This window comes from Mus caroli, chromosome 7 (assembly GCF_900094665.2).
Source record: "Mus caroli chromosome 7, CAROLI_EIJ_v1.1, whole genome shotgun sequence".
Lineage (NCBI taxonomy): Eukaryota > Metazoa > Chordata > Mammalia > Rodentia > Muridae > Mus > Mus caroli.
In genome coordinates, this window is record NC_034576.1 from 125,580,499 (window position 1) to 125,652,322 (window position 71,824).

At 43.9% G+C, this 71,824-nt stretch overlaps 2 protein-coding genes across 3 annotated transcripts; one reads left to right on the top strand and one right to left on the bottom strand.

The window, feature by feature from the left end:
* Positions 1-10,489: 10,489 nt before the first annotated feature.
* On the top strand, positions 10,490-16,429 carry Aqp8 (aquaporin 8). 2 transcript variants are annotated; one of them, XM_021167153.1, is made up of 6 exons: positions 10,490-10,678; positions 10,792-11,042; positions 12,407-12,533; positions 13,435-13,649; positions 14,983-15,117; positions 15,818-16,429. In XM_021167153.1, the coding sequence occupies exons 1-6, from the start codon at positions 10,667-10,669 to the stop codon at positions 15,864-15,866; spliced, it is 789 nt and encodes a 262-aa protein (XP_021022812.1). In that variant the 5' UTR covers positions 10,490-10,666; the 3' UTR covers positions 15,867-16,429. The 2 variants fall into 2 exon arrangements, with proteins under 2 accessions (XP_021022812.1, XP_021022813.1); XM_021167154.1 differs by having other exon boundaries at positions 10,795-11,042.
* Positions 16,430-26,219: 9,790 nt separating this feature from the next.
* Zkscan2 (zinc finger with KRAB and SCAN domains 2) lies at positions 26,220-48,765 on the bottom strand. The gene is made up of 7 exons (XM_021167942.1): positions 47,713-48,765; positions 46,718-46,904; positions 43,510-43,580; positions 43,021-43,147; positions 38,085-38,771; positions 33,393-33,884; positions 26,220-29,242 (listed from the first exon to the last, which is right to left on the bottom strand). Exons 1-7 carry the CDS (start codon positions 48,109-48,111, stop codon positions 28,320-28,322), a joined length of 2,886 nt encoding a protein of 961 aa, XP_021023601.1. The 5' UTR covers positions 48,112-48,765; the 3' UTR covers positions 26,220-28,319.
* Positions 48,766-71,824: the final 23,059 nt, after the last annotated feature.

Genomic DNA, 71,824 nt, shown 5'->3' on the forward strand with positions numbered 1-71,824 from the left:
CCATGAGACCAAGCCCACTGGTGACACTGCCTGGAGGGTCAGAAACCAGAGGCTGGGTAGCTCAATCACCCAGGATAGAACCAAACATGACCAGGAAAAAAAAGTCAATGAAACGATTCCTAATGATCTTCTGCTATATTTGCCAACAGGAGCCTCATCATCAGAAATCGTCATCAGAGGCTCCATCCAGCAGCTGGTGGAAACAGATGCAGATGCAGAGACGCACAGCCAAACATTAGGCGGAGTTAGGAGAATCCTGTGAAAGAAGGGGAGGAAGTACTAAAGGAACCAGAGGGATTAAGGAAACCCCCAGAAAATCCACAGAATCAACTAACCTGGGTTCATAGGGGCTCACAGGAGCCCGAGCTAGGCCTTCTGTATATATGTTATAGTTGTGTAGCTTGGTCTTCTTGTGGGACTTATATTAGTGGGTGTGGGCTGTCTCTGACTCTGTTGCCTGCTTTTGGGATCCTCCCACGGGGTTGCTTCATCCAGCCTTAATACAAGGGGAAGTGCCTAGTCTTATTGATATGCCATGTTTGGTTGATATCCCTGTTTGGAGATCTGGGCTCTTTCGAAGGGAAATGGAGAAGTGGATGGGGTTCAGGGAGTGGGGAGTGACTGGGAGGAGAGGATGTCCTGCAGTCAGGATAAAATATATGAGAGAAAAAAATTTAAAATATGATTAATTACTCTTTTGGAAAAAAAAACTTTAAAACCTAACTTTTTTTTTTCTGTTTGCTAACTTTTCTTATCCCTTAGCTCACTAACTAACCTTTTCTTCTATTACTGGGCTAAAATATTAAATGGTGCTTTTGAGAAAAAGTGGATTTTTCTCATTACATCTGTTTTCTGCAGAACTTGGAGATTATGGAGAAGGAAGAGAACAAAATGAATTTAGAAGCTGGCATAGTGACTCATACTTGTAATCCTAGCACTTAGGAGACAGAGGCAGGAAGGTCATGAGTTCAAGGCCTGCCAGGGGTTTGAGAGTAAGACTTTCTTTGGGTAAACAAAGTAAGTTGTTTAGGGGCAGCAAAGTTGTTCCGACCTGGCGTTTGCATCTGATCTTTAGTGAGTCACAGTCTTTGAACTTTGGCTTACCTCACACAGGACAGGCATGAAGAGTAAATAGGTCGGTTCTTGCCAACCGCTCTCTGTCCATCCTGGACAGGACTGCTGACTATTAACCAGCATTACTATTGGTAACAGTCTGATGGCTGCAGTAACAAAGGGTCCTGGTTTTCTACTCTTTTTTTTTTTTTTTTTTGAGGGAGCAGGGAACGGACCCTCCATACCAGGAGGAAACTTTTGGTGATTCTCGTATATTAGCCTCTTGACTGTTGGACTAGCAGGTGTGAGCCACCACACCTGGCTTATGGTTTCTGATCTTAAAAGATGGTTTTTCACTGTGCATTATTTCCTTATTTACAGCGATAAAATATTGCCTCCAATGGCTTCAACACTGAATTCTGTATTCTATTCCGTAGGGCTATAAATTCACCTCTGGACTCCTTCTTTATGTCTAGAGCAACATGACCAAAATAGAAACAACACATATCTAAATTCAGACTTGGTTTATTTTTAACTTTTTACTAAAGTGTAACGCACACAGAAATCCTGCTGCCTCAGCACTGCCAGCTATCACACAGTGAACACACCATGGCAGCGTCCACACTGTAACACAGTGTCTATGTGCTTTTTAGCCTGGTGACCTCCCAAAGCTAACATGATGGCCGACTTTGCTCATTGCTGAACCCTGCAGCGTTTGGGGTGTATCCTCTTGTATCTACCTTCTTTTTCTTCTTTTTGAGATTTGTTTTCTCATTAACCGATGCATGTTGGATCCACACCTCTCCTCATGCTTCTCTCATCAAAATGTTATCATAGTTGCGTGCAGTATCTCATGAGAGCTCAATAAAGCTGTTAATATTTATTAAATATAGTTGAGACTTGGAAAAGGAACAGGCTTTTGCCAGAGTCAGGGAGCAATGTAGGTGGAAGAAACAGTCTGTCCAAAGATTCAAAGGGCGAGTGGAACTCAGGGGCATTAAGGAACCAACAGTAGTCAGGTTCCTGGAGTAGATAGCCATGTTCAACTGTTTTCAGAATTGTCACACCCCAACTGTGCCCTATGTTGTTCTATAAACACAGAATACATAAGTAACAATGTCATCACTGTCCAAGAGAATATCCTTTTACACACAGGTTGTGAAAGAAAGATGAAATTTCAAGACCTGTAAGTCATATAAAGTACTCAGAAATTGCTGGTTGTTTGTGAGCCTAGAGGCTGCCTGGGGCTAAGAAAAAAGAAAAACAAACCTGGGAACAGCTTAACCTTAAAGATAAAGAGGAATGTGAAGACATAACAGGGCTATCTGAACTGAGTCAACAACTCACAGAACTCTGACACCCTGCATGTACATGTAATTTTTCTGCTGATGCTTGAATAAGCCAATAGTGTGTCGCTATGCTGAATTCCACACCCCTAGCTTCCGAGCCTCGGGGCCGACATCCGTTATCTCCTGTGTGGGATGCTTGTCGGTCCGGAGCTCCATCATTAAACGACCTCATGTAATTACATCAAGATGGTCCTTCGTAATTTTTTGGGTGCACACCAAATCGGGAATTGAGTGGGAGTTTCCCCACTAGGTTCTATCAGTTGCATGCATAAATGTATGTGTTTATGTGTGTGCTTGAATGGATGTGGGTGCATGTGTGTGCAGGCAAATGTGGAGGGCTTGACACTGGGAGCCTTCCTCCATCACTCCCTCATACTCGCTGAGGCAGGCTCTCTGAGTTGGAGCTAAAGCTGGCCAGTGCATCCATCCTGCTGGTCAGCTTACTCCACAGATGCCCCTGTCTTCTGAGCACTGGGATTTCAGGTAGGCTGCTGTGGCTAGCCAGCATGGAGATCTGAACTGTGACCCTCACACTTGGGTGGTTAAGTGCTTAGCCACTAGCTGTTACCCCAACTCATGGGAGTTTTATTTCTGTAACTTTCCAAATCTGACATTTGTTGGGCCTGTGCATATGTATGTGCACATAGTTAGTAAATATTGCAAGGTTGTGTTTCAAAGTCTGCTGATTCCCATTTCCCAGTTTCAGTATTGGTTGATCCTTGCTAGAGTCTACCAATCTAACATTGAAAAGATTATTTATATTGCTTTATTTGATTTTTCCCACATGAAAATATTGCATCTTTATGTTCATTGACCCTTCAGTTTCTCTTTTCCTTTTCTTTTTTTCCTGTACTAATGACTGAACCTTGGCATGCCTTCAACCACTGAGCTATTACCTCAAGCCCTGAGTTCTCCCTTTGTAGACATTATCTAACTTGAGTAACAGGACACAGGAAAAACAAGAATGAAAAAGGAGAAATGGAGAATCATAATCATACATATAATGTAAGACAAGGTGGTCTTCAGATTAGGCCCTCATCAATGGCTGCCATGGATTAAGCCCTCATCAATGGATGCCATTTTTATTGCTTTACTACTGTTGGAAAGATGAAGAAGATGCTAGGAACATGGCCCATTGTTACTAATGTCTTAGTGACCTGCTGAATGTCCAGCAGATTCCTGGCTGAAAGGAGTTGTGAAATAGCCAACATGTCTGGTCATCGATGACTCAGATAACCGTAGGTTCCTGTGACATGGGTCCTGGTGGCTTCTATGAGAAAAGGGGTTGCTCAGGTTCAAACATATCTTGAAATTTGACGCTGAAAAGAAGATTCATTTCCTGCAGTCAGGTTGCCCCAGGCTCCAAGCCACCACACAGGCTAAATAATCACAGAGCTGTTCCCACAGAGATGCAACCTGGGTTTTAGAACACAGATATTCACTTTAGTTTCTGGAATTTTCCAAGGAATACATAAGTCAGCACAGGCCTGAAACGAGCATGTGTCACATTGTAAATGGAGTCCTGCTTCAAGAACAGATTGTATCTCCAGTGAAGGGGGTGGGGTTGCTTAGGGAATCTTCTTTCCCTGGGGCCCATAGTTAGAAAGACATTCATGGTTACTAAAGAGGCCTCTCAACTTTCATGGTTCATTCAGTGCCTAGCCTCAAAATAGCTGGCTCCAAAAGTCTTGTTTATGTGCGGAGAACTTACTTAGCCATTTGGGAGAGAAATGCATGTATATTGAAAATTTAAACATATATTGAAAAGTTAAACATATAAAATTCTACATACATACTTATGACACTACATACATAATTATATTGAAACTATTCCTACTCATGTTTTATTTTTTATTACATATTTATGACTAAGAAATTAATTTGTGTTCTAAAATGGCATCTTTTGCATGTATACGTGTGTGCTGCATATGCATTGTATATACATAGGACATGCCTATGTATAGGTATGTGCGTGTGTGAATGCATGTGGAAGCCAGAGATTGATATTCTGGGTCTTTCTTGACCATGCTGCACTTCATTAAGTCATTCATGGTGGGTCTCATGTTGAACAGAGCTCACCTGTGAGACTGTGTCCCTGCCTCCCAAGTGTTAGGGTTATAGGCAAGCCACCACTTGTGTGGACATACTTGTGCTCTAGGGATCCAAACTCTTAGAGTCCTTTGTGGACTTGTGTGGAAGTGCTTAATCCACTGACCATCTCCACAGTCCACAACATTATTTTTATTTGTTTATTTAAGGCAAGGTCTCACTATATAGTCTTGGCTGTCTTGGAACTCCATTGGTAGACCGTGCTATAGATCAGTATGGCCTTGAGCTCACAGAGATCCTCCTGCCTCTGCTTCCCAAGTGCTGAGATCAAAGGTGTGCCCGAACACTGCCCAGCTAATTTCTCAGACTATAATCAGACCAGGCACCACAGTTCTCATTTTTAAAAACAAAATCTTTTACCTCTCATTTTTGTTATTTACCTAGGCATGTGTATGTGTCGTATGAGTATATTCAATGTGTATGTGGGGGTGGATGCCAGAGGAGGGAGTGGGGTCCCCACCCCTGGCCTCCTGCTGGATCACAGGCAGAAGTGAGCCACTGAGCCATTTCTCCAGCCCCAGTCATTTGGATTTTTAACATGGTGACTGCTGTAAAATCAACTTCATGAAGAAAGAAGATCTATTGCCATTACAAGGGAAGGTAGCTGAGCCTGTCTTGCAGTGGTTTCTGAGAGACTCTGGACATCACTGTTTTCTCTGGAAACTTAAGATGTTCACAGCCTTTCTGTGAACTTGTAAAAGCCCCCAGCCCCAGACTGGCCACAAGAGCTGGCACACAATTGGCAACTGCAGGGCCATTTACTAAGTCTGGAGTTCATATTCTGGATTTGATTTGGTATCATGGTCATGATGTCATCTCAGATCTGTCTCTGGGAAATTGCAGCTCATGGTCTCTAGATGAATGCCTGTAGCACCAACACCACATTCTTGCATGAGCAGAAGAGCTATCCATGCCAAAGAGGGGAGGGGAGTGGCAATGTACTATCAAATGAAAACTGCCTTTGAACTCCATCAAGAGCTGATAGTGGGCTACAGAGACAGCGTAAGGTATCAGCATCCAAATAGGAATAAAACAAAGGCTTTGGTCATATCAACTAGGGGTGGGAAAGCTGTGACGCTATTAGGAACATTCTCTCAGCGTAGCCTAGTGGGATGTTTGTGATTTGAGAAACCACACTGGTGCGTGGGCTCATCCAGACCCTTGGATTTCTCAGGGTGAAAAGTGCTGATTGATTAGACTTGCCCCTTGTTTTGGAGCTGTGGGATCCAAGCTTGCCCTGAGTTGGGGAGGGGCTTGTCCTGAGGACTAACAGCTAGTTGTCCCAGCAGTCAGAGAGGAACTAGTTTGGTATTTGAAGAAGTTGAAGTGGGTCTGAGGAGTCCAAGTAAAATATCAGAGACAAGCATGAGAGTCTGGCTCAATTCTGTGGACCCCTGTGGTGGGAGGTGAATCAGGACATAGAATGGAAGGCCCAGGACATAGAATGGCTGGCCAAGGGCTTCACTTTGAATGTGAAATGCCTCCAGCGCTCTCCTGTGTTTGTACACTTGGTTCCCAGATGGTGGGGCTGTTTGGGAAGGCTGTGGAACCTATGCGAGTGGTGGCTTGAGTCTCGAACCTCTGGCTCCACTTCTGACCTGTTCTCTGCTTCTTGATTGCAGATGCAGTGTGACCAGCCACTAACTATCTGCAGCAATACCTCCTGCGCCAAGATAGATGGTGTTCTCAAACTGCAAGCTAAGATAGGCCCTTCCTCCCTTAAGTCGATCCCTTGTTGGAGATAATTGTCAATTGGATTGACCATGCAGAGAGCAACCATCCTGTGGTACAGATCACCTGGTACTCATACACTGCCTGTCTCTGTCTTCCTGCGCCCATAGCTGGGCTGTGGTTCTCAGATTCTTCTGCAGTCAGGTGAAGCCGTTTCACCAATTTCTAGCCCATCAAGAATGCTCGGAACAGCTGGGCAGTGGTGGAGCACACCTTTAATCCCAGCACTTGGGAGGCAGAGGCAGGAGGATTTCTGAGTTTGAAGCCAGCCTAGTCTACAGAGTGAGTTCCGGGACAGCCAGGGCTACATAGACGTCTTATTTCTAGGCTCAGCCCATAGCAACTTCTTACAGAACCCTTTATAGTCTCGCTTGACATTTGCTGGAAGGTACCCAAGGGCTGCACCATGGGAAGCTTAAAGATGGAAATATCCAGATACTCCCAGTGATCCCTTAGTGGAAAATGCTGTGTGGATAGTTCTGTGAGCAGTGAACCCATTTTAATTATGTTACGACATTGAAGTGTTGGGGGACACATTTGTGATGGCACCTAACCTACTCTCCTGGAAGCCACTGCTATGGCTGCTATTTATTGGGTCTTATCTTAGTTTGTTCATTCAACAAGCCTACGGAGTGGGCCCCTTCCATATATTAAAAGAGGAAACTGGAGCCCTGCTGGCAGCAGGTGAAGAACAGAATATTCTGCTCCCAAAATGCAGACCCAAGTACTAAACTATGCTCTACTGGTTCCAGTGGGAAAGGAATGGGCGAAAACTAGGTAGGCAAGAAGACCTCATAAGGAGTTGCTGAAGTGTTATTAGCTGGGAGCCTGGGAGATGGGGAAACAGGGTCTTGTCCATGCTGATTGAGAGGGAAACTGAGGGGATCAGCGAGGACAAGCCTAATGGCAGCTGTGTAATAAATGGTGGCTTTATTATCATTATCATCTCTCTCTGTGTGTGTATATATATATATATATAGTGTATATTTAATAAATATATTTATTACACATTAATATAGAAAATATAATAAATATTTATTATATATTATATTTATATATTTTATATATTAATATATTTATTGAATAATTATATATAATCTGTCTATCTATGCATATGTACAGGTGTATGTGTGTGTGACAGCTTTTGTGTGGACAGCCTTCTGTGTTACTCCTCATCTTCCACTTTGTTCTTTTGAGACAGAGTCTTTGCTTACTAGTTGCTGTACACACTAGGCTAACCAGCCCACTAGTATCTGGGGATTCTCTTGCCTCTGCTTTCCACCCTGCCTCTGCATCTCTGTGTGGTAGGGACTCTGGAATTATGACTCGCTGGATCATTTCAGGTTTTATGTGAATTCTGGGGACTCAAACTCAAGTTTCATGCTTATGGGGCAAAGACTTTAACCACTGAGCCACCTTCCCACTCCTAGTTTGACTTTCTAAAACAGGAAGCGGTGCTGATCTGGGCAGAAACAGAGAGAATTGTTCTGGAAGATCTGCTGGGAGGATGTGTGGTGACTATCTTATCTTGCTCTCACAAGGACCAAAGAAACATACTGTGCACCGTGATGTTGGGGTAGAAGGAGGCAGGAAACAGGATGGGAAGACAAACAGCGTGAAAGCAAGGCCTAAACCTTTGGCCATACAAAGATGCGTAGGGAGGCCTGCTTCCCTGCCCTGGTTTACAAGGCAGGCAATTGTCTGGGTGTGTCTACCTCTGTCCTGGAGTGGATAGTTTTAATCTGTACCAGTGTGCTCAAGGTCTCTAGTCTTTTTGTGTCTCCCTTAATCATCTGACAGTAAGGACAATGACCAACAGGACTAATCTCAGGGATGCTGGGAAGAGATTCAGCGTGATGGTGGGGCTGGAGGCACATGTTGTGCATTCTCAGTAAGTGCTAGAAATGATGGTTAAACTCCGAGCCTTTAATATTAGTCCTCTGTCTCCATCCACACAGTCAGACCAGAGCTCTCAGCCTAGCAGAATCCTGAAACTCATCGGTTACAATAGTGATGGGCTCACAGCAGCTATTTAAATATTTGTGAGACAAAGAAGAGGGAACATTGCATCGCCCTGCCTCCCTTCCTCCCTCCCTCCCCCCTTCCTTATCTCTCTCAGTCTCTCCTGTCCTGAGAGTCTCTTGAAAGCTAACGGATATAGTTGAGTTTATAGAGTCTTTTCTTCCACTAAGTGGCCAAGTGTGTGTGTAACAGAAAATTGACCACTTTAACTATTGTGAGTGTACAGCTTAGAGGTGTTAATTATCCTCAGCTGCTTGTTATCTATCTCTAACACTCATCTCTAGAATGTCTTCATCTCCCCAACAAAAATAATCACTCTACTTCAGGCTTTGGAAACCACTAACTAAACAAACAAACAAACAAACAAACAAACAGACAGACAGACAAACAAACAATTTGTTTATTTATCTATTTATTTATTTAGAGAGAAAGAGAGAGAGAGAGAGAGAGAGAGAGTGTGTGTGTGTGTGTGTGTGTGTGTAACTCAGAGGACAGCTTGCAGAGGTTGGTTTTCTCCTTCTACCACATAGGTAGGTCCTGAGGATGGAATTCAGTTATTAAGCTTGGGGAAAAACTACTTTGACCCACTAGGCCACACTGCACAGTCTCCCTCCCCGCTGCCCTGTTCCTACTTTTTTTTTTAAGATAAGATCTCATAGAGCCAGGTTGGCATCAAACTTTCTGTGTAACTAAGGATGACCTTTCTGCGTAGCTAAGATGCCCCCTCCCGCACTAACCTCCCACGTGTCGGCATGACAGGTGTGTACCACCACGTCAGGTTCTGTGTGGTGCTTAGGAGAGGATCAAACCCAGGGTTCAGTGTGCAAAACACGCATCCCACCAACTAAGCCCCTCCTGCCCCCATCCCTCCTTTTGTATTTATAAACCCGACTGTCCCGGTTCCTTATATAACTTGATTTACATTGTCCTTTTGTGACATTTCACTGTTATTATGCTCTTAGGCTTTGTCATTGTGAAAAAGTGCTTTTTCTTCTGTGGCATGCTGTAAAGATTGGACCCTCCTCATGGAGTGCTCTCCAGGTGAACGTGAGGCAATGTATGCAAGGCTCTTAGCCAGCTGCTGGCACTGTAACATCCGAGTGTGCATTCTAAGGTTGGTGGACGTTAGTACATATGAACTCTTGCCCGTGGGTGTCTATATGGGTATTACAGGTCTGCGGGGAAGTGGTATAGCTCAGAGGGGGAGGGTTTCCCCTGGTGTAAGTTTTACAGCTTTGAAGGGAAAGGTTTCCTGGCAGTCAGGAGCCAAGGAATACCACAAAGCCATTCTGCATGACAAATTTCAAACAAGAGATTTATTGGAAGGGAAAAACCCATGAGGGTGGCTACCTCTGCTCAGACAAGAAGCGGCAGAGAACTGAGCAGAAGACAGGCTTTATTTTGGGCTTAGGGGTGGGGGACAGAACTTTCCAGGGTGGGGATTAGTGGGGCTTCAAATCCTGATCTTGGGCTTTTTACTCTGTAGGGCGGAGCTGGGCCACCTGAGTGGTGATTATAGCAGTTGGAGATCCTCAGGGGCAGGGCCTGGCCACTCGCACGCTGTGAGGGGCCTACACTTATATTCTGAGTTCATGGACTCTGGCATTTTTGTATTGTATCTGGAGCTACCTTGAGCCCTTTTCATTTCTTCACTCATTGAAGCCCTGTAAGAATGCCATGCCATTAGCTCAGTCGCTGTCATTGCCGATGAAACAGTGAAAGTGACTTGAGCTCAGTGGCACTCAATTGCGTGGTTAGCTCTTGGCTTGTACAGGCTGAGCTGGGGTGTCAGTGCAGGCAGTGTGAGCAGAGGGGTGCATCTCACTGGTGGTTCCCTGGCTTTGGGTAGGTAAGCCTGTAGGTCCTACCCATCCCCAGGTTTCCAAAGTCCACCAGCTTTACCGTACACAACAGTGCCATATTGTCCCTACTGCCTTAGGCAGCCAGCAGCCATCATCAGCTCACACACTTGCTGGGTCAGGTGATCAGGGTATTTGTGGAAAAGGTCCTGGGTGGGAAGGAGGCCCACGAGGACGGTGGAATGTCAATGGTAGAGGAGCTGGCTGTTACTGAGTGTGCAGTGTCTCCTGCTGGGACCCTCCTCAGGCCTGCACATGATACAAGCAAACCACGCCTTTCCTGTTGCTGGCACTAAGCCCAGCAATCATTGATCCCACGTGGCCCTTGCCCTGTTGAGATTAGAAAAAAAAAGTTGACTCTTCTGGGCCACCTCCCATTCGGGCTTTATTGCTTTCTGGACACCTTTGGTGAATGTCCCCAGTCCTTTAAAAGCGCAGAGTCCGCTAGACTCTACCTCCAGTCTGTGACCTAGCGATAAGTGAGTACAATCTAGGGCAGCCGGTGCAGCTCCTGGTAGCTCTGGCTTGGATCTTCTTGAGCAGATGTCTGGGGAGGTGAGTCTGTTGCCTGGGCAAGGGCACTAAGGATTTGTTCAAGGCTGGGGGTGGGGGCTTCTGTCTGGGGGCCTCTGCCACCCGTGTTTCCTGTCTTTTTTTTCTCCCTACGGCAGACACCGATGTGTAGTATGGACCTACCTGAGGTCAAGGTGAAGGAGACCAGCATGGCTGGCAGATGCCGTGTGTTCTGGTATGAGCAATACGTACAACCATGTATAGTGGAACTTGTGGGCTCCGCTCTCTTCATCTTCATCGGATGTCTATCGGTCATTGAGAATAGTCCGAATACTGGGCTCCTGCAGCCTGCCTTGGCTCATGGGCTGGCCTTGGGGCTCATCATTACTTCCTTGGGGAACATCAGGTGAGACCAGATCTCAGCATTAGCTTAGTGCCAATCTGGGGAACTCTTGGGCACCCACTTATTGTCTTACAAACGTGGGGGTGGGTCATCTAGCTCTGCAGCCTGTGAAGACTATTAAATAGGAGTCATACTGTTACTACATGTTAAAGTTAGCTTCAAGCCAACATATACCCGTTGCTAGCTATGCCTCTGCTCTATACTGAGCACGATTTAGATATTTGATTCTAGTGACAAACTTAAGAAACAGGTTCTGTTAGTTCCCGTTATATTTGCAAAAGAGAAAAGTCCACATCACTGAGATGAGGTATTTTCTAGAAGGTGGTGGAGCCAAGAGTCAAATTCAAGCTGTCTGGCTTAGTGTCCAAAGCCGAGGGATTGTCTTGGGGAGATGGGATTGTGGGGTGCTCAGTATTCACTACTGTTGCTGCTACTCTTTGGGAGTGAATTGGAAAAAGCAAAGCGCCGGGTTCTTGTCCACTGCGATGCACAGAAAGTGCAGGGGCTTCAACCTGACAAGAGCCTTTTGTTTTTTTTTAGAGGCAGAAAAATGACCATCCCTTGGTTTTTTATCTGGGTAGGAGCCCAGTAGAATGGGTTGAGGGGAGGTGGACTGTTTCCCAGAAGAGCCAGCTGTAATGGTGGACATTCCGATTGGGTCATCTGACAGGGGGACTGGGATAGGGCTGTTCTCTATCTCACTCGAAATCAGATCTGAGTGAGGACATTGAGTTACTGCCCTCTGGGAAGAAACAATGGACAGTTTATTTATTATCTCTTTAAATGGGTGGGTGGGGGTGCAGGAGTTCTGAGCAGGGTGAAAGGCACATGACTGTCTATCTAGGTAGGCCTGGTGGCTTCCTGGCTGGGCAACCAAGGCGAGCCTCTGAGCTTGTGTTTAGCTGTGTGATGTAGAAGAGGGCAGCATCAGCTTCAGTGAAGCCCGGAGTATGACCAGCAGGCAGAGCTGCCTGCTGAACACGCACCGGCATCTTGCTTTTGCAGTCAGCTGTGCGGACTGTAGGCACAGCACTTTGGCCACATTTCTGAAGGGCCAGAGCAAGCTCAGAGGAGTCGGAGTAAGCCATGGATGTTCTCTGTATGTGTTTGTCTCTAAGGCCACCTAGGGCCTGGGGTTAGGGCCTGCTCCACCCATCCGCAGCTACCTCTGCTCCTCTCACCCTAACACAAAGCTCTTCGTGGAAAAACAGGAACGATTTGCACATTTCTGCTTATGGAAGGGACTGGGCTGACTCCAGCCTGCAGGCTCAGCTTGGGGGACAGGCTGAAGTACATATTCCCAAGGGATGTCCCTGTGGTGAGCCTTGGAGCATGTCCTCATGGCTTCCTTCTCTTCTTGGTTGTAGCGGTGGACACTTCAACCCTGCTGTGTCGCTGGCAGTCACAGTGATCGGAGGCCTCAAGACCATGCTGCTAATTCCCTATTGGATCTCCCAGCTGTTTGGGGGGCTGATTGGGGCTGCCTTGGCTAAGGTGAGTGGTCCCTGCTGGAATAGGGCTAGTGGCTTGGTACTGATGGAGTCCCCTTTCCCCTCTCTTACCTTTGGGTTTGCTTGAAATCTTAGAAATCTTTCCATCAGTCAAAAAGGCTACTTCCCGGGCCAAGGAGATGCCCCAGCAGTTAAGAGCACTGGCTGCTCCTCCAGAGGACCTGGGTTCAATTCTCAGCACCCACATGGTAGCTCACAACCATCTGTAACTCCAGTCTGAGGGCTCTAACACTCTTTCCTGGCCTCTGTGGTTACTAGGCATGCATGTGGTGCCCTGGCATACATGAACACAAACCACTCATATATAAAAATAAATAAAAAATATATTTTAAAAAGCAAGTTCTTCTTAGATGCAGGTTCCCCTTCCACAAGCACTGGTGATGGAACCAAGAGATTTGAGCATGCCAGAGAAACGGTCTACCATAGAGCTTCATCCCCTGGCTGGGCTCTGTATATAATTCCTGGGGCTCCTTCCATCCATCCCTCCTGCTCCCCCTCCTTTCTATTCTTCCCTTCTCCCTCACTGTTGACTCCCACCAGTGCCTGCCCCCGTGAGACTGACTCACTTTCAACCCCTCACTCTGTCTTCTCAAGGCCCTCAGGTCCCTCAATGTCTTCATCTTGGAGAGCTTGAGGCAAGCTAGTTTTGCGCTCTTTTTCTCAGTGAAGATTATATAGGGGGGATTAGGGCCCAACACCCATTATCCTCAATTTTCAGAGGTGCAAAGCAAGGCTCAGGGAAGTCTTGTAGCTTCTTCGGTTACACATGAAAAGGGGAGAAACTGGGAAACAGACATGGCTCTGCCCAACTGCAGATGGGTGGGAGCACGGACCTGTCAGCTCCCAGCTGCTCTTGTCTAGGCTGAGAGGCTTTTTCTCCACAGGTGGTGAGTCCAGAGGAAAGGTTCTGGAATGCATCCGGGGCAGCCTTTGCCATCGTCCAGGAGCAGGAGCAGGTGGCAGAAGCCCTGGGGATAGAGATCATTCTGACAATGCTGTTGGTATTGGCTGTGTGTATGGGTGCTGTCAATGAGAAGACAATGGGCCCTTTAGCCCCATTCTCTATTGGCTTCTCTGTCATTGTGGATATCCTGGCAGGGTAAGTATCCTTCAAAAGTGTGATGGCTGCCCTGTGGCAAATGGAGAGAGTGGGCTGGCTTTGGGCAGGCAAGAGGCAATGGTGGGTAGGTGGTATCAGGCAGTGCTAGGTGATTTTTGGCTAGAGAATATGGCCACCCTTCTACTTCATTTAGGGCTAAGTCAGAGGTCTGGATGAAAATTCCTAATTTCTGTAATAAGAAATAAAGCATTCTCTCGGGGTGTTGACTCTGCCTTACGAAAAATTATCTCGAACCCTGGTCTCTTTGATTTCGAGCTTCTTGTTAGTTTTGGGAAGGCATTAAGGAGACAAAGTTTGCTCAGGAAAGATTTCTCCCTTGTATAGGTAGTCAAACTGTGGTTCCGAAAGGCAAGAAATGACTCAGGGTCACTGAGAGTCTAAAGTGACAAATCTGGGACAATTACTCACATCTGCTGAAATGTAAGAGGTCAATTCCAAAAGTCCAGTTCCTTTTTTTCCATTTGGACACAGAACCAAACCTTTCTCAGTCTCCGGGCTCTGTCCCCTTGGATGGTCTGGGAATGCGGTAGCTCAGCAGTAGTGGTGCTTTGCTGCCACCTAGTGACACTTGCTTCACTTACAAGTGTGCTCCCCTACCTGGATGGGCTTCTGGACACAGAACCCACTGAAGGTTATAGATCAGCCTGAAGGCACTGGGTTTGGAGACAGAACCCAGAGATGAGGTGTGCCTTGGAAACAAGCTCCCTCTGACAAGCCCAGGGAACGTGCCTCCTTTGGTGTGCCTGGGAAACAGAGCCCCTCTGGAAGTAAGGCCCAAGTCTGTGACATGAGGTCCTCGGTGTGCCAGACACACTTTAGTAACCATCAGGACACGCACATTGTGTCATTTTTTCCTGGCTACAGCCTATGGAGCGGATACTGCCATCTCAGTGGATATGTAGAGAGGTTAGACAAAGGTCACAGAGTAGAACTGCCCGGGCTGGACTTTGAATGTAGGTCAACTGGACTCCAAAATGGGCGGTGCTCCTTGGACTTTGCTTTCTAGACTTGGGAAAGGAGCGTGTTCCACTTTCCCCTCCTGTCGTGACTAAGCAAATGCTTTTGTTGACCATTTGTTCTAGAAGTGTGTGTGTATGCGGAGGGGCTGATATGGTGGTCGTGTAGCAATCACCCTTTGCCAGCCTAGAGCTAAGCAAGGCTCCCTTACAGCCTCTGGGATCCACCCAGGGGCCCTGGTATGGGCGTTTAGAGAGGATGTCTGCTTGGGGATGGCTGTAGGCCTGGTTAAGGATGTGGGTTTGAGGTAGGGCCTTCTGAGATGCTGGTAACTTGGGTACCTATGTGTCTGCAGTGGTAGCATCTCTGGAGCCTGCATGAACCCTGCTCGTGCCTTTGGACCTGCTGTGATGGCTGGCTACTGGGACTTCCATTGGATCTACTGGCTGGGCCCCCTCCTGGCTGGCCTCTTTGTAGGACTGCTCATCAGGTAGGAGGGTGACAGAGAATCTACAGCTACTAGATTGGCATTCACATAACCTTGGAGGAAAATGGGAATCTTCAGAGGGAACTGTGATGCCTCTGCCTAGGGCCTTTGGCTCCATGTGACAGAGACCCACTTTACAAGGGGGAACTAACTGGCTCTTAGGATTGAAGTGTTCACGGGTGTCACTGGCTCCAAGTAGGACTCAAATGTGTTTTGAAGGACTTGGGATATTCCTATGGGTGGGCTTCATGTTTAGGTTGGCTTTAAAAATATTTTTATCTATTTTTTTTACAACATATTTAGATAATATTCTTTCCCTTTGGGGCACCAATTCCTCCCAGACCTTCCCTATCTTCCCTTGGCTGTGTCTGGGAGGGCTGAGTCTGGGCTGGATGTATAGCCTTCTTGTAACGTTGCCCACTGCAGTCTAGAGGCTTCAGGCTATGCCTGGAGTCGGGTGTAAAACACCATTAATCACTCTGTTGGTGATTTCTGCATGGCTACCCATACACACCCTTCTGGACAAGGTATGTGTGGGACCAGAGAGGAAACTGCCCCCCCCCCCCCCCACCACCACCACTGCCTGAGAGGACTCAGCTCAGGAAACCACCTGTCTAGAGAGTTCTGGGCTTAGAGATTTGTAATGGAGAGCTGGGTCTTTCTTGCAGAGGAATGGAGACCTCACAGGGCAATTTATTTTTAGGCTCCTCATTGGAGATGAGAAAACCCGCCTAATTCTAAAGTCGAGGTGAAGAAGAACTGCTGGTGACGTTCCCACTGCCTGGAGTCCTCAGCTGCTTGTCCTAAGTTGAGGACGGAACCATTCCATTATCTCCTGCAGGACCTGAGCTCACAGGAGTCACCATGGCAGCAGCTGACCTAGGCCTGGCTTCTCAGGCAGGCAGGCAGGCAGGCGGCTGCTGCTCTGTCCTGAGCATGCTCCTTGAAACCTGGAATTCCTTTGTGCTCATGGAGTGGGCCTGGGGCCCAGCCTAAAGACAGGTAGAGACCACATAGAAAAAGATGGTAGGCCTCTCTTCTTTCGAGAGGGCAGGGATTAGAAGGGCTGAGAAGGTGGAGAATGTGGTTGCTAATGCCCACTGTCCATTTCTCTAGCCCTCTTTCTTTTTTACTGGGTTGGGTTTGGAACCCAATTCATGCATACTAGGTGAGCACTTTGCTACTGAGCCCCCTGCTCTCCACACCCTCTTTCCTCTTGATTACACTGTTACAGAAGGGCTTTCAGGAGCCCAAAGATCTTGCTTCCTCAGCTCCCAATCTGACTTTGTAATAAATGGTGTAGCATTGCATCCCAGGTGTCTGTTGACTTGTCTTTTGTTTAAGACATGGGCACTGATGCGGAGGAAATAAAAGTCTGGGTGGAGAGGCTGGCTTGCAGAGCCAAGGTAGGTACTTATATGGTCCCTTTCAGAGTCTGTCTGCACTCAGATGGAGCCACTGTGGCATTCAGCCCAGAGCACAGTGTTCATTTACTTACACTCTAGTTGGAAAACCCTGCTGAAAATTTAATGTAAAGCCCAGGGCCTTGGTGAATGCCCAGTACTACCTGGATATGGACCAATCCATTCATTGCACTCTAGCTGGGGATGAGGTGGGGGTGGGGCAAAGATGCAGGAATTCTTCATGGAAGGAGAACAGCAGCAGACAGCATAGACTGATGAGCCACTGGCATGTGGGTGAGAGACATGAATAGAATAAAGAAGGGATAAGGAGACACAGTAGTAACACATCTTCCAAGTGGAGCATGGTTCTACTCTAAGAACCATGGGGCATGGGTTTGATTCCCAGAACCCACATGGTGGCTCATGAGTGTCTCTAACTCCAGTCTCAGGTGTGTCTGGCTCCTCACTCTGGTCTCCTGGGAATGGCATACACATGGTGCACAAACCTAAATATAGGTAAAACACTCACATACCTAATCTAAGAACACATCAAAAAGATCATCCACCATGGTCAAGTTGGCTTCATGCTAGAGATGCAGAGTTTGTTCAACATACTAAACCAGATAAATATAATCCATCACATAAACAGACTGAAAGAAAAAAAAACACATGATCATCTCACTAAACTCAGAAAAAGCCTTTGACAAAATCCAATATCCCTTCATGATAAAAGTTCTGGAGAGATTAGGGATACAACGGACATACCTCATCCTAATAAAGGTGATTTGCAGCAAGCCCACATCCAATATCAGCCTAACATTGGCCAATCAATATTAAGCCAATATTAACGTAGTTCCATTGAGACCAGGAACAAGACAAGGTGTCCCTTCTCTCCATACCTGTTAATTATAGCACTTGGACTCTTAGCTAGAGCAGTAAGCCAAGTGGAGGAGATCAAGAGGACACAAATAGAAAAGGAAGATGCAAAAAAAGAGTGTTTATTTATAGATTATATGGCTTTGTGTATAAAAGGCCCTAAAAACTCTGCCAGGAAACTTGTACAGCTGATAATACACTCAGAAAAGTGGGAGGGTACAAAATTAACAGACAAAAATCAGTAGTCTCTTCCTATACACAAACCATCAGTGGTCTCCCTGTATACAACCAGTGTCTTCCTATATACAAACATCAGACTGGGAAAGAAATCAGCAAAACAGCACTATCTTACAATAAGCTAATTCCCGCCCCCCAATAAGTCTAACCAAGAAACTGGAGGACTTGTATAATAAAAGCTTGAAGAATTGAAGGAGGAAACTGAAGAAGATATCAGAAGATCAAAAGATCTGTGCTCATGGATAAGTAGGGCTAATACAGTGAAAATAGTCATCCTACCAAAAGCAGTTTACAGGTTGAATGCAATCCCCATCAAAATTCCAAGGCAATTCTTCACAGTAATTGAAAAAAAAGTTTAAACTTTATATGAAAACTCAAAAATAAAAATCCAAGATAGCTAAAACAATCCCCGATTATAAAAGAACGGTGGGAAGTATCACCATCTTCCCACAGAAGTGTACTACAGAACTACTGTAATCAAAATTGCATGGTACTGGCATGAGAACAGACATGTTGGTCAATGGGATCGAACTGAAGATCCAGACATATTTCATATATCTATGAGCACCTGGTTTTGGACAAAGAACCTTTAAATAAAAAACACTAGAGAAAAGACAAAAAATGGTGGTCAAATTGGATGGGTGGTATTTGGAATGATCCGCAGAGATCCATACTTATCAACACACACAAAACTCAACTCCAAGTGGATCAAAGGCCCCAACATAAAACCAGATACCCTGAATCTGACAGAAGAGGAAATGGGGAGTCGGTTTAACTTGTTGACATAGGAAAAGATTTTCTAAACAGGGCACTAAGAGCACAGGCACCAAGAACAACAATGAATAACTGGGGCCTCATAAAACTGAAAGGCTTCTGTATGGCAAAGGACACCATCATTTGGAAAAAGCAGCAGGCTGCAGAATGGGGAAGATATTTACTAGTTACACATCCAATAGAGGGTTAGTATCTAAAGTATGCAAAGGCCTACAAAAACTGGACATCAAGGAAACAAATAACCCACTTTGAAAACGGGGTACAGGACTACGCCGAGTGTTCTCAGAAAGTGGAACACAAATGGCTGAGAAACACCTTAAGAGATGGCCAACATCTTTAGTTATCAGGGAAATGCAAATCAAAACTACTTTGAGATTTTTTTAATATTACATGAGTCAGAATGGCCCAGATCAATAAAATAAATGGTAGTACCTGCTGGCAAGGATGTGGAGAAGGGGGAACCCTCATCCATTGCTGATGGGAATGCAAAGTCATACAACCATTATGGAAATCAGTGTGGCAGTTCCTTAGGGAGCTGGAAGTAGATTTATCTCAAGATTCAGCTATACTCCTTTTGAGCACACCCCCAAAGGACTCTACACTGTACTACAGACCCTTGCTCATCTGTGTTCATTGCTGCTCTATTTATGACAGTCAGGAATTGGGAACAGCCTAGATGTCCATGAATGAATACTGAAAATGTGGCACATTTACACATGGAATATTACTCAGCTGTTAAAAATTGAAATTATGAAATTATCAAGATAAATAGATGGAACTAGAAAAAAAAAAAAAAAAACACCGCAAGTGAGATATCCCAGATACCAAAAGACAAACATTGTATATTTTCCCTTATATGTGGATATTGGTTTTTAAGCCTTTGGTATGCATGCTACAGTCCATATACCACAGAGGTTAGGTATCAAGTAAGGGATATGGGGAAGAGGTGGACCTCCCAAGGATGAGGAAATAGAATACATAGTTATGGAGAAACGGGGAAAAATGTAGTGGGAGGATTAAATGGTGAGGGGATGGAAGAGAGGGTTAAGGAAGAGGATATGGTGACAAACAACTAACTTTAAGGGCCATTTGAGGAGCATATGAGAACCTATTATTGTAGAAGCTTCCTAAAATATATACATATATGAAAGAAATCTAAGTGGGGTCGGCAAATAAGAGGGAAGGCAGAGCCCCAACTAGACATCTTTCACCACTGAGTGAAACATCAAGTTCCAGGAATGGAATTGGCCAATGGAGCCCCAGGGATGCCCTGTAAGTATCTCTGACTAATGCCAAAGCTGCTGGTTGCTTTCTGCGAACTAATGGTAAGACTCTATAGCTGAAGACAATACTGTCTTAGGGTTTCTGTTGTATGAAGACACCATGACTCTTATAAAGGAAAACATTCAGTTGGGGCTGGCTTACAGTTCAGAGATTAAGACCATCATCATCATGGCAGTAAACATGGCAGCATGCCAGCAGACATGGTGCTGGAGAGGTAGCTGAGAGTTCTACATCTGGATCGGTAGGCAGCAGGAAGGGAGAGTGCCCCGAGGCTTGGCTTGGGCTTCTGAAACCCCGAAGTCCACCCCCAGTGACACATTTCCTCCAACAGGGCCACAACTACTCCAACAAGGCCACATCTCCTAAAAATGTTACTGCCTATGAGCCTATAGGGCCAATTTCATTCAAACAACCACATTTACACAGCTAACTGAACACAGAGAAGTTGCGCTGGTGTCTAACTAGAGGCTTCTCTCATAATGACTAGTGTTCACAGTACTGGAAGGTGCCAGAGGAGAAAGGTAACCATCAGCCTAGCTATAAACCCTGTGATCTACAACAGTGACCTGCTTGCAAAAATGCTGGTGCACTAGTGGCACAATGTTGTAGGGGTAACCAATCACTTACTGAGTGGTTTAAGATGCAGTCCATGAGATGGAACCCATGTCTGACACTGCTCGGGTGGCCAAGAGCCCGGGACTGGATAGGCCACTGGCCTATGGAAAAACCAAACACTATTGTTCTGCTAAAGGATTATAGCACTATTATGGCTCCTAATGATATGGCCATACCCACAGATCAGAGCCTTGCTCAACCATCATCAGAGAAGATTCCTCTTGTAGTAGATAGGCACTAACAAAGAGACCCACAACTAGACAGTATGCAGGGAATAAGTGGTTTTGAAACACCCAGTCCTAAATAGGATGTCTTCATCAAACCCGACCTCAGGGCACAGGGATCTACGTTGAAGAAGAGTTAGAAACATTGTTAAGAGCCATGGGGGATGAAGGACGACAAAGAAACAGTAATTTCCAGATACAACAGGAGTGATGCACAGAGATGCATGCACGAGATGGTGCGAGAATGCAAAAGGCCTGTACAGGTTCAAGCCAGATGGGGTCCCGGTGCTGAGGTGGGGAAGTGGACATGGCTTCCACTCCTAAACAAGAATGTCTCTACAATCAATATCAACCTGCAAAGTTAAAATTAGTTTTCTCCAATGGAATCTCATTGGGTATGTTAACCACACTTTAGCATAGGCCCCGTGCCCAGCAGTAGATGGTCAACACAGAAGTAATTTGTAGACATTTTGTCTCTTATTGCTTTGGCTATTTTTTGTCTTATTGGTCTTTTGCTTGTATATTATGGTTTCTGATTTAGTGTGTTTTTTTTTTCTGTAAGTTTTTTTTTTTAATGTTTGTTTTCTAAAGAAAAAGCGAAAGGGCATGAAGTTGGACAGGTAGGTAGGATCTGGGAGAGTTGAGGGAGAAAAAAAGCATGAAAAATAATAAAAGAAAAAAAATCAAAAAGAATCCTGGGCTATTTATGAAAGAAAATAATTTTGATACTGTAAAGCAGCTCCCTGGAAAGACCACACTCACTGTGTTCACACTCATTGTGGCAGTTTGAATATGCTCGGCCTAGGGAATGGCACTATTAAGAGGTGTGGCCTTGTTAGAGGAAGTGCGTCACTGTGGGGGTGGGGGTGGGTGGGCTTTGAGACCCTTTACCTAGCTGCCCAGAGGACAGTCTCTCCTGGCTGCAGTAAAATCAAGATGCAGAACTCTTTAGCTTCTTCTCCAGAACCATGTATGTCTGGATGATGGGTGCCACACTTCCTGACATGTTAATGGACTGAACCTCTGTAAGCCATTAAATATTTTCCTTTATAAAAGTTGCTTTGATCATGGTGTCTCTTCAGAGCAACAAAGTTCAAACTAAGACACTTGCCATCTCTGTAAGCAAAGCACCCAGGGTAAAAATGAAGAAGAATGCTCCTTCCTGGGGAAAAGGCTCCATTACAATGGAGGGCTTCTGTGGCTGGCAGGATTTCTGTCTACATGGAGCTTCAGAATATGATCTTATTTAGAAATACAGTCTTTGTAGATTCAACTGAGGGAACTATCAAAATGAGACTATATTGGCATTGGGTGCTAAATACAAAGAGAGGGTTATTGTAAGAGACAGAAAAAGACACACGCCAGATGCAGTTCCTGAGCACACCACAGGAAAATGCAGACAGCTGATGTGAGAGGAGGCAGGAAGCCTTTTCTCTAGAGCCTTTGGAGGGGACACATCCTTGTGGATACCCCAACTTTATGTCTCTTGGCTTTTAGAATGGTGAGAGGATAAATTTGTCATTTTAAGTTACAAAGTTTGTGGAAATGTATTAGGTCAGCCCCAGGAAACAAATGCAGGGTTTGTGGAAATGTATTAGGTCAGCCCCAGGAAACAAATGCAGGTGGGCACTCTTATCCTCATCTTCCAGTGACATTAATGGACACTGGAGTTACTCAAGGTTACAGTATGTGGACAGACAAACTTGCTAAGATGAGCTTCATTTGGCTGCAAGTTCATTTCTGTTCCTAAGGGACAATATTATGTCTTTTGCCTTGGCTCTTGTCCATTTGTCTCGGCTAACACAGGGACAGAAAGGCATGTTATAATGTTTCACTTTAAGTTTACAAATGAGTTTCACAATCCAGTTTTCAATTAAATTTCTCAACTGCAACCCCCCAGGATGGATATGAACTCATCCTTTTAATACCACAGTATGTGTTTAGGGTTTGCTCTATAGAAGGGTCTCAGAATGTACCACAGTTAGACACTTGAAATCTCTTGGTCAACTGCCAGATCCAAGCCATCAGGCTTAGCTCTGTAATAATACTTGCCATACTATGCTACACTTGAATATGACTTCTATCTCTAATTACCTACTATAGAGATACATGTAGATACTGGCACTCCGTAGTGACTCAGCAATTAAAATTCTTGAAGTCTTTGGGTGGTATTAAAAGTTTGCCACACAAACCAGCAGCATATAAAATCCATGTGACAGAAACCCTTCATGTGGAATGCACTCTGTATTCAGTGAGTGGACTGAACCATCTTACTGCTCCTTTCATGGTTTCTGCATGTATAGCTGAGAGCATACACCCATGGAGGAGCTGGCCTTCTAGACTGTTTCAAAGGCCAATGAACATGATTTGGTGAGGGCTGTATGGAGACCACAGAACTTTTCCTTCTATCAAAGCAGTGGTCAAAAGCAACACTGTCTAAGGGTTAATGGCATATATCCGTAGTTTCAACACTAGGTTGAGATGGGAGAATTGAGAGTTTGAGGTAAACTTAGGTTAGACAGGTCTCATATTCCACCACCCCCCCAAATCAAAAAAGTGCAATACTGTGAAGGATGATGGAATCTGCCACCTCTAAGCAAGGCGTCCTTTTTGGTATAGATATTTTGGGTTAAAAGCACTTGGAAAATAGCCTATGCAAGAGGTGGTGTTTTGATTCTTCTTCTAGAAGCAGCGGGTACCTATGTAAAATACATTTCCCCTTACCAAGAAGAAACATTCTTAGGATGAGAGGTGGGGAAGTGGGGTTGAGAGAATTTTATACAGATCTTGTTAAAACCATGTGTCTCCTTTTAGCTTTTCCATCCTAGAGATGTTCCATAGTCATTTGTTTTTTCTGCTTGGTAGACAAGGACTCAGGGTTTACATTTTTGGGCCTTTATCTGGAAGACCCTCCTACATACACATAAGGCTCTGTATGCTCAGCTCCTGCTGTTTGTTTTTGTGTTAATCTACTCCTCAGGCCCAGCAGGAGACCCTAAGAGAATAAAATCTTCATTTTCTACAACTGTAGTGTGAGGGTAACAGCTAGAATTTCTTCCAGTTAGGCTGGCTTGCAAGTCTTATCAAAACCCCAAATAGTATGTATGTCTAAAATTAATTTTACCCCGAAAGTAAAGCAAACCATTATTTGGGGTAATGGTACTGGCATTTCAGAGGACTGCTGTACAGGGACTGCTGTGGATACACATGTCCCCTTCTGCTGGCTATGCAGGGCAGCTCTGAACTGGTATGAAACTCAAGTTCTTTTAACTAGTTACAAGGATTGGCCTTGAACTGTTTACATGTTTGCTTTTCTAAATAAAGACATCCTTCAAATTATAGCAAACCAAAGGAAGCCATTTATTGTAGACATTTCACACACAAGCTTTCAAGAGGACATCTAGATGAACAGTAATACAAAATGAAGACAAATGTCCATTTACACTTGAAGTGCATTCGAGTGGAGGTAGAGGCTTGGATCACACAAACCACTCAGCTGCTCCCTCCACTGGGGGTTTCCTAATCCATGAATCTTGTCTGTCACTGAGCACCAGAACTCACAAAATCCTTTATTCACTGTACCTACCCAGCTTTGGCTCTCAGAGTGATGGGGAGGAGGGCGGGCTTTCCTGCTACTGAACAGAAGTGGCTTGTCCTTTCACCTTTCTGAGCAAGCTGGGGTGACACTGCTGTCATCTTTCTAAGGTATGAGATGGACTCAATGTGGGCCAGAGGTGGCATTCAGTGGACAGCCAGGGTCTGAGTCTGGCCTTACTGTTTCTCCATGGCTTTGTGAGCATGAACTCCTGCAACCTTGGCTTAACTACTCAGAGAGGTTCTGACTTACCAGGTTATATCCAGGAAGTGGTTCTTCTGGCTTCTGGTCTAATGCACATTCCTCAGTGGCAGGATGCCCTGACCTGTTTAATGTGTGAGTTTTCTTCTTTACAAAAACATGTTTCTTTTCAGATGAATGAATTAGGTTGAATATGTAACAAAGTCATCAGTAAAAATTAGTGAGGTATTTGTAGGAATCAATGAAAGCCTAGGCAGAAAATCCAAACAGCTTCTAAATTTTTTTGACAGAATGCCAGAAAATAAAGAATCTGTTTACACACATACCATTGCTCAAAAACAGGACTTGAGGCAATCTCCAAAGAAATATGATGGAGTAAAATAAACAGGTGTAGACAGTTGGCTGAAATTGAGCTTTTCAGCAGCCAGAACAAGAGAGAAGCAGCAAGTTATAAAAATCACAGTGTAAGATTTTTTTTCTTTAAAAAACCCCCTTTTCCTCCTTGAAGTCCTTGGTATTGAGATCTATTGATTACTACAGAGATGTGGTAAAGATTTATTACTCAGTGCATTATTCTAACTCTCACACATCAGCGGACAAGAGAACCATGAAACAAGCATCTTGGTTTAAGATGTAGAAGATCTGTTGCTTAGGAACCGAGATAAGGCCCACTAGATTAATACGCATACCAACAGATTGTTTACAATTAGGTCTCTAGGTATGAGAACCCAAACCTCACTCCCACGGTTTCTTAGACACAGGAGACAGTCACGTGGTTGTGGTAGAGACAGAACAGGCCCTGGATCTTTTTTTGTTGCTGGGAAAGTGAGTCAAAAAGTGGTGTCCAAACCGGTTTTCTATTTGCAATTTACAGAAGGTCTTCAGGATGTGATCGCAACTCCTCTAGATGGGGTGATTGACCTTCCACATCACCGTGGAGTTAACTAGATTATCTTCTGTAACACTTACTTGGTGGAGTGTAGCCATGACCCCCATCATTTTTTAATTTCTCTTTGTGGTTAAAACATGGTCTTATCACCTCAATCCCTCTTGGAAGGGAGAAAAAAAAGCAATCACAGGAGCAGGCAGGGAGGGAGGGAGGGACATGGGTGGGAAAGCAGACAGGGAGGGGAAGAGGGTAACATGATCAGATATTGGGGGGCGGGCAGGACTGAAGCCCTGAGGGCCAGCAGGAAGAATGGAAACAGGTCACCTCAGAAGGTAGGAGGTGGGGGAACCTCCAGAATGTACCAGAGACCTGGGGGGTGAGAAACAATCCGGACTCAAACAGAGGGACCTTAGAGGGAATGCCCTACAGTGGGAAGAGGGAGCTTGTAGAACCCGCCTCCAGCAGAAAGGCAGGGCATCAAGTGGAGGGATGGGGTTGCCATCCCACAGTCAAAAACTCTGACTCATAATTGTTCCTGTCTGAGAAAACTACAGGGACAAATATGGAGAAGAGTCTGAGGAAAAGGAGGTCCAGCGACAGCCCAAAGTGGGATCCAGCTCAGGGTAGGCTCCAAGGCCTGACACTATTACTGAGGCTATGGAATGCTCACAAAAGGCACCTGTCATGACTGTCCTCCAAAAGACCCAACAAGCAGCTGAAAGAGTCAGATATAAATATTTACACCCAACCAATGGACAGAAGCTGCTGACTCCTATAGTTGAATTAGGGAAAAGCTGGCAGAAGCTGAGGAGGAAGGTGACCCTGTAGAAGGACCATCGGTCTCAACTAACCTGGACCCCTGATATCTCTCAGACACTGGATCACCAACCAGGCAGCATATACCAGCTGATATGAGGCCCCTAACACATATACAAGAGAGGAATGCTGGGTCTGAGTTCTGTCATAGAAGATGCACCTAACTCTCAAGAGACTTGATGTCCTGGGGAGTGGGGAGGTCTGGTGGAGTTGGGGGTAGGAGTGGGGTGGGGACATCCTTGTGGAGATGGGGGTGGGGTGAGGAGGTATGGGATGTGGAACAGTCAGTGGGTGGACCAGGAAGGGGATAAAATTTCAAGTGTAAAAAAAAGATTAAATAAAATTAAGAAAAAACAAACAAACCATGGTCTTATACATAACAGTTCTGAATCATGCTTCCATATAAGTATTGATCCTGTGTACATGTTACTAAGTGGCAATTTAGACTAATGTGCATCTTTTCTAGAGCTGGAATTCCAGAACATCTACATAATTATAAGCACAAGTCCACTGGCATCACACAATCTTACTGCTCTAGGCACAATACCAACATGTACCATTAGGAGTCTCTATTTCAGACAATACACAGGAAATTAGCTACTGTTATAGTTGTCAACAATTATAACATTTCCAACAAACACACATCACAAACAGTTATCAGCATTTACCTGAGTCACTTGCCTTCCAACAGGCTATCCTATGTTGGCACCATAAAGCACTTTTCTTTATACAATGTCTACCCTCTTTGATACTTTGCTGAATAGGTCTCAAAAGATTCAAACATATTCACATAAAAAATATCATCTCTAGATGTTTTCAAATGAGAGCATCTGACAGGAGAACCTAGAAACACCTGACTATGGCTCTCCTTCCACTATTGGGACTTCTCCCTCCCCAAAGCAGAGCTACATGGGGCTACCTATGTACTAAAGGTATGAACACCACAGGCCTCTACTTCAAGTAACTGTTTTGGGAAGATCAAATTTCTGAATTTCAGGTGTAATTCTATACGAGTTGATTATTTCCCACCAGAAACTTTCTGACAGATTATACCTGGTTAAAGTTTTTTTTTTTTTCTTTTTCAGAACAGGACAATGGGGAAAATAAGGTGGTAGAGTGGAAGTTTGTAAGTAATTTCACTTTCACTGAGTGAACTATAGAGTGGTGTTATTATTTAGGACTTTACAGTCAGGTTTATGATCTCACAAACAGGAACTAAACTTCAGAACCAGAGACTAATAGTGTAACAGTCAACCCTGGAAGTGTAGTCTGGACTGAGGTAGCGCTTTGATCTAAAACAGGCCTAAAGAGTCAGTTAAATACTTCACAGGTCTTATCTTCTTCCTTATAGCCTTAAACTTTTAGAAACACTATTATATTACATTGAAATGCAGAGCTAGGCAATTTGAAATATACCTACATACCATAGGTCTTGCTCTAAGTTAAGAGTCAGAGAAATGATGGGGTAGAAGTAGAGTTGGAATCTGATTGTCTCTTAATGAGACAGCACTACTGTGCATCCTCTCCCATCTGAGTGGGTCAGGCAGCCCAGAAGAGTCAGACAAGAGCACCCAGAACAATTAAGAGGTAAGTATAGACTTGTGATAAATAATACAAGGATCATGTGTCACTGGAGAAGCAGCAGCCACTGGAGTTAAGTCTTGAGGAACAAAAAGGGAGATGAAGGGTGAGCAGTTGCTTATCTTGGTGGAGGACAAGGTATTAGCAACATGATTTCTGTAACAACACAGGAAATTAGACCCTAGCTATTTGGATCAACTTCTTGATACAGACTTCTGAAGGAAGCTATAAACCTCCACTCTCCTTTTGTACCCTCAAAACCAAGATGGATCTGATACAGTTCTTACCAAATTCTTAAAAGTTCTACCCAGATATGAAAATCCATTGTCAAGCTGCTGCCAAGGTCTCATAAGGGTGATGGATAACACCATAAAAACCTTACATCATTCATATATTTGAAAATATATGGATTCATCCATGTGCAAGAGTTTTGAAATTTGCTGGACAATAGCATTAGCCTCAACATTCTAGTGAGAATTTTATTTTGAATTTAAAAAATCTTATCATCTCATTTATTGAAACTGCCAAGACTCATAGGAGAGAGGCAGACTGAGCATGTCAGACTATGAGGTGAGAACAGATGAGAGGTTTAGTTTACTTCGATTCTCAGGCCTGTCTTGGGAACTGTGATGTATAGCTAAGAAGATTGCTTCTAAGAGCAGAACTAGGATCAGATGGCTAACAGGGTGAGTGGAAAGGCAAGCTCACTGTCAAAAGGTCTTCCTGAGCTCGGCACTCTTGCCTTTCACTAGGTTCTCTGGGGAGTACACAGAGGGGGAGTATGGCAGCAGCTTTTCTCTCATGTGGACTTCCCGGTGTTTAGTGAGGAAAGAGCTCTTATTGAAATGTTTGCCACACTGGGCACATGTGTAGGGCTTCTCTCCATTGTGGATTCGCCGGTGTTCTCGGAACCTTGCACAGTTATTGAAGCTCTTCTCACAGTCCCCACATTTGTAGGGATTCTCTACAGTATGGATTCTGCGGTGGGCACTGAAGTGAGAACTGTTGGTGAAGCTTTTCCCACACTCTTCACACTGATAGGGCTTCTCACCAGTGTGGGTTCTCTGATGGATGATAAGACTTGAGCTCTGGCTGAAGCATTTCCCACACTCCCTGCATCTGTACGGCTTCTCTCCAGTATGGACTCTCTGGTGGGCTCCAAAATTTGAGGAGTCATTAAAGCTTTTCCCACAGTCAGGACATTTGAAAGGCTTTTCCCCAGTATGGATTCTTTGGTGTCTGATAAGGCTCCTGCTCCTACCAAAGCACTTCCCACAGACACCACACTTATAAGGATTCTCCTTCTGGTGGGTCATCCTGCACACAAGACGGGCACTCCTTCCAAAGTTTTCCCCATATTTGAGAAGTCTGTATGGCCTCCTCCCCACACAAGGCCTCTGATGCACCACAGCCTTCCCTGTATCTCTAGGTTGAGACATCAGCTTTCCCTGTCTAAGTCCTTGAAGGTTTTCACAGTGTCTTCCTGAGAAGTACTCCCTTTTACAGTACTTACTGGGGTTAGTATTCTGGGAAACAAGTCTTTTAGGTTTTTCCATTAATACCCTATGGGGCTCTGTGTCCTTAAACATTACCTGTGTTGGGTCTTCCTTAATAATAGTTCCAATTTCAAAATCTGGAAAAGGAAAAGACAATAGAATTTCACAAAATTCCAATATTAACAAAACAATTAACCAGGCCCACAATGCTTATGATCCTCTAATGTTCATGGCCACACACTGTGACTTGACTGAGCCACCATGCTTTACCATCTTTCACTTCTATAAAAAGGCCTCAAATTGTGTTTTTTGAACTGAATTGTATATCAAGATACTAGTCTCTATTTGTATCCTGATTAACTTAACAATAACTAGGTTTATCTCCTTGAAGTAGCTCATTCTGTTTCTATTCTTTACATTATTCTAAATATTGTACTATACCTCATTTAATAGACAACTAATAGACAATTTTAAATTCCTCATACTTCTCAACTGTCCACAGCTAGTCAGGTTCTATTTTAGTGTATTGTTTTTCTCCCACCACCTGTATTTTTTTTTTTTTTTTTTTTTTTTTTTTTTGGCACCTCATGGACAACAATAATACAAACATTCTGTTTTACTGTTTCGAAAGCTGGAATTTTTTTGCTCTTTCATTACACCCCATTCACTGTAAGGTGCATCTTGGATTCAGCTTCTCTGTGGAGTTTTATGGGAAGTATGAATGACGTATGCCCCATGGAGCAGAAACTTTGGAATGACCTAGTATGGTTCTGGCAACATTCTGGTCACTTGTTAATTCTGTTTTTGATGTCAATTTTTAATTATGTGAAATTCATACACAGAGAAGAATAAACAGTGTAATATGTATAAAGAACTTCCATAGATGCTGGCGAGGATGTGGAGAAAGAGGGACACTCTTTCATTGTTGGTGGGATTGCAAGTTGGTGCAACCACTCTGGAAATCAGTCTGGAGGTTCCTCAGAAAATTGGACATAGTACTAACAGAAGACCCAGCAATTCCTCTCCTGAGCATATACCCAGAAGGTGTTCCAACTTGTAATAAGGACACACATTCCACTATGTCCATAGCAGCCTTATTTATAATAGCCAGAAGTTGGAAAGAACCCAGATGTCCCTCAACAGAGGAATGGATACAGAAAATGTGGTACATTTACACAATGGAGTACTACTCAGCAGTTAAAAACAATGAATTCGTGAAATTCTTAGGCAAATGGATGCATCTGGAGGATATCATCCTGAGTGAAGTAACCCAATCAGAAAAGAACACACATGGTATGCACTCACTGATAAGTGGTTATTAGCCCAGAAACTTAGACTATCCAAGATACAATTTGCAAAACACATGAAAATCAAGAAGAAGGAAGACCAAAGTGTAGTTACTTCACTCCTTCCTAGAATGGGGAACAAAATACCTATGGAAGGAGTTACAGCAGAGACAAAGTTTCTAAGATGGAAGGAAAGACCATCCAGAGACTGCCCCATCCGGGGATCCATCCCATATACAACCATCAAACCCAGACACTATTGCATATGCTAGAAAGACTTTGTTGACCGTACCCTAATATAACTCTCTCTTGTGAGGCTATGTGCCTGGCAAATACAGAAGTGGATGCCCATAGTCATCTATTGGATGGACCACTGGGCACTCAATGGAGGAGCTAGAGAAAGTACCCAAGGAGCTGAAGGGATCTGAAACCCTATTGGTGGAACAACAATATGAACTAACCAGTATCCCCAGAGCTTGTGTTTCTAGCTGCATATGTAGCAGAAGATGGCCTTGTTGGCCATCAATGGGAAGAGAGGCCCCTTCATCTTGCACACTTTATATGCCCCAGTACAGGGGAATGCCAGGGCCAAGAAGTGAGAGTGGGTGGATAGGGGAGCAGGGCAGGGGGGAGGTTATAGGGGACTTTGGGGTTAGCATTTGAAATGTAAATGAAGAAAATATCTAATAAAAATTGTAAAAAAAAAGAACTTCCATGAACTACCTACTTACCTTTAACAATGATCTATTTATGATTAATGAAGTTTCAAATTCATCTGGAAAAACAAATAACCCAGAATAGAGAAAACAATTCTTAACAATAAAAGATCTTCTGGGGGAATCACCATCCCTGACCTCAAGCTACACTACGAAACAATAGTGATAAAAACTGCATGGTATTGGTACAGAGACAGACAGGTTAATCAATGGAACAGAACTGAAGACCCAGAAATAAAAACCACACACTTACAGACACTTGATCTTGACAAAAACCCAAAAATATACAGTGGAAAAAAGAAAGCATCTTCAATAAATGGTGCTGGTCTAACTAGCAGTCTGTACACAGAAAAATGAAAATAGATCCATATTCTTCACCTTGCACAAAGCTCAAGTTCAAGTGGATCAAGGACCTCAACATAAAACTAGACACACTGAATCTAATAGAAGAGAAAGTGGGAAAGAGCCTCAAACTCATTGGCATGGGGAGGCAATTTCCTAAACAGAACTCCAACGGCTCAGGCTCTAAGATCAAAAATTGATAAATGGGACCTCATGAAACTGAAAGGCTTCTGTACAGCAATGGACACAGTCAATAGGGCAAATTGGCAACCTTCAGATAGGGAAAAAGCCTTCACTAATCCCACATTTGATAAAGGGCTAATATCCAAAATATATAAAGAACTCAAGAAGTTAACCTCAAAAAAACCCCCAAACAACTCAATCAAAAAATGGGGCATAGAACTAAACAGAGAATTCACAACAGACAAATCTTGAATGGCTGAGAAGCATTTAAAGTAATGTTCTTAGTGATCAGGGAAATGAAAATCAAAATGACCCTGAGATCTCACCTTACACCAATCAGAATGGCTAAGATAAAAAATTCAGGTGACGGCACATGTTGGTGAGGATGCAGGAAAAGAGGTTTTCCCATTGGATCCAACATTGTTCTGGGATTCAGAGGAAGTCACAGTCTATTAAGTTGATTCTGACAGTAACTGATAATTTGATTACGTTCTGGAGGTAACCTAAAAATATTCACAGGGACTCTTTTTATAGTTATTAAAAGGAAGCTGGGATCAGAAAGACGGCTCAATAGTTAAAGAATGGGTTGCTTTTCCAGAGGACTTGGGTTTATGGCTTTCAACTATCTATAACTCAGTTCCAGGGAACTAAAACCCTCTTCTAGCCTCCGTGGGCACCAGACATATACACCTTACACAGACATACATGAAGGCAAAATGCCCACAGATGTGTAGAGCCAAATTTGTTCAAGGTGTGGAATTTGGCAGGCATCATGAGCCATGGCTTAGATATGAGAGAACTTAAGGTGCGTGTAGAACACAGCACGGAGTTTTATTTCCAAGTAGCCTAGAGAAAGAAAACAGTAGCATATAGGCCTTGAAGGATAGGATGAGCATAGAGTAAGTGCTGCTTAACAAAACCCAGGTGAGAAGCTGGGCAGGATGGCACATGCCTGCAATCCCAGCGCTCAAGTAGGATAGGCAGGAGGATCACCAGTTCAAGGCCAGCCTGGGCAACAGTTTCTGGCCTCTTTCTCTAAAAAAAAGTACGGGTGAAAAATTTTGGTTTTCAGACTTTTACAGTTTAGGCAAGGAACAGAGAAGGACAGAAGGACTAGAACAGGGGCTATGGCAGTGGAAGTTGGCAGGTAGAGGTGACAGTCTACTCAGCAAGCCATGTCTCCTACCTGGGTATAAATGCTGAGTAAGGAGGCATTAAAATGGTCTTTACAGGACACCTGTGGGTTTTAGGTATGTCTATGCTTAAGCTAGTAGTTTAGCTGCCAACAAGCAACTCAGTGGACAGTGGTGGGCAAGCTGCTGAAGCCCAGGAGCAGAGTAAAGCCTCCCACCTGGTCCCTGCCTTCCTTTTTCTCACACACCACACACACAGCAGCCAGATGTTTCTCATTGGACCTTACTGACCACCCTCCTCCTTCAAGTATTTTTTCGATGTAGAATCTCACATTCTTCTCTATAGTTTTTCCAGAAACAAAACACTGTCTGACCCACCAAGGCTAAAGTCCCAGAGTCTGAACCAACAGAATGTGAGCAGCTGAGCCTCAAGCATGGTACCTGACAGGGAAGTACCATGACAACAGGGACCATTTTACTTAGTTCCATTTCCCTCTTCCTCTAACAGCAAACAGCACTCAAATATCTTCTGAATGAATAAATGTACATGAGCTGTGGGCCAGGTGTCCTGATTTTCAGGCAGTCCCACTTTCTCCTCCCCTTGACCAGAATCCCCGTGATCCTTACCAGCTGGGCTTTGCAGCAGGCCTGAAGGTCCTTCAAGTTCTGGCTCTTCTATTATTTCCTCCTCACTCAGTCTCTCGCTGCCAGAATCTTCTAACACTGCTTCCTGTGAGGTCTCCACAGGTTCCCAGGTTGTAGGCTCTTGGGGTTCAACCTCAATATGTCCCCTTTCCTGCCTTGAGAGGGATGGGACTTCTTCTGAGGCGTTGGTGGAAAGGGAGGATGGACGGCAGTTAACCAGGGCATCCATCTCCTTGTAAAATGCACAGGATTCCAGTACATGGCCATTCTTCACTTTTCGGTAACTCTTCTGAAGGCTTTTGAACTTGGTTCGGCATTGCTCTGGTGTCCGGAGAAAGCCACATTCTCGAAGTTGTTCAGCCACGACTCCATACAATTTGCTCTTCCGGTGACAGGCTTGAAGTGCTTCATAAAATCGGGTCTCTTGAAGGATATCAAGAAAAGTCTTGGTTTCTTCATAGCCCCAGTGCACACCTGCCATTCAAGGATAAAGTTTGAAAATATAAAAAAAGCAGCCTGGAACTTTTCTATTACACACATTCTATAGTGTAATAGAATACAAGTCTTATTCAGGGAATAGGACTGTGGAACACAGTCTTCTGGACATGACAGGCTACTGCACTCATGAACTCACAGCAGGGATGGCTATTTGTAGAAGAAGACCTACACAGTCAGTCAAAAGTCTAGCATAGGTGTGTGTGTGAGCATGTGTGTGTGCGTGCTCTCAAGTCCCTAGCACTTGAGAGCTTTTGGAAGAGAGAGAATTGTTCTTTCTGAGGAAGTTCCTACTGGTAGATCGCCTATGTTTCAGGGGATGGTCCCATACCCATACCCATATGGGCAGCACTAATTGTATTTAGTGGGTTAGTAAACAAACAAATAGATAAGAAACACATGAAGTTGGGATGGGGACTTGTTTCGGGGAGTTGGAGGTAATTGGTGAGTGCATATGATAATATTTCATTGTATACATTTACAAACTTCTCAGGGATAAAGAAAATTATGAGTAAAAGTTCTATTCATGATAGCAACAGGAACTAAGGAATATCCAGAAACAAGCTTTGTAAAAAGCAGAAAAATCTATGTTAAAAATCTACAATTATTTATTTAAACACATTAAAATAACTTGAAAAAATAAGATGTTCTGTTTCTGGCTACAAAGATTCAACCTGCACAAACGCCAAGTTTAAATAATCACCCAAAATTCCAATTCCAAAAGGGTTGACTTGGAAGAGTCCATGTAGTCTCCCATACTGCCACTGCTATGGAAACTAACTAAAGTACTTAGCTACCTACAAGTGTCTTTCCCAAGTAGTTCAGACAAATGGACTACAACCCCAAAAGAACAGACTGAAAGTTCTTATTACTTATTTTTACCAGTTTTCCTTGAGACTGAGAGCTATGTCCAAGTAACTATGGGTTTGATATATATATATATATATATATATATATTTAAAAAAAAGAAATATATATATATATATTTTTTTTTGAGGCAGGGTTTCTCTGTGTAGCTCTGTCCTGGAGTTCATGCTGTACACCAGGCTGGCCTTGAACTCACATAGCTCCACCAGCCTCTGCCTCAGGATTAAAGGCATGTGCCGCCATTGCCCAGCTAACCCTGTGAATTCTTAATCATGTATTTCACATGAGAAAATTAAGCCCAATGTAGTTATATGATGCTTCTATGGTCACATAGTTATTAATTGGCTATTTAATTTGGTATGTCTTGGTTCCCAAATATTCAACAGATTTGCATAGAGTATCTATTCTAGTTTTTGGTAAGATCTTGCTGTGCAGTCAAGCTTGTCTCAATCTCACAGTCCTCTTGCTAGGTCCCGAGGGCTGGGTTTACAGGTTTGCAGCACCAGGCCTAGTCTCTGCATTTTAATGCCGGTCTTTTATCTGGGGTGCATCTCCTATGATGAGGAATATGCAGTCTTTTTTATAAAAGTATGTTAATCTTGGTTTAGTAAATTTGTAATTAGTGATATATTTAGATTTATCTCTACTATCTTACTCTCGTGTGGTGGTTTGAATGAGATTGGTCCCCACAGGCTCATACATTGAATGCCTGTTTCCCAGTTGGTGGTATTAAGACAAAAGTTAGTACCAGAAATAGGTACTGATGTGACAGGCCTGACCATGATGGTTCTTTGGAGGAATGTGGAACTCTTTGGATAGGGAAGTGATTGAATGCTCTCAGTGGGGCTTAATGGGCAATTGAGGAGGAACATGGAGAACAATAGTGTTGAGAGCTATGCATACTGTGGAGGCTTAGCTCAAGAGGTTTCCCAGGGGAACAATTATTAGCTAGAGACCATTGGGTAGAAAGCATTCTGGTGATATTTTGGTAAGGAATGTGTCTGCTTTTTGACCGTGTCCTAAGAATCTGTCTGAGGCGAACTTCACATTTTGGACAGTTTGCTGCCAGAGGAGATTTCAGGACAGACTAATGCTGAGTGTATCATGTGCTTATTAGTGATTGCTCTTAATGTGGGACTATGATGAAAAAGGACAAGCAGGCAGAAAGAAATATAAGTTGTACTATTTGAGGAGAAAAAGAGCACCAGGAAATTGAAAGCTGAAGAAAAATCTTGTGTTCAAAGAGATGAGAACTTTAAAGACCGGTGTCTGATGTGAAATGAAATAGAGTAGTGTCTTCAGGATAGCATAAGTTTCCAACTTATAAAAAGGAAATGCCAAGGAGTCTTCTGCTTCTAAAACAAATGAAAGCTTATTCAACAAATGAAAGCAACAAATCGGAGCTTATGTAAATGCGAATCAAGGAGAGGGCCAGACTTCACTCACTCCAAGCTTGCAGTACTTGGCAACTTCAGCAACAGGATTCTGGCTTTCGTCATAAAGAATATAGGAGTAAAGGGGTTGTGGGAACTTCCTTGCCAGTTAAGCAAAGCCACTGGGGACAGGCATGCGGCAGGGTAGTTCTTGTATTGTCCAGAAAGGCCAGTGTGAGGCTGTGAAAGTGAAGCCCAGATTGTGTTGGAGACGCTAGGATGTTGGAGGCACCCAAGCCTTGGGATGCTTGCCAAGGAGAGCTGCATGTAGGAAGTGAAATCAGCTTGAGAGAAGTGTGTAACAGTTAGCAATGCTGGAAGAGAAGAGCCATCAAAGGTTTCTGAGATCAGACTCAGAACTACAGGATTTGGAGTTTGCCCTGCTGGGTTTTGGTCTTGTTTTGGTCCAGTATTTCCTCACTATGCCCCATTACTCCTTTAAAGATGTGTTATTCTATGTTGGAAGTATGTAATTTGCTTTTTAAAAAAAAATTTACAGGTAGTTACAACTAAGAAACTGCCTTGACTCTCAGAAGAGACTATGAACTTTTAAACACTCTTGAGACTGAAAGATTATGGGGACTTTTAAAGTTGGACTAAATGAATTTTATTATTTTACAACAAGCCTGTGGGGGGGGCCAAGGAGTCAGGTGTAGTGGATTGAGTGAAAATGGCCCCCAGGCTCTCATATTTGAATCCTTGGTCCTTGGTTGGTGGAAGTGTTTGGGAAGGATTAGGAGGTATGGCTTTGTTGGAGAAGGTGTGTCACTGGGGAAGGTTCTGAGGTTTCAGAAGCCCACAATTCCCCTCCCCCTCCATCTTCCCTCTCTCCCCTGTCTTCCCTCCCTCCCTCTTTTTGCCCCTCTACTTGCTGATAAGGATATAAGCTCTCAGCTACTGCTCCAGCTTCATGCTTGCTTATCCACTGCCATGTTGGCCATGGATTCTAACCCTTTGGAACTGTGAGCCCCAACACACTTTCTGTAAGTTGTCTTGGTCATGGTATCTCTTCAGAGTAACAGAAAAGTTAACTAAGACATCTTGTTTCTGTATTTGTGTATTTAGAGAAGGGGTTCTGCTATTAGTCCACGTTACCTTCAAATTCTTGATGTTTCTACTTCCCAATTTTTGGCTTTACGGTTGTATGCCACCAGGCCTGGCTCTTACTTTTGTTTTTAAGTGACTGTCGTTCTGTGTTCTGTTTACTCTCCTTTCTTGTATTTTAAATTGGGCAGAAAAAAGTTTCATTTTCTTTACTCCTTTATACTGTTTGTTATTGGCTATACTGTATGGACTAATAATGCATCCTTCACTTATTATAATACAACTGATTCTAGTAATCCTTAAATAATAGTAGACACTTAGAACTCTTATGTTCCACTTACTTCCCTTCTATATGAAGGACTATAATGAATATGATTTATTATATATGTGTATATGAAAGCCTGTAGCTATGTATGAATAGTATGTGTGCCTCGTACCCAGAGGCCAGAAGGTGTTGGAATCACTGGAACTGGAGTGACAGATGGTTATGAACTCCCATGTAGATGCTGGGAACTGAGCTTGGGTCTTCTGTAAGAGCAGCCAGGGCTCTTAACAACTGAGTCATCTCTCTACCCGGACTCCCAAATGTTTAAACCCATGCTTCACTCTAAGCTGAAAAGAGCCTGAAGGCTCCTGAGAGTTGTACTCAGGCTACACTGGGGACAGCAGCAAACACCCTGGTGCCCTTTCAGTTTTTGGGGCATCATTTTGAAAGCAGCCTGGAGTATGAGAGCCCTCTCTAGGATTAGTCTAATGTAATGCTTTCCCCCAAGAGTACACTTCTATCTTCATACCAAGCCTGTGGGTGGGGTTGGGAGAACAATACAATTCTTACCACTTAGGTTTTGAAATAAGACAGGGGCAGCACGGATTTCAGACTTGCGTATAAACTCAATGCCCACTTCATCACCATCGGAGTCTTCAGCACCTTCCTCCTCCTCCTCCACCAAACTGACCTGCTCTTTAGCACTAATAGCAGTTCTCTTTAGTGGGAGAGAGGTCACAACCGTTGGCCTCTCAGTAGATGAAGTGTGGGCTGCAGGGTTTAACAAGGCATCCATGTCCTCAAAGAAGGCACAGGGTTCTAGCATGTGGCCATTTCTCACTTTTCGATAACTCTTCTGAAGACTTTTGAACTTGGTCCGGCACTGCTCTGGTGTCCGGAGGAAGCCACATTCTCGCAACCATTCAGCCACAGCACCATATACCTGGCTATTTCGGGGACAAGCCTGGAGTGTTTCATAAAAGCGAGATTCCTTGAGAATTGCAAGAAAAGTCTTGGTTTCTTCATAGCTCCAGTGCACACCTGCAATCTTTTCATCTTCCAAACCCCACTGTTGCTGCTCTCGCCACACTTTCCCTGCATTCCTAGCTGGGATCTGAACAGCACGAACCGACTTCTCTTTGATGTAGTTGCTTTGCAGGACACTATTCCTCTTGTTTGAGGAATGAAGACCTACACTCCAGGGTTCCTTTTTTTGTTCCAACTGGGCTATTTTGTTAGGTGCAGACACAGAGTCTCCTACAGTAAGAGAAATATATTTCACAGTGGGTACAATGCCATTGCGACACACCCTAGCCTCCTGTTTAAACATGTTCTCCTGGATTATTTGTTTACACCAAAGCTTTCCTCAGCCAGGACCATGCACACTGTAGTCATTTAAATGACTTCTTTGGCATGGAAATCTAGAAATGACATCATCTTGTCCCATATATGTACTGTTTCCATCTAGCCAGTTCTTTCAGAAGTGCCCTCAAGGGCAAGAAATGTCTCATTACTTTTGACCCTTTGTTTTGGATGATACTGTATCATATTGTAGCCCTGGTTAGCCTGGAACTCACTATGATGGCTTCAAACTTTTAACAATCCACCTGCTTCAGTTTCCAAGTGCTAGGATGCAAGTCCTGAGCCACCACAGCTAACTCAGTATTTGTTTCATTTACTTATATTTATATGCCCCAAATACTTCCTTGTCTCAGTGTACACACACACACACACACACACACACACACACCCTCTGGGGCTATTAAAAAAGTAAAGAATTTTTATTAAGTTGTATTAATCACACAGAATGGTATTGCCATAGAACAAAGAAAATGGAATAGACATAATATAGACATAGTAATCTGAAATAAAACCATTCATATATGGTCAACTAACCTTTGACAAGGGAAGAGGAGAGTATGTCCAATGAACAGCACTGGGAAAAGTGAGTCCATGTGCAGAAGAGTGAAACTGACTATCAGCTTATACCACTCACAAAGATTAGCTTGAAGTATATTAAATACCTACACATGGGGCTGGGGAGGATGCTCAGTTGGCAAAGTGCTTGGCACAAGGACTTGAGTTTGATCCCCAACATCCATGAAAGACAGGCATGGTGACAAGTGCTTGCAATTGCAGCAAAAGGACCTCCCGGTTCAGTGAGAGATCATGTCTCAGAAAATGTGATGGAAGAGAATTGAGGAAGACATCAGACACTGACTGCTGGCTTCCATCTGCACCACCCCCATGCATGCATATATGTGAGACCTAAATGTGGGTCCTGAAACCATAAAATCCCTAGAAAAAAGCACAGGGAAAGGGGAATTGACACTAATCTTGGAAATGGTTTTTCCTTTGATGTAACAACCAAAGTAGAGGCAATAAAAGCTTAAGCACAACAAGGAAAATAATCAAAGCAAAGTAACAGCCTACAGTCCAGGCAAAAAAATTTACAGCCATATATATTTTAAGAAGCTAAAATTAAAAATGTACAAAGGATCAGACAATTATTCTAAAAAATCTGATAAAAATGGGCAAAGAATCTGATGTGCAAATGGCCAACAGGCTCAACACCATTACAGGGAAAACAAATCAAAACCACGAGTTAGCGCACATCTGTTATAGTGGTTAGCATCAGAGATAAGAGGCACTGGTGAGGAGGTAGAGAGTGTGAACCCCATGCACTGCTGAATGGGAACGCATCTAGCCATTGTGAAAACAGTAGGGAGGTGACTTGAAAACTTTAAAAACCACAACAACCATGCGTCCCAGCTCGCCCACTTCTAGATATATTTGTAAAGAAAACCAAATCACTGTGGAGGCACCAGCTCTCTGACATTTATTGGAACATCATTTACAGTATCTAAGGTATAGAAAAAAAACCTCCAAATATTTATCAATGGATGAATAAAGAATATTTAAGTGGCTCGGTGGTAAACAGTACTGTCTGCTCTTCCAGAGGACCTGGGTTTGATTCTAGAGCCTACATGTTGGCTCACAACTGCTTATAATTATAGTTCCAGGGGATCTGATGCTCTCTTCTGGCCTCCCTGAGCTTCAGGCACACATGTGTGCACAGACATACATTTAGGCAAAATACTCATGCACATAAAATTAAAAAAATGAAAATACAGAATATGTGATAATATGGAAAAATTTATAAAATGGAACATAAAAATTATACCAAGAAGGCAATCCTAATGTTTTAAAGACTTAGGACCTGGAGAGCATTTTATCAAGTGAAACAAGCCGATGGTGAAAGACAAACATCATGCCATCTCAGCTTTATGTGGAATCTTTAAAAAAAAAAAACCCCTCAGTGTACAGAGGAACAGAACATTGGTTTCCAAAGGGTCTGAGGTGGGCAATATGGACAGCTATAAAGAATGTATTTCAGCATTAAGCAGGATACATTCTGGGAATCTAGTGACGTCTGTACCTTAAAATAGTGTACTTCAGACCTCTTGCTGGCTGAGAGTAGATTTTAAGTGTCCTTCCTGTTAATGATGTGAGTGATGGATGTGTTAATTGTGGTCATTATTATGAAACGTATATAAAATAATAAAATTGCACATTTTAATTACATAAAATTTTATTTATAATATAAACAGTAAGTCTGAAAAGATTTGTCAGAAGAAACAGATGTTCAAACAAAAACTTTGATGAAGACATATCAAATGAATAATGTGAGTCAGTCTGGCTTAAAGAGTGTGTATACAATGTATGTATAGTACCTTTGGAGGCTGGAAGAGGGTGCTGGGATCTCCTGGAATTGGAGTTACATGAGGCTACCATGTGGGTGCTAGGAAACAAACTCAAATCTTCTGCAAGAGAAGCCAGTGTTATTATCAATGAGCGCTCTTGCCAGTCCCAAACTCATTTTTTTTTTAAATTGTTTTTTTTTGAGACAAGGTTTTTTTTGTGTAGCTAGCCCTGGCTGCTCTTCTCTCTCTTGTCAATCAGGCTGGCCTTGAACTCAGAGATCTGCCTGCCTCTGCCTCCCAAGTGCAGGCATTAAAGATGCACACCACCATTGCCTATCCCAAACTGAAAATGTAAATGTATATTTGGCCAGAAATTACTCACCAGACATACATACAGTATTATGGTATTTGTAATACTTGTTTTATATCCATTGGTTATAAACTGGTATCAGTGCATACATACATATAACTTGTATGTATGTGTGAATCAGAGGATAACCACAGGTGTTCTTCAGCCACAGTCCAGCTTTGTGTATGTGTGTAGAGTTGCACTTGTGTGCCTAAATGTGCAGGCACATTTTGTTTTGTATTTTTACAGACGTTCTCTCACTGACTTGTAAGTCATCCAGTAGGCTGGGCTGGCTTGCCAGTGAGCCCTAGGGATCCACTTGTCTCTGCTCTGCTCCCAGGACCAGGATTTTAAGAACATAGCACTATATCCAGTTTTCTGTCTCTGTCTCTGAAATGGGTTCTGAGGATTGAATTCAGGTTCTCATGTAAGCATTTTACGAACTGAGCAATCTCTCCAGCTTATCCTCTTTTTTGTATGTTGGGGGATCAAGTGTTTCATTGTTGGGTAGGCTACACTGGTCAGTGAGCTCCTGGGATCTGCCAGCCTCTGCCTCTCCATCTTGGGTTTATAACATGCCACCACCCCTGGCTTTTAAAACTGTGGGCTTTAAATGGCAAGCTCGTGTCTCCACGCTTGCAAGTGAGTTACTGACTGAGCTGCTTCCCCAGCCTCGGCCTATAATATTACACCAGTCTGACTTCTGAATAAAAGCTCCCACGGGAATGGATCACACTTATCGCTCCTGTTAAAGCAGACGGAGACAGCCTCTGATAATCGGCTTATAGAGTGACACTCCAGTGGTCACGTGTGCCTGTGCACTTGTCTACTTAAATAATTCACAATGTGCTACCAAGGTTATTGAATTTAAATTGCTTTTTATTTATTAAGAGTTCTACCCATCCAACAAACCTGTTAGGCAGCTCTATGCTAGGTGTTGAGGTCATTATGATTAAATAGAAACAAGCTGTACAAAGACCTGGTGATATCACAGACATTCAGCTGATGGATGTGAGTTTACATTTCCTGTAATATAAATATGGCACTCATATCTAACTCCTGTTTGGAGCTCCAATTACTGTTATGATATTCTTACTGGAAAGAGACATGAAAAAGGAAAGGGAAGAGATATGTAACTCCACTGAGTGTGATCTGTGGGAATCTGTTAAGCCAGGGCTTCTCAATCTTCCTAATCCAGCAACCCTTTATTTAATACAGTTTCTCATGTTCTGATGACCCCCAACCAAAAAGTTCTTTTTGTTGCTACTCCATAACTGTGCTTAGGAATTGTAATGAGAACATTTTTGGAGATTAACAGGTTTGCCAAAGGGGTTTCAACCCACAGGTTGAGAATTGCTGCTTTAAGCAATAACGTTTACAACTATTAATCACCAGTAAGAATGAACATATATGAAACCTGCTGGTCTATTATTTTAAAGGAAATAATGCTTACCCAGGGAAGCCATGCTCCCTGCACTTTCCTTCCTGATGTCGTAGTAGAGATCTTTGTGCGTAGGAACTTGCTGTACACTTTTTTTGTAGGAAAAGCTTCTCTCTGTGTGGACATCTCTTATTGGTTCCTGTAACAACACTAAAACCAGTGACTACCAAGACACCTGCAGGGGTCTCTGAAGGATGATCAGCCATGGATGAAGCAGAGAAAAGCCCTAAAGAAGAACTGAGTTAAGCAAACACGTGTGTATCATGTATCAAGTCAAGAGGAAGATACAGTAAAGAATTAGGATGAGACAGTGAAAGAGCTGATCCAGCAAGGGGCTCCATTACTGAGACGACTGAGTCCAACATCTTCTGCAAAAGAAATGAAGGGAAAAGTCTTTTGGAAGAAGTATAAACAATGTAGGCTAGCACAGGAAATACCCGACTGAATTCCCTAGAAGAGCAGGCAGGGAGGACAATTACAATTCACCTGGGAGTACATTACCTGGGTTGTCACTTCCTCATCGACAGCATTCCACTCATCACTAGGGACAGGAACCCAGACAGAAGAGTGAGCTAGAAAAAGAGAAGAAACAATTATTGTGTATAGTATTCTGAAGTGTGTGTGTGTGTGTGTGTGTGAGAGAGAGAGAGAGAGAGAGAGAGAGAGAGAGAGAGAGAGAGAGAATGAATGAGAACACATGGGGTAAGGATCTGTGTAGCCCTGGCTGTCCTGAACTCACTTTGAAGACCAGGCTGACCTGGAACTCAGGGAGCCAACTGTCACTACCTCCTGAGTGCTGGGATTAAAGGTGTGTGCCACCACACCCGGCAGCTGTTTCTCCTTTTAAGAAATAAGAAGATATTAAAACCGACACATAGAAATGCTTTTCAGTGAGTTCAGAGCAAGTCTACCTTATCCTAACGCTGGGCTCACAAGTCAAATGGTTCAGGAACAAGCAGGTAAAGTGCATAAGGAGAGGGTTGGGACTGGGAACTGAAGGGCACAGTCTATGACGATGTTTCAGTGGTACTGAAGTACTTGGAGACTCATCATGTCTGACTTTTCCAAGAGAAGCCAGATGGGCTGGCTAGTTTTAATGTAAACTTGGCATAAGCTAGTCATCTGGGAAGAGGGAGCCTCTATTGAGAAAATGCACCCCTACATCTCCACCAGACTACAAGCCTGTAGACAAGCTTGTGAGGTATTTTCTCGATTGATGACTGATCTGAGAGGGCCCAGCCAGTTGTTGACAGTGCTACTCCTGGGTAGGTAGGCAGAGATGGTATAAAAAAGTAGGCTGAGCAAGTCATGAAGGGCTAGTTGGTAAGCAGAATCCTGTCATGGTCTCTGTATCAGCTCCCGTCTCAACATTTCAGTCCTGACTTCCTTTGATGTGGAAGTGGACGTGAAATCAACTCCTTTCTGCGGTGCTTTTGGTCATGGTGTTTATCACAGCAATAGAAACCCTAAGTAAGACACCAGAAACCGGGGACTTCTGTAAAATCTCAAATTGAAAATCTCAAGTACAAAGAGCAAAACCTCCAAATCCCAAACGACAATTCTTTGTAGGTAAAATGTAACAAGTCCCATTTGGTGCACAGGTCATCAGTTTGTCATCCCTCACATAAGCTGACAGTTTCAGAACCAAGAACTTACTTAAGTCCTGACAACACAGCCAACAGTACAGCCATGGGCACAGTCAACATTAAAAAAGCCCCCTCAGGGCAGGAGGAAAGTGAACTTTTTATACAGCAGTCCTGATGGTCTATCTCCTGCTCAGAGTTCACCAGGGAACCTGACAAGTGTACCTTACTTGTGAGCAGATCTCAGAAGCTTGAGCTACCTAGTTTCTATAGAGATAAAAACAAAAACAAACAAACAAACAAACAAAACCCAGCTCATTTCTAAAAATTACTTTTTTTTTTTCCCCCGAGATAGGGTTTCTCTGTATAGCCCTGGCTGTCCTGGAACTCACTCTGCAGACCAGGCTGGCCTCGAACTCAGAAATCCGCCTGCCTCTGCCTCCCAAGTGCTGGGATTAAAGGCGTGCGCCGCCACGCCCGGCTAGAAATTACATTTTATCTGAGTATTTTGAATGTGTGTGTGTGCGCGCGCGAGAGAGAGAGTGCTGGTGCGCTCCATGACTTGTGTATGGATGCTAGAGGACAGCTCCCAGGAGTAGGTTCTCTCTTTCCACCACGTGGGTCCTTGGGACTGAACTCATGTCATTAGGCTTGGCAGGAAGCATTTTTACCCGCTGAGCCATCTTACCAGCTCCCAAATAATTTTCTTGGAAACAGCATAGTCTCTGAAAAGCATATGGCTGGAATCACATTCCTGTAGAGCTAGTCATCTTTCTGGGAAATCTAGCCCTCAGATTTCGGCTCTCCGTTCCTCAGTCTTCAATAAGCTAAAAAACCTTTTTATTATCACGGATGCCAGTGAGGATAAGACATTATAAATACCCATCTGCTGTCACACTGAGTTTATCAGCTAAAGTCATTTAGAACTATCTAACTCATACAATACAGGGAGCTAGGATGCTCAGGAACGCCCTGGCTAATTCAGAATCCACTAATATTAACAACACATTCTTTTATTTAGGGTTGGATTCAGCAATGGCAGTATAGCCATTGTGAATATTTCCAATTTTTTGAGTCAGAGTTGAAGTTTAAGAATAATTTTGACAGTTTCGGAGAAAATAAAAATGGGGGAGCTGGGTTATGAACTCAGGTCTGTTTGCCTCTTCCAGCCTAAGATCTTAACCTCTAGGTATTAACCCTTGTTTCCCGGCTTCTTGCCCAAGATCATAGTCTTGGGGAAGACACGATGTGAATGAAGCCTTCAGATAGGATCCTCCCTCAACTCGCTTCTGGCCTGGGATGAAGCCGCACTTCAGGAGATGGACAGGAACCTGGACTGGGAAGGACAGAACATCTCTTTCCCTCATATTTGACTTTCTGTATTCATATGGAGGGCAGATCTGAATGCTGGTTGTCTTAGTATTTTACTGTTGTGAAGAGACACCATGACCAGGGAAAGTCTTATAAAAGAAAACATTTAATTGGGGCTGGCGTAGAGTTTCAGAGGTTTGGCCCATTATCATCATGGAACCAAGAATGGCAGCGTGCAGGCAGACAGGATGCTGGAGAAGAGAGTTCTATATCTGATCTGCTGGCAGTGAGGAGACTGTGTGCCACACTGAGTGTAGCATAAGCATAGGAAACCTCAAAGCCTGCCCCCACAGTGGCACACTTCCTCCAGCAAGACCACACCTCCTAACAGTGCCACTCCCTATGGGCCAAGCATTCAAGCACACGGGTCTGTGGGCACCACACCTATTCACAACACCACACTGTCTCTTGTTTGGAAGTCTCACCATTTATCCCTCTCATACATCATGCTGGGATGCCTGTTCTTATGAGTCAAGTTTTGGAATAAAAATGCCCCGTTTCCATTTCTTAATAGTTTTTCAAGAGCATACACACATATGGCATAACTAAAGACACAAACTGAACGTTGAATGAACATTTTAAAATAACAATAAGAGTCAAGGTTTCCCTGGACAATCTAAGTTTGCATAATTTCCATCTCTATGATCCCATTTTATTTTGGTAGTAAAAAATTCGGATTCTACTGAGTGAGCCATAGTGTTAGGGATACAGTATAAACTACAGGGTCTCTGACCTGGTGTACTCTGAGTCCTTACCATTCTTAGGTAATGGCCTATGTTCCCTTTTTTGGTTCAGCTGTTCTTGGTGTCCTGAGTGGAGGCTTCCAGCTTCCTCCAGAGAAACAACCCTGTGCCGGGTCTCCAGTTGCTCTGGCTCAAAGTCAGCTACTTCCCACACAGTTCTAGGTGGGGCTTGCGTCTCTGAAGGCAGAGGGCTACTGACCTGCAAAACAAAGTCAACATCAACATAGAAAAGCGGAGGAAAGGAACTGCAGACCTGGGTGAAATCCCCCAACAGAGACGTTAAAGGGCAGGAGAACTGAGCGGGAACAGGATCTCCACGGACTGAAGTGGGCTCACAGTCATTCGGGAATATGGGGAAAGGAGAGTGCTCTTTGTGTAATTTTTTTGAGGGGTCATTACTACAAAGTCCTCTTATACATCAGGTGCACAGAGAACTAATCAGAACACCAGTGACGTGAAGAGTCACAAAATCAGCTCCTGAGCACACCCTGTGCAAGGTGAGATTATAAACCTGTCAGACACTGCGGACTTCACGCCGTTAGCAAGAGAGCGCTGAGAATAACTACAGACCAGCAAGCAACATAGAAAAATGATGATCTGGCCGTTAAACTGGATGAGTGCGGAGGACCACGGCACACAGAGTATTTCGTAGGTCACCTGCTGGAATGGTAAGGGTTAGGGAGGATTCTGGAGTATTCCATGAGATCTCCCTCTCTCACCAAACCCTGTGAGGCATTAGCTATTTAATACGGTCTCTATCGTTTTGGTAGAAACATTATACTGAGGATTAGAACAAACAAACCATACTTTTAGTTTAATTTGCAAGATAATAGTTCAACCAAAATTCTCTCCTCCATTTAGTATGAATTTCAAATCTGCTTTTAGGGGAATTTGGTTTACGGATCTTTTTAAAAGTCCCGGTTTATTTCTATAATGAGCTCTTCTTCCAGAAATGTAGCCTTGCCCACCTGCCTTTCCCACCACATCACTTTAAAATCCTCGCTCACCTGCTTTCGAAGTCTTCTGGTCTCTTTCTCCAAATGCACTACTAGGGCCACCGCCTCCTCTCCGCTTTCTGGACATTGCTTCTGCGCCCAGGTCTGAATCTTCTCAGGCAGAATGGTGAGAAACTGTTCGATTACCAGCTGCTCGAGGATCTGTTCCTTGGAACGCATTTCTGGCTTCAGCCACCGACAGCAGAGTTCCCAGAGTTTACTGAAAGCTTCATGGGGTCCTGTCACATCCTCATAACAGAACTGCCTGAAGCATTTACGGAAGGACTCACATTCAGTGCTGCCTGATCTTTCCAGAATGGGCTCCGATACCCACGCGGAGTCCTTTTCCACTTTCATTATGAGGCACTCCTCAACTTCCACGTCGATCTGAGGGTTCATGACAGTAGCCATGATCCAACGGGGCCAACAGGTCTAGCTCCAAGTCAGGGCCCAGAGAAGCTTCCGAGTGCCCTCCACTTAATGTCCTTGGAAATATGGGACCGTAGAGACATAAAAGACAGCAGTTATCCGGGACAAGGAACTCCAGGCTGATTAATCAAATTTGTACAAGGCTCTTGAAAGGGTGAATGTGCACCCACCCCAAAGTCTGCAAACCCGGCCTCTTATCCAATCAAGATGCGCCCCCTCCCATGAGGTTCTTTAAGGTGCAAGGTCGGAAAGAGAACCAGACGCTAGGCTGGAAGGGGACCCAGGGGACTGATGCTGGGCGGAGGCGCCGATCGGGAGGGGGTGTGTCCGCGAGGCGCGGCCGGCCCAGGGGTCCTGGTCCAGGTCCAGGCCGCTGCAGGTGCCACCAGGGGCGCGAGCGCAGGAGTGTCCGGACTCGCAGCGGCGCCTGCAGCGCTCGGGGTTCCTCCGCACGAGGATGCCGAGAACCTCGGCCAGAGGGGAAGAAGCTGCGGGATGAGGCTAGGCCTCGCGGGGGGCGGCGAACGGCTGGCGCGCTGCCCTGTCAGCTCCGCCAGCGCAGAGCGCGGGGAGCGCTGGGAGCCGCGGCCACGCATGCGCCGCTCGCGACCCGGGTCCGTGCGAGGCTTCCTCGCGGGCAAGGAGGGGGGCGGGAAAGCATGCGTGGAGGAGTCTCGCGAGAGCGCGCAGCACCGCGACTTGCCGCCGAGGGACTTTAGGAATGAGGGTGCAAGGGCAATTTGGGGCGGAGGGACACGCTGAGGTCGGATCCTATTCCTCTAGAGATCGTGAAGCAGGACGCGATCGTCCTGCTTCAGGCCAGGCAGACGTTGCCGGGAGGCTGGAGTAATTTCTTTAGTGGAAGGGGTGCGCGCGCGTGTGTTGGGGTTGCAGGTGGAGGGACTTCTTTGTGACAACTGGCGGAAGGATTACAGTCAGGATCTGGCTGTGCATAGATTGCTACTGTCTGGGAGCCTTGGTTGGAGCCAGCACTCTTGAGGAAGGATGTGTGGCTAGCTCTCTTCAAATGTATGGTCAGGAGAAGGCTTATTTTCATTTTGGGGAATCTCTTAATTACCCAAGGCGCTGAGGTCTGAGTGGCTAAGCATGATCCAACGGGCCATCTGGGACCTAATAGGACCGGGCCTAGATTCCCCTACTGCTGCAAAACTTCATAGCTAGATGTCCCAGAGCCTGCTGGCTCATAAATGTCTGTCCTGTAAGTGCCTACTTTGTGACAATGTTTTAGGCTCTTGGCGTCGTTAGTGGGCAGCACAACTCTTAATCTCAGAGGCAGGTAGCTTATTAGAAAACAGGCCAACGACTTATTTCTCAAAGGTTTTGTCATGATTTGGCTAATTCTAGCATCGAAGCGGCATAGAGAATACCATAAGGATAAACGGCATAAACTGAAGGAAGGTCAGAACTGAAAAATCCGTGGGTGCATCTAGTTAGTATCTGCCACAGGATATATGGAGCCAGCACACAGCCTGTTGTAATTGCATTTAAAAATAGTATTATTGAGTTCTGGTTTCTTACCAGACATGGTGATAGGTGATAAGCAAAACAAGATCTCCTATTATTAGTAAGTCACAAATAAAGTTCTGTATACCTGGGGTGAACCCTTTCAAGAAGAGAAACACATTCAAGATTTGGTTTAGGTAAGAGGTCTGGGTAAATCTCTTGGAAGAAGTAGTAATAAGGATGAGATCCAAAAGACAGACCTCTAGTGGGGATTGAGCAAAGTCTGGCCTTTACAAGAATCCCATAGAAAGGATGAGGTTGTCTCTATTTTAGAGTTTAGGGTGCTGAGACCTCAGTAAGGGTGGTGCAAGCGCTAAAGGTGATGGGGAGTCATGGGAACCCAGGTTCAGAATCAGATGAGAATAGGGTCTTTTATGTTCCTGGCCCTCTTGTTGGTATTAAACCAGGTGCACATCTCAGCAGCTCAAGGTCACAAACTTGAAGGCTTGCTGGACTTAGGGAGATTTACCATGAACTGTGTGAAGGAGAGTATAAGATAAGAAGGAGCTGGGTGTGATGGCACATGCTTGCAATCCCAGAACTTTGGAGGTGTTGAAGGCAGCAGGATCAAGAGTTCAGGGCTGTTCTTCACTACAAAGCAAGTTTTGAGGCCAACCTGGGCACACGAGGCCCTGTCTTAAAAAGTTGCTAGTTAAGCATTATGTTTACTTGAGCACAAGTGTTTGTGTCTTGAGAGAAGAAGAGAGACATTTCAGAAGAGAGAGAGATGACATTTGTCAGCAGAGAAGTGAATCCACGCACAAGTCAATAAATGCAAGCTGGAGACATCAGAGAGTGGCAATTTTCTTAAGACTCACTAGGGAATGGTAGGGATCGAATGGGAGGTTCTATTTTTCCTTGTAGGTGCAGCCATTAGTCTAGTCTCTTGCTGCTAGACTGGGAAAATGGATCAAGACTTACCAGATCAGGTTAATTAGAGGAGGCTGGCTAGCAGTGGTATAATCATACTTTGGAATAACTGGGAAACACATCCATTCTACACACTAGGATGTTAGCTTAATGAAATATGAAATAGGATGTAAAATATTTTTTGAGATAATCTGGCTCTGTAGCCAGCTGGCCTTGGCTTGTAATCTTTTGACCTCTACTTCTGGAATGCTGGGGTTACAGGTATCCATAACCATGCCTGCTTGGAAGTGCTCCTCCCTTTGTCTCGGGCTTGGTACAGGAGTTTGTCAAGGGAGGTACGTGGCAAATTTCCATTTGTTCCTGGTCTAGAAATTGCTCTCCTAAGATCTTGCTTCAGAAGAAAACCATTATTCTTAGATATTTGTACTTCTCTGTCACCTGGGCAGAGTAAGACAAAATCTCAACTTTGCTGTGAGAAGTTGCAGCTTGTCTTCTTTAAAGTTCTATCTGGAGCCGAAGACATTTGGACTCACTTTTATTATCTGCTAGGGGTGGGGATTGTTAGATGTTGTGGTCTTTCAGAAGTAGATAATTATATCTTAGTGGAAAATTTCAAATATGTACAAAAGAACATGTTAACTCATGTTCCTGTCTTCCAGCTTTAACTGCTAACAACTCATGGCTTATCAGTCTACTCCATTCCCTACCTAGTCTTTTGATCCAGAAATATTTTGAAGCAGATCCCGAGTGTTTTATGTATTCTGTGAAAGCATCGGAATGCATTTCAGAAAGTCAGGGGCCCCGATTTGAAGCAACTTCACCAACATAATATGCCCACTGCAGGTGCATCAACGATTCTTTTGAAGGGACAGTTGCAAAGGGCAACAAAGGCTCCTGTAGCTGGTAATGTTTACTTTAGTACAAGTGTTTTCATCTTAAGAGCAGAAGAACACATTTGTCAACAGAGAAGTGGATCCACATGTAGGGCAATACACGTAAGTTGGAGACATTGGAGAGTGGTTATTATTATTATTATTTATTATTAGTATTATTAGTATTATTAGTATTATTAGTATTATTAGTATTATTATTATAGACCTCAATTCCTGGGTAGATCAGAGACATCTTACTCTTTGAACCCAAGAAGAGCATTTAACCCATTGCTGCTTTGGTAGACCTTCTCATCACAAGCCTGCTTTCCTTTGCTTCTCCTCTGTCCATGGTGCTGACCCTGCAGCCCTTTGGCTCCAGTCTGAAGAACTGTAACTTAGTTTGGTTAATATGATTTAATATAGGGTCACAGTAAAAGTGAGCATTAAAAATGCATTAAACAGCTGCATGAAGTGCTGTATATGCCTGTGCCAAGTAAAATTAGCCCCACATTCCAAGCTGGAAAATGTCCCAGTAATACTGGTTAGCTTTAATTTTTTTGTTTTGTTTTGTTTTGTTCTCATAAGAGAAATAGCCAAACTCAGACAAATACCACATGTGTGTTTGTGTGTCTGTTTCAGACATGTATTTTCAAGTATTGTTTTTTAAAACAAAGGTAATTAATTGTTCATTTTGCAAATTAAAAATTGCCTTTTCACTGGCTAATAACAGTAATCGTCACCATAAATATAGTTCTTAGACTATTGAGCAATACAATAGTAAGGAATGTTAGACTATTTCCCCCTTCCATACTGACAGAGACAGGACAGAGACAGACAGGGGCTTGAATTTAGAACCATTTGCATGCCAATCAGCTTTTCTACCATTGAGTTATAGTCTCAGCTCTCAGCTGTTTCTTGAAATGCTTATGTAGTTCTCAAAATTTTTTTTGATGTGTGCTGGAGCAATGGCTCTGTGGTTAAGAGCACTAGCTTCTCTTCCAGAAGACCCAAGTTCAATTCCCAGCACCCATATAGTGCCTTATAACCATCTTTAATTCTAGTTCTTGGGGATCCATCTCCCTCTTCTGACCTTTTGGGACACCAGGCATGCATGTGGTGCACAGACAAGCATGCAGGCAAAGCACCCATGCATATAAAGTAATTATAAATTTAACAAAATTTAATGTGTATTTTTTATGAGGTACTAGTAGGGCAGATTGATAATATGACCTATGGCTCTTATTTAAAATATTAACAGAATTAATACTAAAATAGACAAAGTTAGAATTACCTTTCTTAGATTGAATGTGGCTGAAGTCTGTATAAAGGCCGGTGATATCACAGAGTAATTGCCTGTACAGCTCTCTCAGGTGTTTTCCCCCTCACCCCCATGTGTATATGTGCTTCCATTTCTGAATGCCATCCCTTAGGTGGTGTTCATTTTGGTGTGGGGGAGCAGGCGTTCACTGATGAGGCTAGCCTGGCTTGACACAGCTTCTAGGCATCTTTCTGTTTTCCTAGTGCTGCGATTATAAGCATGTGCCATCATGCTCAGTTTTTTCTATAGTTAAAAGTTATTTTATTGTTGAGAATTTCAGAGATGTATATAATGTGTTTTGATCAATTCTGCTCCACTTTTGCTCTCTTCCAGTTTTCTCCCCACCCCTCCTCTTCTCTCCAATTTCGTGTGCTCTCTCTTTTAATTTTTAGATTTATTTAACTTTAATTTTATTTATGTGAGTGTTTTGTAGGAGTGTATGTATGTGTATCACATGTGTGTCTGGTACCTGAGGAGGTCAGAAGAGGTCAAATTCTCTGGAATTTGAATTATGGACAGTTGTGAGTAGCCACGTGGGTGCTGGGAACTAAACCTGAGTTTGCTGAAAGAGAAACAAGTGTTCTTTACCTTTGAGGCAACTCTCCAGCCCTTCCTTCCTTCCTTCCTTCCTTCCTTCCTTCCTTCCTTCCTTCCTTCCTTCCTTCCTTCCTTCCTTTATTTTTTTTAAAAACCCCACTGAGTGTTGCCTGTGTGTGCAAATATGCAGGGCCATCTACTGGAGAATGGACAGCTTCTCAAGAGCTGTGTCCCTGAAGAGAACTTTCTCTTCCTCTTCCAAGAGCCATCAGGTTCCAACAGCTCCTCAGCGAGAGGTGGAACTTCATGAATCCCTCCCCTGCTTACATAAGGACTTTTGCCGACTTGATCTTCTGCAGGTCTTATGTATACAGCCCAAGCTGCTGTGAGATCATGTGTACAATGACCCTGCCATGTTCAGCATGTATATTTTGCTGCAGACATCCACTACTCACTCTTAAGGTCTTTCTGTCTTTCCTTCTATGACCTTGGAGGTGTATGTAGGGATGTGATATAGATGTTCCATTTAGAGTTGATCACTGCACAGTCTCTTATTCTTTACATATGACTAGTTGTAGATCTTTGTATTAGCTGCCATCTATTGAAAAAAAAAAACCAAACCAAAAAACCAAAAAACCAAAAATGAAAAAACCCCGAAACCAACCAACCAAACTTTTTTCGATAAGAGTTGAGAGATGCACTAATCGGTTAGTATCAAAGAAACTTAGGGGAAGTTTATTACCATGTCCATGTAGCAAAATAATAACACTAGTCCTGCCCCCTGCCCCCAGGACCTCTCACCTAGCCAGTCACAGGGTTTGGTCCAGTTGGCAGTAGCAGGCATGAGTGCCATCTTATGGAGTAGACTTATGCTGAACCAGAAAGAGTTTGGTTACTTGGACAACATTCATGCCACTACTGCACTAGTGGGCATATCTTGTCAGGGCAGGGTAACTGTGTATACCAACTTCAGTACTGTGGAAGCTGCAAATATGAGGAAGGATGGGGCTTCCAGATTGGTACCAGCTTGATTTCCCATGCCTCCTGTATTATATCTTCAGCAATACAGTCTATGGTCAAGTTCTGAGGGGCCTGTAGCCTGCATAATAGGCTATTCTGCTGTATGACTCCTGTCCCCATAGAACTTTGTTTACACTTCTGGGAGGAAAGCTTCTGTCTGCCTCAGGAATGCCATTGGTAAGATGTTCCTCCCCACCCCTGCCCCTCAGCAATACAGCCTAGCACTCAAAGACATCATGCAAGTAACCCCCTTTTGGCCAGGAGACCTTTTTATCTTGAGCATATTTGTTGAAAATGATGAGAAATGTTCATTTATCATTTGTTTCCTCTCCCTTCTTTGAACCTGGAGCTATCTTGGAATAAAAGCTTCAGAAAAGCCCAGAGTTCCCTGGTTTTACTGAAACTGGACTTTGACTCAGTACCTTTGCAGCGGTCATTGGTGGGTTGTGGTAGACAATGAATTTCAAAATGCTCAGCTTTTCAGGTAGAATCTGGGGCTGGAACACTGTCCATTGTAAAATTCTATTTCAATTTATGATTTGAATTTGTGTACACTTGTGATCAACTTTTTAATGTGTGATCTTGTATTCTGAAAGAGGTATAAGTGCTGAGGACAGAGAGAAGACTCAGAACTGAGCTTAGGAGGACTTTTTAGAACAGAACTGAGGATTTTTTTTTTTTTTTAGTCAGCACACAAGAGAAGTTTTTAAACAGAACTGAACTCAAGAAGAACTTAGAAGTAAAGGCATACATAGCAGTGGGAGAAAAGACATCGAGAGTAAGGTCATTATTGTGATATCAGAGCAGGAGGAGAGAGCAAGATTAGAATGAGAATGCAGAGTGGAATAACATGTAACAAAAAAGAGAAATTATAGGTAACTTAAAACACTAAAAGAGCTATAATGCAGAATATAGAGGGAAAGGGGGGAGGAAAGAAGCTGCAGAGAGCGCAGAAAGGCTTCTCCTTACCATGGAACAGAACAGAACAGGTCTTTTCTTAATAACAAGGCAGGCTTAGACTTTTTTTTTTTTTTCCTGAGACAGGGTTTCTCTGTGTAGCCCTGGCTGTCCTGGAACTCACTTTGTAGACCAGGCTGGCCTTGAACTCAGAAATCCGCCTGCCTCTGCCTCCCGAGTGTTGGGATAAAAGGTGTGCACCACCACACCTGGCTAGGCTTAGTCTTATTAAAGGAAAAAAGCCTTCTTCTTACAAACTTGGGTTTAATTCATTTAGCATTGAATGGGTAGAAGCTCTTTCTTTCTCTATGCAGTAAAGATTGGAGCTCATTTTCTCCCAGAATGAGTGAGTTCTTTCTGCACTGGTGCTTGCTCTTTTGCTCCATATGTATATGTAAGAATGGATGTGTGTATGTAAGTGTGTAATTGTGAGAATGTATGCAAGTTGAGCCCAACTGGTTTGAATGAAATGCATAAATGCGCATGCGTGAATCTGTATATGAACTTATGTGAGTTTATGCATATTTGCTTTTGTGAAAGTTTTTCCTTCTGCAAGCATTATTTTCTTCTTCTAGTTCAATAGAAGTTTATTGCTCCAAACTTCCTCCTAGCCTTATAAGCAAGAGGCATCTGGAAAAAAGGGAAAGGCTCTAGCAATTAATTCTTTACTTAATCTCCTGCTGTTTTAGGATGAGGTGCTAAGTGTCTGAGGCTGCAAAGAGAGGAGCTGGAATTTTCCCTTGCCCCGCTTAGGATCTTTCTACTTTCACCCTTTTCTTAGAGAGCTTTCATAGGAAACTTTTTACAACTTAGTAATAAACACTATTATCGCTTTTCAAAGTGTCCCTTTTTCTTCCTGTGTCTACTAGCAGGCTGAAAGTTAGAGCCATGCAGTTCCTGCTGAAATAGAACAAAGGCCACATTACTTAATTCCCCGCTGTTAGGATACAGGTGTCAATCACCTAAACCAGCAGCTTTTTGCCCTCAGAAAGAGCAAGAAAGTTTTTAGGACCTCTTAGAAGTTATCATCAGCATTTCAGTACAGTTAGAGAACTAGAATGCCCGGAGACCATCAGTCTTTAAAGCCATCCAAGAGTCCTATTCTCTGTCCTGTTTCAATCCACTCCAAGCCAGGAGGCTTCCAGCAGTAGGCAAGGAAAGAAGAGCTAGGACTGGGCATAGCATTTTACTGGGAAGCAAACAATGAATGTGCGTTTCTAAAACTATACAAACAGCTGCAGGTTGGCTTCCAAGAAACAGCAGCACCTGTGGTTGAAGGCGTCTTGGAGATGCCATTTCCCTGCTGCTCAGGGTCAGAATTAGTGAACTGTCAGGCAGACTTGAGCTGACTATAGTTTGTGAACTTGCAGTTTATGGGATTGCATAATTTTGTTTTCCTTGACATTTTGCTAATGTGGTTTTGCGAACAAACACTGCCTATAATTTAAATCAGCCACAGTCACACCACACACACACACACACACACACACACACACACACACACACACACCTTCCAAGCACTCCACAGTCCTCTAATCCTCTGATTAATCATGTGTAAAGCATCATGCTCACAGGAAGCCAGCAGGTGGCAATTAGCATCTTGGAAATTTGTTGAGAAACAGAATTGGAGCTGCCACTTAGGGTGGGTCCATGTGGAGAACCAATAAAGTGACAAGCCCCTGTGGAGATGGAAATGAACGGGTGGGGGGGGGGTGGCAGTGGTGGTGGTGGTGGTGGTGGTGGTGATGGCTTGGTGTGGATTGCAGATGACTTGCCGGTCTCCTTTTCCTCCATTCAAGAAACAATCTGTGGTGGAAACATGAGATTGCTGCCTGTCATTAGAACAAACTTTACAGAATACTTGGACCTTATCCTGGACACAGGAAGCAGTGGGACCAGCACACCAGTCCTTAAACTTTTGAATGATTTCCAGACCAGCTGCAAAACAGCTGCTACCTTGAGCATCCTGTGGGCCACACTCTATCGGCCCTAGCTGGCAACCCCTTCCCTTTTGGGACCCAGCGATTCAAATGTCACGGTCTCGGCTTTGCTTTCCTGTTAATTTCAGAGTTCATTTAGACTGATCAACGCTCTTTCTGTCTGATTATTCCATATGTTAATTGTAGGTATGTGCAGTGACATCTTCAGTGGTCTCTCCAGAAAGCAGGGACGTGAAGTAGGCACTACCCAAGCAGGAAGAAGTTCTTTGTATAGTTCATTTTTTAAAAAAGATTTATTTATTTATTTATTTATTTATTATATGTAAGTACACTCTAGCTGTCTTCAGACACTCCAGAAGAGGGCATCAGATCTCATTACGGGTAGTTGTGAGCCACCATGTGGTTGCTGGGATTTGAACTCAGGACCTTCAGAAGAACAGTCAGTGCTCTTAGCTGCTGAGCCATCTCTCCAGCCCTGCATAGTTCATTTTATACTTGACATGTTCATCATCAGTAATTGAAAAATGTATCAACACATAGTAGGTATGAATGTTTACAATTACATCAATGCCTGTATCTAAGGCTATATTGATATATCTGGAATGCACATGTCAAACGTTTGTGTGTTTGAGAGTTAACCCCTGAATCTGTATGTTAATGTGTTTGGAGGAGGGGCCTTTGTAGGTTATTACTATTTCCTGGGCTCATGAGATTGGGCCCTCTTGTGGTCATCTTGTGTTTTATACAAAAGAAAGACTAGAGCTGGCTCAGTCTCTGTGGTGGTTTGGATGAGATGTCCCCAGTAGTCTGAGGCATTGGAACTCTTGGTTCACAATTAATGATTCTGTTGTGGAGGTCTAGAGGTCAGGCCTTGCTGGAGAAAATGGGTCCCTGGAGTCAGGCTCTTGAGAGTTTAAAGACGTGTGCTGATGTCTGCTTAGAGAAACATAGAGAAAGCTAAGGCAGGCTCTCTGAGATGGTGGCTTCTTGTTCCCAGAAAGACTCTGTAAGGAGATGGCAGGAAGGCACAGGGGGTATCTATCTAGACAAAATCAACATGGGAAAGAGGAGAAGAAGGGAGCCTGTAGAATACCCAAAGCAGCGCCTGTTTAACAGACTTCCAATCTCTGGCCTCTCACATCCTGAATGTATAAAGTTGTTACTTCTCTTTTCTCTGAGGCTTTGTCTTCTGTTTTCTGGTCCATTCAACTCCCTGTTTATGCCAGAGGATGCCGTTATCCCCATTACAGTGCCGTTTTTAGTTCAGTTCTCTCCTTGTTATATCTCAGCTGTTACTACAGCTACCATGGCTTCTGCCTGCCACTGTACACACCAATCCCCCGCAGCAGCAATCCCAAACAAACTCCTTCTTCTATTAATTGCCTTTGTCATGATGTCTTACCACAGTAATAGAAAAGGAACTAATGTAGTCTCACCATGTAATTCCTCTTCCATGCTGTGGTGTAGCACAAAGCCCTGGCCAGATGCTGAACAGTTGCTAGCGCTGTGCCCCACAGCATCCAAGTCTCCTGAACCGCAAGCTAAGGAAACGTCTGTGCTTGACAAACTACCAGATGTTTGTTAGGGCAACTGAAGGGCCACATGTGAATTTATATACAAATCTATTTCTTGCTCTTTGTTGTGCGTGATGTGACAGCATGGACCTAAATTTCAGACCCCTGATCTGCCATTTGCTAACAATGTGACCTCCTAAGGAGAATGACTGATTCTCAGCCATGTCTGCATATCACATACACATGGGATATTTTATAAATACCTTCAGCTGGAAAAGACCCTCAGAGGTTCTGATCCCTGAGATCGGAGGGGAGGCTCGATTATCAGATCAGATGATTTTGACTTGCCCCTGAAGTTCACCAGCTTATTTTCTAAGCTCCAGCTTCCAGGTTTTGGTTTTGTTTCCCCCCATTTCACAGGACACGGTGAGGCAATGCATGTGATGCTTTTCACAGAGGGTGAGCATGGCCTTCTACACATAGTTTGGCTTTTTCCTAATTTCTGAGGTAGCAAGTAAATTCATCTTAGTCGCCAACAGGTCAAGCGGCACAGAAACCAAGGAAAAAGGAATGATGAGCAGGCACAGCTCTTGGGCAGAGGTAAACGCTGCTAGGCTTCTATGTGAGTCCCTCTAGAAATGTACCTTTGCCTTCATTCACAGCTTTGCTTATGTATCTAAGAATAGACCAGGATAATTTACATTGTTCTATGATTTCCCCCCACCCCCTGCCTTGTGGTCTCAGTAACTGTGTTTCATGAACAGCATGGAGACCTCAGCACTAACCCCCCTGATTACTGTCTGGCAATTCAAGTTTTCAGTCTCCCAAGAAAGTCTGTAATGATGCTTTTGTGTGTCCATCCCTATAATCGTGGGTGAGTTTTTCTGTAGTTTATTCCTAAGATTTCTATCTCTAGATCAGACGTCATTACATGTAAAAGAGTAAATTCTGACTACATTGATCCTTCGTTTTCATTTTCACTTTTGAACAATGCTGAATAAACTGTTTTCCAGCTTTTTCTTATTTATTATGTTTTCTGGGGTCAGGTTTTGTTTTAGGTATGTCATTTACAGCCTATAGCTGAACAGCAGGGTTACAAACCAGAGGGGCTGGGAGATTGGCTCAGTGGCAGAGTTCTGATTTCCAACACCTACATGAAAGTTTGGCAATGCAGGCCATGCCTGTCATATCAGCTGTGGTGGGGGTGGAGAGAGACAGACCCTGGGGACTCCCTGGACAGACAGTCTAGCTGAAACTAAGTGCAGTTTTGGCTAGAGACCTTGTTTCAGGAAACACTCTGGTCACAGGACATGGAGAAATCAAGTTGATAATGATTAGGAAATATCTTTCTTACTGTCTAGCTTGCATAGTACTGGAAAGTACTGTGTATGCTGCTGGGGAAGAAGAGTCAGCTGTGAATGCCTGAGCTGCACTAATGACTGGAGTGGCAGGACAGACCCAGAGGTGTAATAGTGGCATGGATATTCCAGGGATAACCAACTGCTTCTGAGTTGGTTGAAGGTCTGCTATGATGATTAGTGCAATTATATTCCGGCCAAGAACTTATGGTTGGGGAGTTCATAGGCTCAGGGGATGAACCTACTATTATTTTGATAAATGAACATAGTATCAAAGTGCCCTCTAAATTTATATCCCAGAGATGACTTCAGCTCTCAGACGTCATAAAAAAAGCTTCCTCATGGAGTGGGTGTTAATTAAATTTGCAACTCATAGCTGGCCGAGGTGCAGAGAGTAAGTGGAGTGCTTAGCCACACGTGGGACAAGTGCATCCTACCCAATTCCCCAAAGGCTCAGGGACCACTGAGGAAGAGGGGGTGGGTCTAATTGGTCAGCATTAAACGTGTGCTCACAAGCGGCACTAAATATACCAGTACAGCTATAGTTATACACACATGGTCATGTAACAATAATAATTAAGGAAGAAGAGGTCACAAATTTGAAAGGGAGTAGGGGACAGGGAAAATTTGTAGGGGAGGGGGAGGGGGAGGGGTGAAAATGATATACACATAGTACTCTCGTATAAAATTATGAAAACATTTAAAAAGGGAGACTTGGTGCTCTTTGTATGTTGTTTTATGACTCCTTAGTAGTTGTTTTCTTGGTATGTGTTGGGATAGAGGCAGAGGTTCTTCCCCACCCCTTCTTTCAGACTTGCAGTAGTTCACGCTGACCTCAGAGTCATGAACTTCATACCTCAGCTTTTTGAGTACTGGTTGTGGCATGTGCAACCATGCTTAGTGAGGTAGAAAGTCTTTTAGATTTTTCTATAGTCCATTGAATGGTTTCAGCACCATTTGTTAAAATGTCTTCTCTTTCTGCACTGCACTGACTTGACACCTCCGTTGAAAACAGATGAATTGAAAAGCATTGTATGCTTTTGATTGACTCCTATCCCCATTCTGTTCTTTTGATCTATTTGCCCATCCTTGGAGTCTGTCATTCAGCTGGAGATTATCAATATCCTCTGTTGACTCTTTCTATATATCCTAATTTTCTTAAACAGGAGCAATCTTTTTCAGTAGCAGCAAGGGAGGAAGAAAGCAAACAAGGCAGCGAGCTGTCTGACAGCTGGGAAGATGATTCTCAAGGCGTCAGGAGAATCTGCTCTGTTCTCTGTGTGCTGCTGTCCCTTTGCCATGATCAGTGGCCACAGTTAAATATGGCAACAGACATTTAATCAACATTTTCGCCCAAGTCATGTCAATGTCAGTGAAAGGTAACATAGGATCATGGAGGTCAAGAATTTCCCAAGCTTCTCCTTCAACCCAGTGATTGAATTTATTTCCAAACCTGTTGCTTATTCTCACTGCCTACTGATAGAGCCTCCATTACTCCAGCCCTGCCAGAGAAGAGCTGGTGAGACCACATATTGCCAGGATAAAGTTGGTGAGATCACACACTGCCAGGGAAGAGCTGGTGAGACCACACACTCCCAGGGAAGAGCTGGTGAGGTCACACACTGCCAGGGAAGAGCTGGTGAGGTCACACACTGCCAGGGAAGAGCTGGTGAGGTCACACACTGCCAGGNGTGAGGTCACACACTGCCAGGGAAGAGCTGGTGAGGTCACACACTGCCAGGGAAGAGCTGGTGAGGTCACACACTGCCAGGGAAGAGCTGGTGAGACCACACACTCCCAGGGAAGAGCTGGTGAGATCACACACTGCTAGGGAAGAGCTGGTGAGACCACACACTGCCAGGGTAGACCTGGTGAGACCACACACTGCCAGGGAAGAGCTGGTGAGACCACACACTGCCATGGTAGAGCTGGTGAGACCACACACTGCCAGGGAAGAGCTGGTGAGGTCACACACTGCCAGGGTAGAGATGGTGAGACCACACACTGCTAGGGAAGAGCTGGTGAGATCACACACTGCCAGGGAAGAGCTGGTGAGACCACACACTGCCAGGGAATTGCTGGTGAGACCACACACTGCCAGGGTAGAGATGGTGAGACCACACACTGCCAGGGAAGAGCTGGTGAGATCACACATTGCCAGGGTAGAGCTGGTGAGACCACACACTGCTAGGGTAGAGCTGGTGAGACCACACACTGCCAGGGTAGAGATGGTGAGATCACACACTGCTATTTCTGTTCTGCACCCTCCCTTTACAAGACCTTCTGTGTTACTCTGTTAGGGCTACCATAAGGGATGTCTGGCTTACACAACAGGAGGCCAAGCTCTAGGTGTTGGAGGTTAGAAGCTCAAGGCCAGCTGAGGCCACTCTTATTGGATTGCAGGTGACCTAATTATAGTTTAGGACTTTAGTATTTCTCAAAGGCTCATAGATTGGAATGTTAATTGACAACCTGTAGTGGCCTTGGGAGAGGGTAAAACCTCAGGGAAGTGTGGCCTAGTGGGCAGAAGTTAGGTCATTGGTTGTGTGCCCTTGAAGGAGATATTGACATCCTGGCTCTTTTCCTCTCTGCTTTCTTACCACATGGAGATGAGAAGCTTTGATGCACAAAGATTCCTCTTCATGATCTCTGTCTCACTCACTACAGCTCTACAACAAAGATCCCAAGTGACCACGAGACTGTCAGCAAATAACCTTTTCTTCCTTTAAGGTGAATGTCTCAGGCATTTCATCACAGTGATAGAAAACGCACTAACATGTCTTCTTTTCTGTAAATGCCTCTGCCCAAATTTCATATTCTCAGGAGACCAACTGTACTGGGTGGGCATCAACCCTAATGATCCAATTTTAATTTACCTCTTCAAAGAACTTATCTGCAAACACAGGCGCATTCTGATGCCCAGACCCTTAGCTTGAGAATTTTAAGGGTACAGTTAAGCCTGCACTATCCTCTAATGGACTGGTCACAGCAGCTGGACTCCCTGTAGTAACCAGCCTGATGTTTGCTATGGTTTTGGCTCAGTGCACTCGGGAATCATAGAATATTCAGGCCTCATTTTAAATTTTCTTCTTTCCATGTCTTTTTCTTCCAAAGTCCTCCCTAAATTCACAACTTAATTTTATTGCTGTTACCATGAACGTACACAATATGTCTAAACCCTTTATCAAATCCTATGTAAATCTGTTTCTTAATCTGCTTCTTGTCCTCAGTATATTAGGCTGACTTCCCAGTCAGTTTGACTTTTTTTTTTTTTGTGGCTATTATAGCATCCGTTTCTGACTCTCCACACTTCCTTGTTTCGGCCGCCCTTTCCTCATCCTCTCGCATATCGTTGCGTTGATTGCATTTCTTTGGCTCATTTTTTTCTATATTGGGTTTTGGAAGTTATAGATCCTATTCTATTCTTCAGTGGTTGCTCTAATATTTTAACACATTAAAAAATCATTACTAAATTAGAACACAAATATGAAAAAGCTAAGCCATATAGAAAGGCAGGGCCTCCTCTTCCTGCTTCATTCCCCAGAACAACCACGTTTTACCCATTTCTCTTTCAGATGGTTCTGGCAGTTAGAGCCACAACTTACATAAACAATAGTTCTAAACCTTTGCCTAGTAATTTCTCATACATACCTCATTTTTACAGATGTTCAATTTTGAAGTTACAGAATGGTCTCACTTGAAATCCTGTCTTATTTAGTTAAGGTTTCACTGCTGTGAACAGACAACATGACCACGGCAACTCTCAGAAGGACAGCATTTAAGAGCTGGCTTACAGGATCAGAAGTTCAGTCCATTATCATCAAGGTGAGAGCATGACAGCTTTCAGGCAGGCCTGGTGCAGGAGGAGCTGAGAGTTCTACATATTCATCTGAAGGCCACTATGAGAAAACTGGCTCCCATGGTTAGGAGGAGGGTCTCATTGTCCACCCCCTCCGTGACACACTTCCTCCAATAAGGTTACACCTGTCCTAACAAGGCAATGCTTCCAAATAGTTCCACTTCCTGGGTCAAACATATTCAAACCACCACAGCGCCCCCCGCCCCCAGACTTAGCCAGCCTAACATTTGTAGTTCTTTGTCACATTAACTAGAACTTTAAATACACATTTCTTGTTCTGTGATCTGAAGGCAAAATTTCTTGGTAGGATATTTTCAGATGTGGAAATTTGGAAATTAGTATTCCTAGAGTTTTCCCTTCATGTTCCTGTTTCATCTTGGCTCCTGACTTAGACACACTGCAAGGTTTATAACATTTACATTAAAAAATAGGTTTAAAATAGAAATTGGATAATGACAGACACTAGATAAAATAATATATTAATACAAATGTCTTTCTTTGCATACTTAAATAATATGATCATGTCTGTAGAAAATTAAATTTGATCTATGTTGATTGATAACCCTCATGCCTGTTGGTAAATGTTTCAGGGAATCAATGTGAAGAGAATTTACCCCCCAGAATGCATTAGTTGTCCCAAACCATCCATTCTGTGGCTGGTTATGAGTCCGTTTTTATTTTTTTTTTGTAGATTTTTTTTTCCTGTTTGGTTATTGGATTTCATATTACCTTTCTTTTCTTCTTAGCCCCAGAAGCATGTCTCTGTGATTTAATTTGCTTAAGGTTAGCCTTATGTCTGTCTTCTTTACCTTTTAGTGAACATGCATTGATTATACACACTAGTGGGATGTGGAGTAACATTTTCACATGCACAGCATACTCTGGTAATTACCACCTCTCTCTGCTGTAAGAAGACATAGCCTAGGTTTTTATGGTCACCTACTGTGCTGTTGGACACCAGGACTCATCCTTTCCAACAGTGTTTAGCCCACCCTCCCCTTTGACTTCCTCCCCCTTTGACTTTCAGCACTGGTCTACGACCAGGATGATATTTTCCCACATGTGATAAGAGACACCTGGCGTTTGGATTGCTGTGTCTGGCTTATTTCATGTGACATCGTGTCCTGCAGTTCTATCCATTTACTATAGACCTCATGATTCCATCCTTCACTGTGGGTGAAGAGTATGTCATTTATGGTATGCATTTTCCTCATCAAGTTATCCAGATGATTCCATAGCCTAAGTATTATAAATAGTGCCACAATAAACACGGAAGTGCCATGATTTCTAATTAATCTTTGTTGAATGGGGGATATTTTCGTACTTAAAGATACTTGACCCAAACCCTTAACTTTTGCATTTGTAGCGTTGGGGGTGCAAGCCGGTCCTAGTGCATACCAATCAAGTGCTCTCTTGCTTAATTGACAGCCGTGACCCTCCAGTGACTCTTAAAGAAAAGTAGTTATACCTAAGATATTTTTCTGTGATCCTTATTTTCTTTTGATCTTGGTATACCTGGCTATCTACATGTTAATAGCTGGACGTAATCTAAGTGCCCTCTGGGCACACTGCGCAGGTGCCCCTGGCTCGCCTCGCCTCAGTGACCTCCACCACCTCGGACCTTATGCTCCCTCTTCTTTTTGTCATTAAAAATGATAGACTGGGACATCTGTTTCTGAGTCCTTGTAAGTCTGGAAAGAAATCAAGATATATTTTATAGCAGTTTGGCATTTATAGACTTGGTTTATCTTGGGTGACTCCTCCCTGCGTTGTTTCTTTCATTGCTTTCCCCCTCTGTGACCCCTGTTCCCTCTTCTGGGTCTCCTAATGGGCGTATGGATAACCCTTATAGTGACCTTTGTTCCTCTGAACGTCGTCTCATGTGCTTTGCTTCTAGTTTTCTGCATTGCTGAGACTTGAACACAGGGCTTTGTGGATGCTGGGCGCTGTGAGAACAATTCCCAAAGAGACAGCACCACCCCTGACAGGGCATGCCTGGAAGTACAAGGCCACCAGAGGCTAACCTGAGGAATCAATAAGTTCATTGGTCCCAATGACAGAGCAGGCATGAGAGGTTGCTTACAGGAGTGTGGGTGACCCCAAAGCAGCCACAGCACTAAAAATTCCCACCCCAGAATGGATCATGACCTTCATGTAGCTGCATAGCATGCCCCTTCAGCTAACCTTCCCTCTCTCTCTACTCCAGCACCCCTCAAGACCACAAGGCCATGCAGATTAGGGCAAGGAGGAACATCTCAGGTGATAGTCCAATGCCCCCCCCCTCCCCCTTCTGTAGAGGAACATCAACTGTCAATAAAACTTGAGCAGTCACAGATGCTCTGATGAAGATGACGGCTGTGTACTTGGAGGCCAGCGCTCTATAACACTGGGCAAGTCTCTCATGGAGCTAACTAGACTAGCACTCTACAGCGCTGGACAAGCAGTTCACTAGCCAGACCATGGTCCTGTCCTCACTGCTGCCCCCTTTTTGACTCACTTTGGAAATCTCTCACCTTAATCTTTTAGATCATCAATTCAGACTTCAGCTCCATGTGGTGTGTTGAGGCGCTATGACATCACAGAGACTGTGTCCATAAGGTTTTTTAGGTGTTTATTTTCCATAACATAGATTTTGTGCATGCATCTTATGAAGATCTAAAAACACAACTTACATGTTTATGACATTTTCTTCTGTTTCTGTACTGACTATAACTGTTAGAGGCCGATTTTCTCTGTCACGAGTTCAGTACTCTTCTTTCATTCTTTTCTTCATAGGATGACACGCGAGCTACACACCCAGGTCTCACACAACTTTCCTTCAGGTCTATATCAACACTGTTTCTCCATCTTCTGGTGTGTAGTGCTGTTAAGATGTTGCACGAGGCGCTGGAGCGGTGGCTCAGTGGTTCAGAGCAGTGGCTGCTCTTGCAAAGGATCCAGGTCTGGTCCTCAGCACTCACATGAGGCAGCTTACAACTGTCATGTATCCTGTTCCTGGAGAGATGACGCCGTCTGCTGGTCTCTGTGGGCACTGCATGCAAGTGATGTACATACAGGCAAGCATAAAAATGTATTAATAGTGCTGTGCCCCCCCCCCCGTGGATGACTGAATTTTCAATTGTATTTCATAGATCTTTTTTATTTCTTATTTTTTGGTCTGTGTGCAGGTGTTTTCAAGTATATCATCACGACTATCTTTATTTTTCTACATTGCTTTTGGGGATCAAACTCAGGTCTTTGTGTTTACAAGACAATCACTTTACCAATAGACTTAATTCCCCAGCCCTAGGTTTTCCTTTTGTATATATATATATATTTTTATAAGCATCACCAAATCTTTGGGAAACGACAGCATTAAAGTGTAGATTACAGACTATACCAAAATCATAAGAAAATAGGAAATAGAGAAAAAGAGTTTAAGCATAACTTTTCCTTTAAGAGGCACTGGAGGGCCGTTGCTCCCTCAACTAAGAGAGCACCTGATCGGCATGCACTAGAGCTTGCCTGCACCCCCAATGCTGCTTATACAAATAACCCTGGGAGAGCCTTCACAGGTATCTCATAGGCTTGTGTAAGAAGACCCATTGAGGACCCTAATGTGAGGGTGCTTCCCGAAAGGGTTGGTAGAGGGAGGGGATGCTCTGAGTGTGGGTGGGACATTCCATGACTGATGGAAGAGCCTGAATGGAGTAAACAGAGAGCTAATAGAGAGCTGGCCCTTTCTTCCCTGGTCTCTGACCTGCCGTGATGTAAACGCGAGGACAAGACATGGTGTCAGAGTGTCAGGCTTCGACAGATGGACAGACAGCCCATGAAACTGTGAGCCATGACAAACCTTCCCCTACTCAGGTTATTTCTACTGGGCACTTTGCTACAGCAATGTGAAAAGCCACTAAGCATTCCCATAGCAATGAGCATGCCCTGTACTTCTCAGGGTCTGCCATCCCCAGCAGAAGGAGCAGGGCTTTCTGGGAGAGATGGATGACTCCAAGGTGAGGATGGGGAAAGGCCACAAGAGTGTGAAGTGTCTTGTCCTTGGGAGAAAGAAAGTTCCCCAATGATGGGGACATATATCAGCATGATTCAGGAGACATCTTAACACCCCCCCCCAGCCAAATCTGCAAAAATATAGCATTAAAAAAAACAATAATACTGCTTTATAATCTAGAGATAAAAGTAACCCACAAATTCATATAAATTTAAGTAAATGTATGGATAAAATAAACAAATGGGAGAAAGGAAACATTTTGTTAATAGTAGAATCTCAATTAGTAAATCCAGAAGCCACCAAGGACTTAGAAAATCAACACTTGGCAGTCACCATAGCAACAATTGTTTCAGGCAAGAATCGTAAGTGAATGTTAAAGTCAGTAAGTACATATATAATAAACAGAGCATTTACGTGATCTCAGAGCTTCTCCCAGGAGGGGCCACAGAGGCTTTACAGTGGGAAGCTGGCTGGCATCACGTTAGCTCGCAACTGTGTCTTCGCCTTTTTGTGCTCTGAGTTGTGCCAGCACAGAGATGTATGCTTTGCTGTCTGTGAGACAGTGATTGGGACAGCAATCCTTCGCCCTGACTGACGCCGGGCACAGATTAGGGGCTTAGCATATGCTTTTGGGCTGGACTCATGTTCATAATCTTAACTTCTTTATTTGTTCTATTGTTTGTATACTTTGTTTTCTTATGTTTATCAACCTGATCTTTAAAGGCTGAGTCAATGAAACAATGGTTTCCTGCCCTTCTTGCATGCTGCCTAAGGTCTCCTGTTGCTTTGTTTATCATTAGTTCCAGGGCTGTTTGGAATGTACATGTTGGTGCTTCGTAGAGGTCACATCCTTGTCATCATGATTACAGTGCCTCTTTGTTTGTTATATTGGCTTCTTCCTTCCTCCCCACTCTCCCAGAGCTGGGAATTGATCCTAGAGCCTCTTTCACGCCAGATAAGCACTTTACCACTAAGCTATAACCCAGGCATTCTCTTCTTTTGGTTAGCTTCATCTTACAAGAGCAATGAGGCTTGTGCTGAATTTTCAGTATATACACAATATGCACATACACACATGCACACACACAATATATGTGTATACACAAACACACTTACACACAAGTACACACACACACACACACACTTCTTTTGTGCATTGCTTAGTTTCTTCTAAATTCAGTTCAACTGGTTTCCCTAGGACTTACTGTGCCCTCTACAGCACTGTGGCTCACAGGATCCATGACTCTTTGGGGATGGTTTCTGCTAGTCACAATGGCAAGAGTTTGTCTTTTCTCCTCTACTTTTCAAATGGCCATTTTACCTTGTGAAATTCTCGTCCAGTTTTCAGTAAAGGTAGTCTCCCCACCTACCATGTTCTTGCACCAGCTTATTGTATTTATCATCTGTGTGTTGACAGACACTTAGGTTCCTATCTTGTCTCCTGTGAGTGGTGCTACTGCAGCAAACACAGACCTGTGGGGCCTCTTTGTTCTGCTTTATAACTTCCTTGGGTGAGGATGTAGCAGGGGGATTTTAGAATATGCAATTAGTTTTATTTTCATTTTCGAGGTGTCTTCACAGAGTCTTCCGTAACATTCATATTAACTTGCTCTCCCCCATTTTTTCCATCTCCTGATCATCTACAGCAGGACTCGGTATTTCTTCACACACCCTGAAAAGGAAAACCCTCTTCCCTAAGTAGCTGCGGACAGTGTGGACCTCATGGAGGATCTTGAGGGGAGGAATCATGGCTTGCATATGGACCACACAGAGAGCTGTGGTTAATGGCTTGTCCCAAGTTTGTAGCATCTCTCAGAGGTGGGGCTTAATGGCAGGAAGTGAGGTCTCTCTGAGTGTGTCCTCAAAGGGGGAATGTTTGGTCTTTCCTTTCTTTTCTCTGCTTCTCACTCCCCAGGAGGTGAACAGGCCTCCTATGCTATGAGTTCCTTCCAGATGTTCTCTCACCACAAGCCCCAAACCTAAAGACTAAGTGACTGTGAACCCAAACCTCTAGAACCTGAAGCCAGGATAAACCTTTATGTTCATTGATTTCCTCAGGTTTTGTCACAGTGATGGGAAGCGGGTTGACACAGAAAGCAATGGAACTTCACACTATCCAACATGGCTGCATCTTCAAAAGTCCTCTTCAACGTGTCTCCTTCGCTTCTGATGTGCTGGGCTCTAGCCCCCTCCTTTCTTCCATTTCCCTAATGATGTCTTCTTTCCCTGTCTCAGATTTCTGGCTTTTAATTGTGAGTGTGAACATTTAATATTGCTTTCAGATTCACCAGCAACCAGTTTATAAGGAAAAAGATAGTTTACTGCTGGGCTCAGTGGCATTGGCTTGTAGTCTGCTATACTTGGGAGGTGGAGGCAGGAAACCTGCTACAAGTTCAATATACCAGCTTGGGCTACATCAAGTAAAAAGTCCCCCAGTTCCACCTTCTTCAGAGTAGGGATGGGGATGCAAATAAAGAGGGGTCCACTTGTCCCTCTGGTGGCTTGTTTCAGGGTAAAGTTCCAAGAGAGGCTTCAGTCCCTGCCTGGTTCATGGATCTTGCTAAACCACATAGATGTTTCCTTCATCCTAAAGGAGATGAAGGGGTTTATCTTAAGTCACGTTCACCCTGGATAAAAGGCGCTTTCAAGACCCCCTCCCGGCTGCTTGTTGAACTATTTGTACTTTCCACAACAAGTAGTAAGTATGGTGTCTGTTTCATCTTCTAGCTTCCCAAACTGACCTGGGGGTTCTGTTTTCCACTGTTGCTCCACCTAGGGTCAGTGGGGCAGGTGGGCATCCTAAGAGGTGGATGTTTACCTGTGGGAGCTGGCACTCACCTGTGCTGTCTGTCAGAATCCACATTTTTCTTCCCCCAGTCCAGCGGGGCTCTACTGTCTCCAAAGGCAGGAGGGCACGGCGCATCACCAGTGTGGGTCACCATCTAGTGGTTATGTAGGATTTGTGGTCTGTGCCCAAGGCAGATAGATGCTCAGGTCCATTAAGGCCTGGCCTGTCCCATGGCCGCCTGGGCTGGCTCAGAGGCTTTCTCTCACCTGAGTCCCTCCGAGTTTTAGGAGAAGTTCCCGGCTACAGAGCAGAGGGTCCACGTTCTTTCCTCACGGATTTTCCGATCTAACAAACTCATCCTGGGTCGGGACCATAGAACATTTCTGCCATCTGAAAAACTCGGAGGATGGAGGGGGAGCAGGAAACACTCAGCAGTGAAACGTGGATCAAATTAAGAATATTACCCAAATACATCCAGTGTGACAGCCGCCCGCCATCAAGGATCCCCTGTGTGCTTCTCCATCCCACTGCCGATGGCTGTGAAGCCTTCACACCCAAAACCAAAGTCCCTCATGGGCTATGTGGAGACTCAGGGTGGGCAGGACAAACTGTGAGGCTCCTTTGATGGATGCATGCTAAGCTTTAATTTTGGATTTGCCATTTAAATTTGTGGAGCAAGCCATCCATTCACCCTGTGGTTTATTTGCACTTGAGCAGAGGTTACAAGGTTCGGACTCTTACTGTGTTCCCCCACCCCCCTGCATTGGTCAAGGAGGCAAAGTGCATGCTCTGCAGTATCCCTCAGCCTCAGTTTTTCCTTCTGCAAAATAGGCCTGTGATGCCCACACAGCTCCACCTGAAGGTGCTAATGAACAAATGAGTGACTGTTCTTGTTTTTGAGACCCAGTCTTTCTGTAACCGAGACAGGCCTCAGATTTGCAATCTGCTTCCTTCAGCCTCCCAAGTGCTGGGATTACAGGAATGCACCACCACACTGTGCTATGTTTTGTGTTTTGTGGAATGTCATCTAACTGGAACACACAGTATAATTCCTGCTCAGATTCCTGGTAAAACTGTGGAGGTGTGTGTGTGTGTGTGTGTGTGTGTGTATCTCTGTGTATGTATCTGTGTGTGTGTGTCTCTCTCTGTG

Coding starts and splice junctions, on each gene's coding strand:
- Aqp8 (XM_021167153.1), top strand. Junction 11,043..12,406: donor ACTTCCTTGGGGAACATCAG/GTGAGACCAGAT, acceptor TCTTGGTTGTAG/CGGTGGACACTTCAACCCTG. Junction 12,534..13,434: donor TTGGGGCTGCCTTGGCTAAG/GTGAGTGGTCCC, acceptor TTTTCTCCACAG/GTGGTGAGTCCAGAGGAAAG.
- Zkscan2 (XM_021167942.1), bottom strand. CDS start 48,111: ATGGCTACTGTCATGAACCCTCAGATCGACGTGGAAGTTGAGGAGTGC. Junction 46,905..47,712: donor CCAGAAGACTTCGAAAGCAG/GTGAGCGAGGAT, acceptor TTTGTTTTGCAG/GTCAGTAGCCCTCTGCCTTC. Junction 33,885..38,084: donor CTTATTTCAAAACCTAAGTG/GTAAGAATTGTA, acceptor CTTGAATGGCAG/GTGTGCACTGGGGCTATGAA.